The 72,089-nt window shown below is 38.6% G+C and overlaps 3 protein-coding genes, 1 long non-coding RNA gene, 1 other non-coding gene and 1 pseudogene across 5 annotated transcripts; 3 read left to right on the top strand and 3 right to left on the bottom strand.

Annotated features, from left to right (window-relative positions):
- Nucleotides 1-16,622: 16,622 nt before the first annotated feature.
- Nucleotides 16,623-17,386, top strand: LOC136351322 (uncharacterized). The gene is made up of 3 exons (XR_010734332.1): nt 16,623-16,764; nt 17,062-17,172; nt 17,298-17,386. It is a non-coding gene; the product is annotated as an uncharacterized lncRNA (long non-coding RNA).
- Nucleotides 17,387-21,062: 3,676 nt separating this feature from the next.
- On the top strand, nt 21,063-22,642 carry LOC112936209 (uncharacterized). Its single transcript, XR_010734707.1, has 4 exons — nt 21,063-21,272; nt 21,367-21,470; nt 21,927-22,113; nt 22,199-22,642. It is a non-coding gene; the product is annotated as an uncharacterized protein (transcript).
- Nucleotides 22,643-43,019: 20,377 nt separating this feature from the next.
- On the bottom strand, nt 43,020-44,066 carry LOC136351593 (uncharacterized). The gene has a single exon (XM_066303776.1). It carries the CDS (start codon nt 44,064-44,066, stop codon nt 43,020-43,022), a length of 1,047 nt encoding a protein of 348 aa, XP_066159873.1.
- A 165-nt stretch (nt 44,067-44,231) lies between these two features.
- LOC136351592 (uncharacterized) lies at nt 44,232-45,467 on the bottom strand. Its single transcript, XM_066303775.1, has 3 exons — nt 44,965-45,467; nt 44,595-44,787; nt 44,232-44,528 (listed from the first exon to the last, which is right to left on the bottom strand). Exons 1-3 carry the CDS (start codon nt 45,465-45,467, stop codon nt 44,232-44,234), a joined length of 993 nt encoding a protein of 330 aa, XP_066159872.1.
- Nucleotides 45,468-46,327: 860 nt separating this feature from the next.
- On the bottom strand, nt 46,328-46,957 carry LOC136351591 (uncharacterized; annotated as a pseudogene).
- Nucleotides 46,958-54,308: 7,351 nt separating this feature from the next.
- LOC9272105 (uncharacterized protein At1g66480) lies at nt 54,309-59,067 on the top strand. The gene is made up of 2 exons (XM_015792950.3): nt 54,309-55,036; nt 58,465-59,067. The coding sequence occupies exons 1-2, from the start codon at nt 54,422-54,424 to the stop codon at nt 58,513-58,515; spliced, it is 666 nt and encodes a 221-aa protein (XP_015648436.1). The 5' UTR covers nt 54,309-54,421; the 3' UTR covers nt 58,516-59,067.
- Nucleotides 59,068-72,089: the final 13,022 nt, after the last annotated feature.

The raw sequence follows: 72,089 nt of genomic DNA, 5'->3' as shown, positions 1-72,089 counted from the left end.
GTTTACAATTGAGTATACCTTAATTTCTGTTTTTCTCTTAGATTAAGTCGCATGGATCTTCAATTGCAATCATTAATTTGGATGTGGGGGGGGGGGGGGGAAATAAGGCGTGTTCTGCGTTGCAAAGATTAAAGTGAATCTTTGTTTAGATTGAGAGATAGATAGCTAGCTAAGCTGGTTATCTTGTCGTCTTTTGTCTCATGAAAATATTGCATCATGTACTTCGAATTCCAAAAGGTAGTTAGCAAAAAGGTGCAGAAAAAATAGAGGCACAAATGTAAAGAAGGAGGCATGATACTAGCAAAGGAAAAAGTTCTTTTGCCTGGAAGGATATAGAAATGACAAGTGGTTCAAGAATAGGTAATCTAGCAACTTTTTTCTAGACTTCTAGGCTATAATTAATCAGATTGCATGCTAGGATTCTTATGTTTGCAATCATGCAAAATATGAAATTCTAAAGTTACATAGTCATGTTATAAAATTTAATAACAAAACTAAGTTGTCTCCATTCTGCCCAAGACTGATATGATAGTCTTGGACAAATGTAACATGGGACTATCAAATTATTACAATAGAATGACTTTTAATATCGACATAAAGGACCGATATGTTTAGCGAAATATTTATTATAATTCGTTCTATTGTTTTGGGAGAATATATATATATATATATATATATATATATATATATATATATATATATATATATATATATATATGTGTGTGTGTGTGTGTGTGTGTGTGTGTGTGTGTGCGCGCGCGCGCGCGCATATACACACACGCACATGGTGAATAGTTGCCTTTTTGCGATAGTATTAGTTGTGTGGGGTAAAGTCATGGGTGTATGAATCTACTTATTAGGATTAAAATTTTGGTGACTACAAATACTACACATGCGTGAGTGTGTTTTCAATAGGAATTTAGTAAAACCAAGGATGTAACTATAATCCCCGTCTTTTTGAGCTTGTGTTATGGGGGCACACTTACGAATGTGTGTGTGATAGATAGTATGTACGTGAATCTTTCATGTAATCGAAAAAAATAGTACATAGATTGCGCTGCAAGTTTGATAATGGTATGGCTCCAACCTTTTCAAAGATAATCGATACATTCATACTTCAATTATATTTTTCTTAGTATCTCCTAATTTTCACTATAAAAAAAGTTATAGGTGCCGGTTCTTAAGAACTTATAGGTACCCGCACCTATTATTGATACCCATAACACAAGTCATTGGTGTCGGTTCAAGAACCGACACCTATGTGGTACTATAGGTTTTGTTCTAATTTAGAACCAGCACACTTTTTTTTTTGCAGGTGCTGAAAAAACCGAAAAAATATTTGGTATTTTTTATTAAGCACCTATACCCACACTTCCCTTTTGACAAGGAACATGATTTTTTAGACCCATATTGATTGACATAGGTCAAGCAAGATTCGAACTCAAAACCTCTCTCTTTACACAAAGTCTCCTTACCATCTTACCTACAACTACAGTTATCTTGAAAACAAATGCTATTCTTTTGAGACTAATGTCATCCAAACTTATAATCCATATTTAATACTATTGATGAGCTCAAATGAAAAGTTTATCAACTACAGAAATGTAGATCACATCTAGATCTACAACTTTCATATAGGTTTTGTTTCCATCCGATATCATTAAATTTTAAATATTCACTTATGCAAATATATATGAGAGCTTGTAACACATTTTCGGACATCCAAACAGCCTTAAATCGAAAAGTCATCAACTACAAAGTTTGTTGATCTCGTCGAGCTCTAAAAATTTTATATAAATTGTATCTTCATTCGACTTTATATAAATAAGTTAGATAAAAACACACACACATATATGAGTTATGTCATCAGTGTCCCCTTGTCCAAATAGAACTAGGGAAATCAATATGGATACAATCCGAATAGTCTTTGTCGTTTCCATGTAGAACTCTATTCATCCTTCCTTATGCGGAACTTCTCCTATATCCGAAGGTTGTTTCCGTATAAGACATGGTATGTGGTGGGTCCTACTGAGATTTAGTCAACTTCTATTAGGTATGGGGTATCCATAACCTGACATCATATATGTTGATTCTTATAATAAATCGGTACCTATATATGAACATCACAAGTGCCAGTTGTTAATAAATCGGTACCCATAAGGATAATATCATATGTACCATTTTTTATCATGAGCCAGCACATATGGGCATTACATATGTGACTATTCTTAACTGTAAAACAATTATGAGCTCATATGTGCCGGTTTACAATTAGAATACAAGGCCCCCTAGGAGGAGAGGGGGCACGGAACAATAGATCAAGATACAAGATCAACATACAAGCCAATATACGCCAAGACACGCCGCCGGATATCGACATCAGAGATATGCCTGGACTGGCCCTATCCGGTACCTATAGAGGCCGGCTGTAGGGATCTAGCGCTGTCTCTGATCTCGCCGGGCACAAATTCGAGGAGGAAGACTACCCTGTTGTTGACTACGTGATGATACTTCAGTCCGCTAAGTCGACAATAGTTAGATAGGCTACCCCAAATATTGTATTGGTGTGATTATGGTGAATAAGAGCAATGACCGGCTTCGGCTAACAGGAGTATGATTATTACCTGACAATTCAGGGCCCGAACCTATATAAAAATCCCCGTTCTCTTCTCTTTTACCTCAAACTTGCATATATCATAGTACCAACGATCCCCATACTATCCAAATACCTTAATCGTGACATCAAACGACGACATATGACATTAATGGACTATTGGTATCGATTTTTGTTATAAACTGGTATCAATGAGTGGTTATAGATACCGACTCTTAATTTTACATTGAAAAAATTGGAAAAAAAACTTTATAGGTGCGTTTCAAACAAACCAACATCTATAAGACCAGTTTTTACGTGCTGTTTTGTAGTAGCGTTCCATGTAGTAGTGTTGTATCCGAGATGAACGATTTGTACTCATTTTTTTCTGCCGTCTACAATTTCTTTCTGTCGTGTTTTGAGTTTAATAAAAAAAAAGCTCCAATTTTACAGCCGGGACAAAAAAAAAAAGAAAGAAAACCTGGGTCCAGCCTCCCGCTAGTTTAGCCTAATTAGTAGCTTCGAGAAGAGTACGGAGTATGTGATAATTAAAAAAACATGTTAGCGCCGCTAACTATAGCTCCGCCTAAGCTCCTTTAAGGCATGTTCACTTTGATGCCAAAAAAAACCTTATTAAATTTTGGTATTGTCAAAATTTTAGTAAATTTGTCAAAATTTTGGTAACTTGTTAAAATTTTAGCAGGATTTTTTATATAGTTACAAAAATTTAGTAGCAAACTAAATATAGCCACTTTTTTTTTTGATAACTTTATCAAAATTTGATAAGGTTAAAAATGGTATCAAAGTGAACAGTACCTTAATCTTTTCAGCATTTGTCCGGACAGGCTGATCTCATACTCGTGCAGCGCATATATATATATATATATATATATATATATATATATATATATATATATATATATATATAGCTTTTGCTAAGCTACCGGATAGCTTGCTTTTGGAGTGCACGAGTGGGCGGCCACTGGATAACGAATTACCGATTGATAGCGAGGCACCTGACCCCACCACCCATATATTGCTAATACAGTGTTACGCATGCATCATCTTCCGGCGGTGACCGAGCCAGAAATTTTTAAATAATAAGGCTACGGTAGGGCTAATTAACTAATGGAGTGATGGTTTTTTTACAAAATTTTCGTGATAATTCAACACAATTTAAACAAGATTTTGGAGGTAGGTCTAGGCTCAAGCCCAACCTGCTAGACCAGTCTCCTCCCTTGCCTTGTAGGTAGTGGTGAAAACGGTACGAAAACTTTCCGGATTCCGGATCTATTTTCGAAAATGGAATCTGTCGGTCGGATTTTTTTCGGATTTTTTCGGAAACGGAAATGAATTCGGAAATATTTTCTCGGAAACGGAATCGGAAATGATAAGGGTAGTTTCCGTCGGAACTCGGAATCGGTCGGAAACTTTCCGGAAATTTTCTCAGAATTACCAGAAATTTTGTGATAGAAATACCCTGAATTCTTTTTTTAAGCACTGAATAGTGAATATCATGGTGTTTGGCTATTATTGTTTAAAAAAATATTTATTATGCAAATCTAAAATTACATAAGAATATTTTTTTCCTGCATTGGGATTTATCAACAAATTACTCTCTTAAATATAGATAATTTATTCAATTGGATATATCAGTTTGAGTGCTTTTTTTTATTCCGATAAATTTTCGTTACTATATTCGCGCTGGTTCGTTTTCGCTCCATTTTCGGTTTCGATAATATTCGATTCCGTTTTCGTATCCGAGGTTTCCGATTCCGATTCAAAAAAGATATGAAAATGAAAATGATAAAGATGGTTTTCGTCCGTTTCCGTATCGTTTTCACCCCTACTTGTAGGCTTCCACTACCTAGCAGTAGTAATTTTTCCGTCTTAAAATGTATGTAAGGATTAGAATTTTTATGAAGATTAAAGAGAAATAAAACTAAAGATAAATTTTATGATCCGTAAAAAGTATTCAGAGGTATAAAAATTTTAGTTCCTCAATTTATCTAGTACTCAGAGTTAACAAATTTTATATCAGAAAATGTGGTATCTCCCGATGGGTAAAATTATTCAAAACTAAATAGAAAATGGTTGTGATTAAATGAGAGATTGTTATAAGTAGTTGAAATAAGAGAGTAAATAAAGAAGTAATTTTATTTTGTGATAAGATGGAGGGAGTAATAACTAGCAGCAATAGGCTTATATAGTTGAGCGGATTATCTACCCGTGGTTATAATGATAAATTAAATATATTAAGGAATAAATATAACAAATAGTATAAAATAATCAATTTGAGTAATGTAATCGAAAGAAAGCTTTTAAGAACATATTTTATAAATGTGGTGTAAATATTTTTTATGATGAATAAGCTGAAATAACGTGGAGTTAATGAGCTACGTACGTACTCGATCTTAATTAAGCTATAGCCTACATACAGACAGCAGTGCCCCGTGTTTCAATCGATCAATCACCTGCAGATTGACAGCTTTCGGAATAATCAAACCACTAATCTATCCTGTTTCTCCTAATCCAGGCCTGCAGCAAGCATCCATGAAACGACGTGTGCTTGCATGCACGATAGTGCAGCATCCCTAGCTAAGCTAAGAGAATTAGTAGCACACAGTATTAGCTTCGGTGATGACGGTACATGCACAAAACAATTTTCAGATTATCATCGATCATAGAGAAGATGCACGCACAAATATTATCGTAGATTGACCCCATTTACAGTGACGCACGTTATTAACTCCAACTACTCACGAATAACATTTTTCCATACGAACGAAACCTAATTTTCTATGCGGTTGGGACACCCGTATAAAAAAATGAAGGTCGATTTTTGTAGACGCGATTAATTACGGTCCGGCTACAATCTATATGGGTCCTCAAACACAAAAAATCGTTTTTTAAGTACTTACTAGCTCCAAACCTACACTATCGAACACACCTTTTATGTAAAACTAGAAAAGTAGCCCGCGCATATACACGGACACCTTATTTAATATTGCTTGTATTTTTATTACGATGGTTTATTTGCAGGTAATATTTTTTTTCTAAACATTCTTTGATTCCTTTTTTAATATGTATTTGTTTGGGCATTGGCTACGATTTTATGCTAATTACCCTTACATCGTATAAAATTTTAAACTAAAAAATATTACTCCATCCATCCTAAAATACAAGTATTTTTAGTTATGAATCTGGACAACTGTGTGTCCAGATTCATAGCTAAAAGTTGTTATATTTTGGGACGGAGGTAGTATATTACAATAAAGAAGTTGATTCCTATCTATTTTCTACCATGTGTTTATTTTTTAAAAAATATTTAGTATATCTTTTTTTAGTTTTCAAACTTAGTAAAACTTTTTCTTCTATACTGTAGATGTCTTTACGTATTTTAGGACAGTAATAAATTTTGAGGTGTTTCATCTAATGTATTAGACATAGCAATCTATTTATTTTTAATTAGAGTGAGACGATTATTCGTGTATAGAGAGATATGACAGGTTAAACAGTGAGTGGACGCTTGGCAGGTCGGTGACACCATGCTGGTGTCGTGTGCCCTTAGGCAGACCACGTCAAGGCGCGTGCCCCACAGCTTGGTCTCACCTCTCCTCGTGGCGACGACAGTGCGCCAGCATGGTATCTCCCGTTCTCCCAGGGCGAGTCATCTATATTTCCCCGGGCGAGTCGACAAAAAGCATATTTATATTTTTTTAGGCAAAGCACATACACAGAAAAAACATCTTTCCATTGCTGGACTATTCTCATGGGACCAAAGTCCAGCTTAGCATTTCCCACCAACCAGCACATCAATAGACCCTTTTGCTAGTAGCCATATCGAACAATATTCAGAGTCGGTTTGTAAAGGAGGAGCAGAGGTCGGACTTGATCACTTATGATCCTATTTATTTGTTTAGATCAATCTAATCTAATGGTTATAAAGTAGAAAGTATAGGACAATCGGTTTAAATGAGTTCAATTTTTAAGATTTTCTTTGATAATCACGATTCTAAGCCATGCTCCAAGAGCTTTACATCTCAATGCTCCCTGGACAGCAATGATGTTATTATCTTCAATCTTCATTAGCAAACCTATGACACCTCGGCAACTACCTGCTGCTGTTGGGCAAGTCGGCGGCACGCGGCGTCCATTTCTACAAGTTTTTGTTGTGCTTGGCTGAGTCCTATAGATGGTCACCAACTTGTGGTATTTGAATTGTGTGTGTAGCAATAATTTTCTGTCATTGAATTTATAATTTTTATTTCCTTCCACACCATCTATCTAATTTATACATGTAAATGTTTACAATGATAAATTTATTTCCAATTTCTTACAATGTTCCATTGATATTTAGTTGGCATGCAAAGCATAGGGTTCTACTCCTTCCTTTTTTTAATATATCATGCTGTTGTTTTTTTATACGTTTGATAATTTATCTTATTAGAAATATTATGTAATTATCATTTATTTTTTATGACTTAATTTATCGTCAAAATTTATTTAAGAATAGCTTCAATTTTTTTATATATTTATAAAATTTTTTGAATAAGACGAATGGTCAAACATTTATCAAAAAGTTAACAGTGCCATATATTAAAAAACGGAGGTAGTATGTCCAAATGTTATATATGATAATATGAGCAATATATATCCCATATTCTTGGTTCATTAATAAATTTAATAATAGTTCCAATAAATTAAAAAAACGGATATATTGCTTAAAAATTATGGCAGTAGAATATATAATTGTACGCATGCAATGGATGGAGAGTACGTATATAAGTACCTGAGGAGACATGGTACATATGTTTTTTTTATTGTTTGATCCAATCTGTGATGTACAGAGAGGGAGGTGGAGGTGGAAAGTATTGGTTCTTTTTTAAGTTTGATCTAACGGTTAAAAATAATGGGTCCACCGATTTAAATGAAAATATATAGATATATGATTTCCTTTTTTCTTAAGATTTGTATGATTTTTTTCTAATTTATTAGTAGGACATGTGGCAGCCTAGAAGCGTTGGTAGGAGTGCAAGGAAGAAAGGAAAATTCCAAAACTATTTGTGAATCTTAATCTCACCCGAGTTAAAATTTATACCATATATACTTGAAAAAACACACGACTAAATACATTGTTAATTTGCATGTAGATTCCAATTAGCGATTTATATTTGTTAAGCAATATTTGAAACTATAAATCTGATGTGAAATATTTTTAAAAATTTGTTATGGAATTATTTATTTCATGTCAACGTCATCAGTTGTAATGTATTTTGCACTAAAACATAACCAACATAAGTCATTAATGTAAAATCACAATAAAATAAATTATAATGACATATTTTTGTTTAATCTTTAAAATCAAATATATACGCAAAAATCAACAGCATAAAAAATGAAGGTAATATACACATATTATAAGGTATCTCAAGTGAGAAAAATAAAGGGGGTAAACGGAAAGAAAAATTGGTGAGGGTACGACGGTACGTACATACGTGTGTGGGGAGGGACACGTACGTACATGAGAGAGAGAGGACAAGAAGGCACTAAATTCAATCTAATCCAATCCAATCTAATGGTTTGAAATAATGGGCCTGCCAATTTAAATAAAAATCGAGGGCTAGATTTTCTTAATCCATTAGAATGCCACATAGCGGTTTAAGAGCGTTTCTAGGAGTACCATGTGGCAGTACGAGAGCGTTTGTAGGAAGTTTAATGGACTTTTAGTATATAATAGATAGATAGATTGGTATAATTAATTAATATTGAAAAAAAGTTTACTTATGATTATGCTTTTTATCACATAAATACATACTTACTCCAATTAAAAATAAGATATATTTTGTTTGATTAGAATAAAACTTTGAACACCAATTACTTTATGATGATTTTTTTATGAAATATACTATTCCATTTGTATTTTAAATTTATTACTTATAATTATGTTTTTATATCATAAACATGAGCACTAAATTTTAGGTAAAAAATAGTACAAGGAATACCTAATTAATTAGGTACATAGAATTTACCAAATTTTACACTAAATATTTGTACCTATAGGTATTACTTAGGAACGGTAAAAAGTTATCTTACCAATTACTCCTATATACGTATATCTTCTACACATATTTAACATATACATAGATTTCAACTAAAATAGTATACGAGTCCCAGAATTTCTAATGTTAACATATGTGTGCACACGCACATCATGGGTGTAGATTTCAAATTCTAATGCCCACAAACATTATGCACACTCAGGTGCCATCAATAAAAATTTAGTAAGGCCATAGATTTACCATTGGCTTCTGTTTCTTTGAAAGTATATTCTTATAGGGTATATTCACTTGTGTATAAATATGTACACCTGTGCGTCTTCCATATAATTAAAAAAAAAACATAAATTGAATCCTGCTGGTGGATAAAATTTACAGCTATACATAATTACATCACTACATCAAAGCTCCTCGTATAAATATCGATCGCTTGGTGAGTTTATAATAGTATATTTTGTAATTTGCATCTACCTCTCAATCGACAAGAAACTAGCTGAATATAATCCATGTGCAGGCATATGCGGATATATAGGTAGCTAGCTAGCCAATTGCAATCCGGCAACAGTGTGAGAATATTTTCTTCTTAGCTGGCTCCGACAAATCTTTTGCAGATGGACATGCATGAGTAGTGGAAAGCATACGCAAGTACATCCATCCCAAAGCTGTCTCCGACCACTGAATTTCGGTTGTAATATAATGTTGTCCAGCGCACATATTGCACAAAAGACTGGAGCAGATATACGTGCACATATACGTGCAAAACCTGCATGAAATAATGCATGCATATGGACGTATACCACAGTCCATTTTAAAACGTAAGTATAGCTAGCTATAGGTTGCTTAACTTTTTTATTTCCGAATGCGTAAAAGAATTGCACGTCAATATGTAAGAACTATAGGTTGCTTAACTAAGGTTGAGAAAGAAAATTTTTAGCGTCCCTTCATAAATGGTGAATGGTTGAGTCTGCTTAGAAGTGAGAAGGGTTAGGGTAAAACAGGAAAAAATTTAAATAAGAAATAATTGATGAGATAAGTAAGTACTTTGAATAGTGGTAACAGTGTTTATTTTGTAGAATAAGTTCTAAATGTTAGAAGTGATTGTATTTTAGAATGAAGGGAGCATATCTTTTTTATAGGTGTTCATTACTTACTTGATTGATGACGTTTGGAACCTTACATGCCCATGTAAGACATGGTAGTATATTTTTCCATTTTAACTTTTTTTTTTATTTGTGCCGTCCGTTAATTTTATTAGTTTTGAAGACCGCTCGAGAATCTTGGAAATCTAATACGCATGGGAAGTATATGAGACAAGGAGGTTATGATTTAGGGTGAGTTATAAAGGGCAACTTCGTTTTCAGTTAGCACATTTCCTGATAAAAAATCTACTTTTTAGATTTATAGTACTTAATATTTAATTAATTACGTGTTAATGATTTTTTTCATGCGCCTGTAGAGCTTAGGTGAAACATACGCTGAAAAGAATGCACCATTAATTAATAGGCTCTTAAATCTCGTCTCGCAATAAGGCAATTGGCTCTTGTATGGTACAAACAAGCTTGGCATGACATTGTGTGATGTTGTATTCAGTGAATTATCCGTCTTTACTCATTAATTTTAATATGAATTAGCCTATTAGTTAGCAAAACTAAAGAAAATTCTCTAGCTCACAGAGGACTTAATTTTTCCATTAATTATTAGTAAACATGAATATAATATACAGATTGCAATGCCATATTGGCATTACACTCACGCGGCCTGATACATCCTGATCAATTCAACCATCCTTTTCTCTGAGTGATTTTTCTCTTGTCGATCGATTCTAACTTCCACTGGCTGCATGCTTGGATTGCTTGCACCTACTTTATTGATCAATTGCCCCTAGGAAATGATTGTGGAGAAGAAACATTGGGTAACGGCCGCTATATTTTTTTTACTAGATTTGAGTAAACTGCATGCCAAGTGAATTAATTATATTGGACTAGGTTAGGAGCTAGGATACGTCCTATGTGTGAGCCAAAGCCAAAGTTTTGGATTTACCAAGATATGGATGTGCCAAAATCGTTTTCTAGCTCCCAGCATAATTAATTTGGTGAAATTCTACTTTATAAATAGATAAGGAGAACTAATGCGACTTAATCCTACTTTTGGCCTCTAGCGAACAGTTAAACGCCAAGTGTAGCAAAATGTTGCCAAAATTTCACTTGGCACAGTTCACAAACCAAACAAACCTGACCTAATTTGCATATGTACATATCCTGTTAGGTCTCTTTTGCTTACATCAAGTTTTGAGGTAATTGGACCATATAAATTAGCGGCAGTTGTTAAACTCGGACAAATGGTTGAATCGTTGAGTTTGTGGGTTCATATATGCATCTCCGGTCTTTTACTCGGATTAAACCACTTCATGTATTGCTCTAGCTTTCCTGGTTTAACGGTCGGTCTTCGCCAGATATCTAGTTTAAGCGTCTCATTGTATACTTGTTGTCTTATCAACTGCGCGCGTGACCAAAATTTAAATTCTAAAACTTGATTTAGAAAGTAGTTTATTTTGAGATTTTTTTAAGTACAAAAATCATTTTTCCATATGGCCAAAACTGATTTTTGTATATGACCAAGCGGCTCGCCTATATCCAGGTATCTGCGGAAATCTAACATTTTTTCATGCGGGTAGCGCAACCGCATGTGAAAAAGGGATTGACGTACACTGTCACCTATGCTGATCGTCCGTGAAAATAGTTTCGGTAAAAAAAATCCCAAAAAACAAAGTCGCCTAAAACCCTAGCGTCCCCGATTCTACCGAAACTCTAGTTGTCAGGGTTATGGATAAGGTATACCCTCTACCCTTCGATGTATGTTGTATATCGATACGGTATACCTGTGCGTACACGGATGTTTCCTGTACGCATTAAGGAAATTCATCGTGTAACAAAAACGGAATCCACGGACGGAAGGAGTCCTACTCGGACTGAACTGGGTCTTTACTGTATCATGTGGGGTCTGATATCTCCAAGTTCTACTTGGAGATCAACTGACCCGCGGTATAAAAGGGACCCCCCGGGAGGACCTAAGGCATCGAATCTCATCGCCAACACAACCACCACAGCCTACAAAGTCGGAGCCTACAGGAGCCAAGTCGCCGGATGATCTAGTCGAACCAACTCGACTACAGTCTCGTCGGTATCATCGAGTTCTGCTATTTCCTTTGTAATTTGTGGTTTCCACCATATAATCCCATATCAACTGGATTAGGGCTATTACCTATCAAGGGGCCTGAACCAGTATAATCCTTGTCTTTTATTTGCTTGATGTCGTATTACATAGATCCTCGTACCAGCGTACCCCAATACCCTCTATATCCGGTCTACGGGTATCTCCCGTCGACACTAGTCACTGCTGCCGTCGTCGTCGGAGCAGCCACCACCACCAGTGTTGTTGGAGCAGCCATCACTGCCATCGTCATCGTGCAGCTGTTACCGTCATTGTCATCATCGCAGCCTCCATCACTGCCATCATCGTCGCCCCTGCTCCCGTCCCACTGCCTGAGCCCGCTGCTCCCGAGGACAAGGGCAGCATATCCCTGCACCGCAGTCGCTCCTGATGGCGGGGGCGGCGAATTCTCCTGCTGGTCACCGTGACCGTTTGCTTCCACCGTAGCTCCTGAGGGCGGGAGTGGCGGATCCGCCCACCGGCGTTGCTCCGATGGACAAGGGCAACGGATCCGCCCGCCAGCTGTCGTGGCCGCTCGCTCCCGAGGATGGGGGTGGCGCCTCGATCTGTGCACGGCGGATCTACCAGCCGGTCGCTGTGGCCGCTCGCTCCTGCCGTCACTGTTCCTTAGGTTGGGAGCAGTGGATCCGCACGCCAGCGCCCGCCCGCCCCTGTGGCCACCGTCTCCACGCCACCTGCTCGTGAGACCGGTGATGGAGAAGAGAAGGGGAGAGGGAGTGGGAGATGAGTGATGGGATGGAAAGGGAAGAGGTGGAGAGGAGGAGAAGGAGAAGATAAAAAGGAAGTATGCGCACCGAGGAAAAGGCAAAGGAGGAGTGGGTTGCGTGGGTCACACGTTGGCCACGTGCAAAAATGTATTTTCACATGCGGCCCCTCAAAAGGTCCGCCTGTGATAATGCACCTATTCTCGTAGGTGGACCTCTTAAGGGGACGCATGCAAAAATAAATTGTCACATGTGACCCCTGAATCACCTCTTGTGGAAGTGATTTTTGCATGAAAGGACACTTATGGCCCGCCTGCAATTTATAGGGGTTCTCGTAAAATAATATTGATTTTTAGTAGTTTTTTTTTTCTAGTATAGACTTTTAAAGTACTTTAAAACATATATTTAAATGTCTTACCCAAAAATTAATTTTGCTTGCTTAGTTCATTGTTGCTAGGCTTATCAGCCATAGATTAAATGATCGGAGCAATTTAACTATATGATCAAGGGCAAAGCATGGATTATGTAACCAACTGTAAGAGGAACACGATGGCCTTGAAAGAGGAATCGATTATGGATTATTATTATCCGTTTGTTAGTTTTGGTTGTTAATTTATATGCAACCATCGAGTCAAAATGGTTCCCTTTGTCCTCCTTTTCAAAAACACGCAAAAGTTACTTTCCGAATCTCAATTGGCAAGTATTCTTACAAGCATATTATATATTAATATTTCACTATCAGTTTCTTTCCCTTAACTTCCGAAAGTGGAATGAAAAGGAAAATTGTAGCTGACAATTATCCACATTTTATTTTTGAGGAGGAAAGCTAATATATATGTACTAATCCACCTAATTAAGAGTGGCTAGCTGGACATACTTGAGTTCCATGTGGCTTCCTATATGATTGTACAAATATTCCTAACTGATAGATCAGCACTACGTATACAGTGGCAATTTAATGTATTTATTCTTATCTGGTAGGAGTCGCCTGCCGAACTATGGACAGTGATTTTGAGTGGTAATTAATTAACGACCACGACACATTTGGATCAGAATGACCGGCCACTGAAATGTAGTATAATTAATAGAGTTCTTGACTAGTCATTTTCTTAAGAAAGGCAAAGTTTATAGCTCCTTCACTAGATAAACACGGCTGTCTTCTCTTAAATTAAGGAGTGACTTTACAGTCTCTTTAAAGCCGTGTTCGATTAGTCTCCGAGAGAGGGTTTGAAGGGACATAATAAAGTTCTTAGAAAAAAAGACATAATATCACACCCATTTTCTTAAGAGATTAATCGAAGAGACCGTAAAAATGTAACTAATAGCTATATATTAGAGCACAGGGAACAAACGTTGTAGTGACGGCAGCCAGCAGATCGCTAGCTATAGCTAGTAGGGGTGGCAATTTTCCGGGGAAGGAACGGGTTGTAACCAACCTGGCCATGGGTGATCTGGCGGGACCCTGCAATGTGAATTTCCTTGTAAAAGTAGCCCATTTCAACAATGTAGGCTTACTTGGCCCAATTAAATAGCCCATATATAAACTAAACGGAAAGGCTATATGGCTGTCGCATGTTTTTGTTGGGCTGTATCATTCGTTTTTTGGTCCCTTGGATTTTGTTTGAGATTCGTGCTATCTAAACTTTTGTTTTCTTTTGTATGTGGGCTTTTGATTATTGTAAGTTCGGGCTTCCATACGTGGGCTAAATGGGCTTCTTTTTTTTTTTACATTTTTGTGGGACCCACTTTGTGTTGCCGACAGAGAGAGATTTTTTTGTGAGAGAGTGTTAATGGTGGGACCCACATACACTATTCAAATTTTGAAATCCGCACCGGAGAGAGAGATTGTCTGAATCAGACTAGAGAGAGAGAGTGAGAGATTCATTTTGCTTTTTGCCTTTTTCCTCGTCGTCTCGTCCGGCGATTTCGGCGGAGATTTCGTCGGCGACTCCGGGAAGCGACGACGCGGCGTAAGCTACGCCGCGGTGTGGATTCATGCAGGCTACGTCGCGGCGGTGATTCCACTGGAGTTTGCGGTGTGGGCTTCTCCATCTTGTCCTCGAGCTCCTTCTCCTCTTTTTCTCCGGTGAGTATGTTTTGATTCTTCTCTAGCTTCATTTGTTAGCTTGCTGCTCGATTCGTTGTTGTTTTGCTCCGCTAGTTGTGCTTTTGCCGATGGAGAGAGAGAGAGAGTTATAGAAGGAGAGGTTGACGATTTCGTCGTCTCGTTCTCATCGTCTCCGGCGACGCGGTGGCGATTTAGCGAGGCGACGAGGCTGCTCTTCGGCGAGTCGACTCGGCGTCTGCTGCTGTTGCGGAGGTGTCGCGCCGTCGATTGCGCAAGATTATTCCAGTGGCTTTCCTTTTTGTTTTTTTTTTCTTTTTTGTTCATTTCCATCTCCTATTTAGCATGCTACATGTTGTGTTTCGTTGATTCTGTAGTACTAGTCATTCTAGTTTTCGTAGATCTGAGCACCTTTTGTTTCGGTGTTTGTTTCATTGAATCCCCATGATTCGTGTTCGATTTTGCTTTTGTGATTTTTTTTAGGTTTCTGTGATATATTTGTTCATAAATTTGTGCTATGCGATGTTCTAGAAAGTTTCGTTTATGTGATGTGTGATGTGTGATCTGTGATATGTGATATGTGATTTACGAATTGTGCTATGTGATCTGTGATGTGTAAAGTTAGATCTAGTTTTTCCCATGGGAATTTGAGTTGATTCTATAGTTGCTCCCTTGTTCTCCGGATGTTAGGTTGTGATTTGTTGAATCTGCGAGTTGCTATTTTAGTAGATGCGTGTGATTTGTTTTGAATGATGTTTGTGAAGAAGTTTGCTCATGTTTGGATTTATAGAAGTTTGTGTTGCATTATTTTGTATCTCTGACTATTTGTACTTTATTTGTAGTCTTCAACTATTTGTTTAGCTTGCTAGCTGATGAATTATTGTTAGCTGTAGATCTGATAGTGAATTATTGCTGTGATTTATGTATTGATTATGTTTCTATTTTCCCTGTGTGCTATGCAATGTTCTATTTCTCATTTCATTTTTTCCATTGCTTCTAATATGTGCATCCTTATAATAACTCCTTGTGCTTTTTTTTTGTCTCTCTCCCTTTGTTTTAATTATTAGATGGGTCATCAAAAGAACTGTTGTACAGATTCAGAAACTTTGCATCATGATGATGTGTGTGATTTAGTTGTGTGTTGTATTACTATTGCTACATAAGTACTATATCCACGTTGTATTTTGTTTTCTAGTTCTTTGTGTGTACTCAAATGTAAGCTAGAAATATGAAGCCTGAGATATTGATCTGAAGTGTAGATCAATATAGGTTTTAACTTATATAGATCATTCGATTCCTATATAGACAGCCCCTTAATTTAATTTATGTTAAGTTAGGGCAGGCAGGCAGGTTAATTGATTTTGTTACGCTAGTTTATTGAGAACTTTATGATCTATGCAAATTTGTTAGCCTTGTGGGATTTGGATGTCTTTTTGTAGCTGTTCATAATGTTTGTAGTAGACTGGATTACACTCTAGTGCAAACCCCATTTTTGTTATTGGACTCGTGTTTATGTACTTAGGTCTAACATTTCTTCCCCTTTAGGGATTTAGACGCCATTTGTGTCGGTTCTACTGCTAATGTTTGTAGTAGACTGGATTCATTGGATTGCGTGCCTCTGCATAGACCAACTGTGGAATGGTCATGTTCCCTAGTGTGAATCAGGTGTACAGGGCTTAAGTTTGTGAGATTGTTTGACTTTTTATCATAGTGTGGACCTCTTTGCATATATTTGTGAGGACATGGAGATATACTATAACATTTGACTTACAAGTTGAAAGTACTAACCAACGTATATATTGTACTGGGAGTTAATTTTGTTCGTTTGCCATGTTTAAGTAATGTTCATTTTTTTCCTGAATAAAGTGGTCAATTTCTGAGGAATTATATATATCTTTTTTTTAATGCATACCTTCACTTATTTTATAATTTATAGTCTGCCAAACTTTATTGATTTTTTATTGCTATTTTTAATAGATGGTTCACCAAAAGCGTTCAAAATTGGATAATTGTAGCCAGCCCATAAGTGAATCTGATGATATTAATTCTGAGTCTTTGCCTGCTAAAGATGATGATTACAATTGTGATTCTGATGATAACTCAGCCAGTCATGTAAGTTTATTTTACATTTCAATTTCATTGATTTGTAATATAGTTGTTCTTTTCATTTCCATTTGTAAATTCATGAAGAGTTTGCAATTATACATTCTCATTGCTTGGTAGCCAATGTAATAGTAGGACCAATATTTTCTTGTTTTATTTGTTCTTGAATTGTCATGTTGTTCCAAGGTCAGAATAGTATCCATTATTCTTTCATTATTTTTTTCATTAGTATGCAGTTGTAGCTCTGTTGTAGCCATGTTTCATAGCACATTTGCAATGTTTTAATTGTTTAATATGTTTTTTTAGGATATGGATGTTTCACAACCACATGTAAATGAAATTTCTACAAATGAACTTCTGAAAACTTTGAAAAGGAAACTCAGTAAGTCTAAAAGAAGTGAAGATGATAACATTAAGGTAATTATTTTGTTTGTTATTTTTCATTTTATATTTTTCCATCATTCTTGTTTTTAATTTTGAATTTTTTTTAGATGAAATGGTCTGAATCTATTGAATTGGACAATGATGTAATGATAAATCAGGTTCTACGTGATATCATACAAAGGGATCAAATTATCAACAGTTTGAAAAAAAAGCTTAATATTCATCACAACATAGGTGATCAAAATTTTAAGGTTAGTTTTTTGCAATGCCCTTTTATATCTATGTTTGGTTTTTATTTATTGATTAAATTGTTTTATTTTCTTTTTGTCAGGACAAAAATGTTGACACTGATTTGAAGTCTGATGCATTCTCTAGATTCTCAGTCAAATATTTCTCAAAAGTTCTTGATTCTTTAAGTCCACATCACAAAACAGTCATTGAAAATTCTTGTTTTCAAAGCATGCTGCTATTTGACAAGTGTTTTGTTCCCAATTCTTTTGCTCTCTGGATTGCAAAACAAGTAGATGTGAACTGTTCTGATATAGTTTTGGGCCAAAAACTTATTCCATTGAACAAGCAATCTGTCCATGTTGTGCTAGGCCTCCCTGTTGGTGGTAGTACAATCCATTCAAAATTTGATTCTGGCAAACAAAAGATTCTTCAGATTTTTGGGAAAACTTCTATTCCTTCTGTCAAGTTCATTGGAGAAAAGTTAATTAAAAATGAAGAATTTCCTGATGATCAAATTCTCATCTGCTTTATGATTGTTTCCTTGAATTGCTTCCTTTGTCCAAACTCTTCTTTGATTCCAGGTACAAAATACCTAAGTGCCTTTGAAGACATGGACTTAATTGAAAGTTTGGACTGGTGCAAGTTAGGTTTTGACTGGTTGATGGAACACATTAGCAAGATTGAGAAATCGAAAACTTTTGGTGGTTGTTTATTCCATTTAGCGGTAAATTTTTTTCCCTCCATTTATGCTAATTTATATTTTGTACTAAATGACTATTCATTTAATTTCTATATTCAATGTTTCATAGGTTAATTACCTGGATTTTCTCAACTTTGGTTCACAAAAAGTATTACTTGATACACCAAGAATTAAAGTTTGGAAAAGATCTATGATTAAGGACTATTCCAAATTTGATAAAATATCTGAAGGAGTGTATGGAAAAAGACCAGTCAATGATATTGCTTCAACTTGTTACCAAATGGTAAATGTTTAGTTTTTTTTTCAAATTTTTTATCTTTTCAAGTTCTAATAAATTTTCTTAGATTGGAATTGAAAATTCTGTTTTAATTTTTTAGGTGAATAATAGCTCATCTTCATTTGCTGATATGCTCAAAAGTTCTGTTGGTGATCTGTTGCCAAGTGATGTTCAAGACAAAATTTGTCATTTGCTCTGTAATCATTTTGGAAAAGAAGATGAAATCTTTGAAGACAAGGCTAAGAAACTTCTTATAGATGTTCTGTTGTTGTTAGCTGATTGCAGTTCCAATTATCCTACTCAACCTACTACACATGAAAATTCAGGTTATTACTTTTAATTTACGAATTTTGTTGTTTATTTTATTTTTAATTTTTTTCCATTCATATGTCTTGATTTTTTTTATAAATTTTAAATTAAGGAATTGAACCAGATCATGAACCAGTTGAAGAAAATAATGATGATGTTAATCAAGCTGTGCAAAAAAATAACAATTTCACCTCATCTCCAAAGGTACATTGTTTTCTGTTCTCATTTCAATTTTTTTTATTCTAATAGTCATGTGAATCATTAAGCATTTTTTTGTCCTTTTATTTTTTTTTGTAGGGAAACAGTAAAACAGTACTAGATGATGATAAGTTGCCAATTCCAAATGAAGAATTTAATCCTGTGAATAAGTCTACCATTTTGAATTCTTCAGAAGAGGTTTTTCTTTCATTTTTATTTCAATCATTATAATCTGAATATATAGAACTGTAATTGTTGATAGTTTTTAACTGTCATTTTTTATCTGTGCAGATTAAACATATCAACATTGATGAAATAATGACAAAGTTGAACAAAACAGGTTATTTTTTTTTCTAAATTTGTTAATCTGTTTTTTAAAAAATTAAATATGAATTATTGATGTTTGTGCCTATTTAACATTGAAGGTCATGTTCCTATTAATCCACCAGATGAAACAGAGAAAAATTCTGCCTTGACTGGTAAATTTTTTTTAATGGAATCTCATTTGTTTTTACTTGTATATCTTTAATTGTTCTAGCATCAAAAAAATTGAGTTATTGTAATATTTCATTTCTTTTGTCATGTGATTTTAGTGCACTGTACTATGGTCCTCTTACTTTTTGTTGCCATATTTTTTGTTTCTAATTCTTATGTTATTGCTGTAGCTCGAAACAATCAAGTTTTTCATGATCAACCGTCTTTTAAAATCTGGGGTTCTGATGATGACCTCCATCATGAAAATGATGATTTCAAAAAAGAAATTACAACTGCTCATCTTGCAGATTCATATCAAGTTATTCCTGATTCATACTCCCCAAATCATGTTTTAAGAAATAAGGTACTTGTGAAGTAACTTCAAATTTCATAAGGAATACTTTTTTAGAACATTATATTGATTTATACAAATCTTGCAGATCACTCCAAGAAAGTTGTCTCAAACTTTTGCTGCTGCTGTTGAAAGCCTAATAATCTGTTCAGACAGTCCGGTAATTCTGACATTAATTTCTTTCTTTATTTCTTCTGTATATACAAACTAAACTTTCATTTGTTAAATTTTAAAATTTTAGGATAAGATGTACATGGTGACACTTGAAAATTCAACTTCTCCTAATGCTTCTCTCAATGAAAACAAAGAAAATGAAAAAGGTTGTCACATCATAAAGGTATGAATAATCTCATAGTTTATTTTCATTGATGTTCCCTTTTTGAAATTAAATGGTGTTTAAAAATTTTTCTAATTCCATTTTTGCATTATTGTTCTCCATAGTTTTGCTGTAATTCTTGTAGGTTACAATGTATTTCAGTTCTAGTAATAACATACATTCTTTCTTTTTTTATTCCAAAAGGTTTTTCTTCTCACTGCTTATTCATTTCTTTTTATTCAATTTATAATCTCAAGTTTGTAAGTTTGCTGTTGAACATCACTAGTTTATTTGCTTAACTGTTATTTCATATTGATATTTCAAATATTCCATGCCCTATACCTTACTTTTATTTATCATTTTTCTGTTCTGGTTATAAGCTAATAATTATTATTTTTTATTTCTAGTTATTTTGATCTTCTTTTTTTAATATGTTTCTAACTGTACTATTTAATTTATTTGTTAAATTTCAGGATTCACCTGATGTTGTTTTTATTGGTGAAAAGAAATTCTCTAAGAAATGTGCTGATATTGGAAACAAAACCAACATGATGTACAATAAAATGAATAGAATTATGTTGGATTCTCAGAAACAAAACTTCAAAACCTTTGCTAGTCCAGAAAGAGTTTTGTTATGCAACATGAAGAATTTCAATCCAAGTACTTCTGGAACAAAACCAATTCATCACGATCTTAGAAGGGTAATCAATCCCGCAAAGTATTGCACAGATCCTTATACTCCTCAAAGATCAAACTTCACAGTCTCACAATATGAAAGACAAATTTATAATGCTGTCTGCACTCTATCAACAAGCAGATATCAAGAGTAAGTACTATTTTGTACTTTTTTTTCTAATAATCTTCATTTTCAATGTATGATTTGTAATTTGAATTTATTTGTATTCTGAATGTAGACGACATGCAGTTGAAATTGATGGTGTTCACTGCAAATTCAGTTCTTTTGGAGGATCATTTAATTTTGGACATGAAGTTTCTAATTTTGTTGTCTCTGTGTTCTGCCGATATTTGTTTCATTTATCTCACCCCTCAAAATCCAAATGGTTTGTGAATTTGTAAATTACTTGTCATATTTAATTTCATATTTCCTTTTACATTTATAATTTGTTTTATTTAATTGTTTCAGCTCTTCTTTCCAATTCTCTACAAGCGCCACTGGTTTGTTTTCATTGTTCATCTGAAAGATGAAATGTTTGTCTTTCTTGACTCATTACATGAAGAAGGTTCTGAATATCAAGATGAAGTTAAGAATAGATTGGTCAGTTTATTTTCAAATTTTTAAATATATGTATTACTGTTCAATTTGTGATTTGGAATTTATAATTACAGAGTTTTCTTTTTATGTTTTGTAGACATCCAATTTTGCACTTGCTTGGAATTCCATCATGGAAGAATATCAAATCAATTTTGATGCTTTCAAAATTGTATATCCACCAGTACCTCGCCAAAATAATCTGTAAGTTGTTTTTCTTTACTGTAACTTTTAGTCCAATAATATTTTTTATTTGTTTGTTTTTGTTGGTTAGAGTTGTACAGATGCCCAATTGTTCTCTTGTTGACAGGAATCTTGTATGTTCTGTTGGTCATTCAGAAATTCTTGACTATTCTGTTTTTCTAATTGTTGCATAACCTGTTTGTTTTGCTGTTAATGCACAATTTTAGTTTGTTTGTTATGATTATCATTCAAAAAATTTAGTTCCTATTTGTCAATTGTTTCATTCAGAATTACTAGATGGGATAAGAGCCTGTTTCTTAGTACAACATGGACTAGAATTGCAATAGATTTCATTAGTAAATTTACAGAGTAAATAGTATGACCATAACTGCATTAGCTTTTTTTAATTTTTTTTTGTTTGTTTTATTTTTTATGATAAGTAACTGTGGTTACTTATGTCCTTTTTCTTTTTCCTAGTTTTGATTGCGGAGTTTTTACTCTAAAATACATGGAACTATGGGGTCCAAGAGTTCAGCTGACAAACCATTTCTCTCAAAAAGACATTCAAAACATTAGGATTCAATATGTCAACCGTCTTTTCTTCTATCCAGACAATTCTGTTCTCGGTACAGGAACAAAGAAACTAGTGATTGACTTTGCTCAGGTAAATTTTTTTTAGAATCATTATTTTTTTCACAATTTTGTTTTTTATTTAGTCCTTATATTTTTATATCTCTTTTTATTTGTAGGGAAATTGATTCTGGAATAAATTTTGTTTGTTCAAATATGACAGTTGGCAACTTTTGCAGGGCTACAACTGTACATAAACTCATGTGGTAGATAAAATGCAAAGTAGTTCATAAAATGTAGTTGATATAAGAAACAAACATTTAAGTACAAACCAGAGTACATGTTCTAGAATATTACAGAAACTTATGGAATATGTCTATTTCCATTGTATTCAAGTAAACCTCTCTCTATTTTCAGTCATTTCCATTTCTATTCTTTTGTGCCACCCCTTTTTGATGAAGATGAATTTCTCTTCTTTTTGCCTTCTAATTCAGCCCCAGAATTATGCTTCTCCTGTGATATATCTTGTTGCAAATCTTTTCTTTTGTTTGAAACATCTTTCTTTTTCTGCTCTACACCATCCTGCAACAAATAATATCTTTCTTTATTACTTTTTTAAAAAAATTCAATTCATATGGATTTGTAATTTTTGTTACCTGTTCTCTTGTATTTTTAACCTTTCTTCTCTTCTTCCTTGGCAAGTCAAACTCAACGTGTTTCAGAGGGCACGTTGGAAATGTGTGATCTGTCCTCTGACAATGACTGCAATGATATAGTTCTTTTTGCTGTATTTCTTCCCTGATTGTCTTGTATCTTTGAGTTGGCCTGCCTTTGGATTTTGCAATATCTAGATCCAACAATATTTCATCTATATTTTCCTCAGATTGTTGATTGCCTTTTTCATGTGAGTTCAAATTGTCTTCTGCATTTGGATCTGAATCATTGATCTCCTGCTCAGCATCTTTATTTGAACACAATAATTCCAATTGTTTAGCAATTTTGTCCATCTCTTCCACTACAAACTGGAAAGTTTCATAGCTTTTCGATCCATTTGATGCTATTTCTGCACTTTTCCTTGACAAAATGTTGAATCTCAGGATTGAGCTCTGTGCTAAAGGTATATTTCCATTGCCTTTTCCCTCAAGACCTTTGTACTCTTTTTTTGTCCATCTTTCAATAATATATTTTTCTGGTATCTTCATTGCATTGAGGTGGAGCATTACTTTCAATACATGGCAGCATAGAAGTCCATCTTTCTCAAACTTTGAGCAAATGCAGTTGAAATCCTCCTTTTCCAAGTCCACAATAACAAGGTACTTCCTTCTTCTGATTACTTGAATATTTTGATTCAATGCCAAAAAAACTTCATAAGTTTTGAACTTCTCTACTTCATTTATTTGAAATCTAGTTGTTCTTTTCAACTCAACTTGAAACTTGATGAAGATTTTGCGATTGTACATTCTCATTGCTTGGTACTCAATGTAGTAATGGGACCAAAGTTTGCTTGGTTTCTTTGTCCTTGAAATGTGATCATCAAACTGTTCCAAGTTTTGAATTGTATCCATTACTCTTTCATACTCTATCATGAAGTTTGTAATGCTGTACTGTGGACCAACATTATTCTTAAACCTTGAGTTAGTCCCTTCACTGAGAGCTGTGCTTTTTATAAATGGACAGAAATCACCCTTGAAATACACTGGAATAAATCTTTTTCTAATTGACCACATGTGCTTTAGAAAATTGATATGCTGAACTTCAAAGCTGTCAATCATTTCTTGCCATAAATACTCAAATTCTTCTTCTGTAACTGAGTTATTTATAATGTCTTCATACTCATCATACAACCCTTCTTTTGCTTTGAGCAAATTTCCAGATAGATTGAAAGCTTTCTTTACAATATGAAAGAAGCAATTTCTGTGCTTTGCATTTTGAAATACTTGAGCAATTGCTGATCTCATTGCTCCATCCTGATCAGTAATGATTGTTTTTGGTTCTTTTTGTGACATAGCTTTCAAAAAAGTTCTGAACAGCCATTTAAATGTTTCTGAAGTCTCATCATGCAAAAATGCACAACCAAAAACAATTGTGTTTCCATGTCCATAAATTCCAACAAAGGGAGCAAACGGGAGGTTGTATTTGTTGGTGAAATATGTTGTGTCAAAACTCACAACATCACCATATTTCTCATACCACTCCCTCGATCTCCCATCTGTCCAAAACAGATTTTTCACTTTCTTGCTCTCATCCAAATCAAACTCATAAAAGAAATGTGGATCTTTTTCTTTTTTCCTTCTGAAAAATTCTAAAGTTTTCATTATATCATTGCTGCTTGTCTCCTTGTTAATTGTGGTTCTCACATTGCTTATATCTTTCTTCGTATAAGGCAAAGAAGTCAATCCTCCTCTTAGAACAGATAAAATCACAATCATGTGCCTTGTTGGTATATTACATTCCTTCAAGGTCCTTATGAGCATTTTTTCTTCTGTAGTCATGTGTTTGTGTGATTTGAGAAATCTCACTTCATCTCTTGGACTTAGTTGATGATTGTGGTCTAATTGCACCCTTGAAATATTCCAAATCTCATTCCTCTCTGAAATAACCAGAGCACACTTGCAATCTGTTGCATCATTTTCATTTGTATTTCTTTCCGAAACCACTGTTTCCTCTGCGCTTACTGATTTGGATTGAGAAGTTGGTTTGCCTTGTCTATTACATCTGAACGTTACTCTAGTCACTTCTCCATTCCTTTTCTTGCTTGTTGTGTGGTAGTTGTGAGCCCTGACAATAGAAAATCCAGCCAACAGAGCATAGAAGTTAAAGAATTCATGTGCTTCTGTAATATTCTTAAATTGTGTTCCAACTCTTGGTATATATCTGCTATCAATTGCTGCATTATTGCCCTTTGTAGCTTCTTCCTGTTCATTCTCTACGAAAATATTTATGTCTTCTTCTATCAGCTCTTGTTGATTTGTTTCAGAGTTATCATTTGGATTATTGTCATCATCTCTTGTTCCTTGAACTGAAGTACATCGATGATTATCCATTGAACTTGGTTCCTGCAAAAAAAAAAGCAGTTCCATTAGTTTCTGAAATTAATTTTCTAGCCTATTCATTGCTAATCTGAATTATTCAATTTAATTTTTTAAGAAATATTAATGTTTGTACTCTTTTTTTTGCAGACTATGAAACTTCAATCATCAATCATTGTTATCTAGAGAAAAAGGTACAAACAACAAAAATTACCTTTTCACCATCTAACAAATTGAATATATCAAGATTCCAATTATCCATTGCATCCTCTTCATTACTCTCATCTTCCTGGAATTTGAATTACATTACAAAGTTAAAATTTACTAAAATTATCATAATTTTTAATACTACAACAAGAAGTAATACATCCAAGACAACATGCCTCATTTGCCGCATCATTATTCCATTCTTCAATATTAGCATCAGTACGATTTGTTGTTAATATCATTGAATTCTGCAAAACAAAATTTTTATATCAATACTTATTTGCTTTTGAATTTGAATTATTAGATTCAATTAAATAATTAATATTTCATACCTGAAATGCACTTGGACTCGCAACAAAAATAGAGTGTGCTGAATTTTGTTCCTGTAAATTCCAATAAAAACATAAATATTACAACTAAATTATATATAATATTCAAATATTGTTTTTCTTACCTGCATATCAGAAATCGTAGGCTGTGATGATATGATTTGTTCCATTAAGCTTGTGTATGACATATTTGCAACCTGCAAATAAATTTTCATATAGTATTTTGACTACCACCTTCAAATTTTTCCTTTAATAGCAAAAACTTTGTAATATGAACTTACTGAATTCATTGATCCGAAAAGAGATAATTCATCATATGAATATTTGTTGCTGTAATCAACAAATGCTTCTGTCATACTTGCTGAATTATCCATACTTTGCTTTTCTACTGTTGCATCTTCTGCTCCTAATCCAATATGATCTGTTATATTTGCAATTAAAGTAATTGTGATCAAATTATATATAGGTTCCAGTCAAACTGTATAACAATCAAGTTGAAGTTTAAAATTATTCTTATTCTGTTTCAAATTGACTGTAATTTTTGCATTTTGTGTTTTTTTACTAAAGGAATTATGCATTTGTTCAATTCCATTTTGAATTGTTACCTGTGTTTGGTTCATCCAGAGCATTGCTTCTTCCTACCTCATTACCTATTATGCCTGCAATAGATTGATTGATTCAACATTAAAAATTAGAGTAAATTTGTATTCCAGTTTGAAATTTTTAGTATTGGAATTACAGTTTTTTATGTAATTTTTATACAAATTAACTGTAATGAAAGAATTGTTCTGAAACAGAATAAGAATACCTGTGTAAGATCTTACCTGAGTTTACAAAAGTTGTTTTATACTCTGTCAAAATACTTTGTTTCATATTCTGAATTTGTTTTGACTGAATACTTCTTTCTCCTTCTGACAATTCAATTGTGATACCTGCAAAATAAAAATCATTATGAAGGAAGTCAAGATAGATACTGTATTTTCAGTTATTGTTACATGTATTTTTATTACTTCTTCTCTGTAACTAGTTTTAATGTTTTTAGATTTTAAAAAGTACCCACTTGAAAGTATATAGTTCAGATCATCTAGATGTTTGTCATTTTTTAAAAAATACATTGAACTACATAATTTTTTGTTTCTTACCTGAGCTCAACATAGCTGTGTTAATTTCTGTCAGATTTGATTGACTTATAATCTCTGTATCCATTTCTGTCAGAGCTTTGAAGTGCTTTTTTATATCTGATGGCATTTTTTTAAAAAATTTCAGACTCATTTTAATCTTCTTATTTGTGAATAAAATTTGAAATTATCTTGTTCACCTGATTCTTTTTCTTCTATTTCCATAGAACTCTTGCTTTGTTTCTCCTTTTGTATGCCACCTGCATAGAAAGAATAAATTAATATTGCAAAGAACTTTTGAATTTCTAAACCAGCAAGTTCTGAAACATAGAGTGTATTTCCCAATCTTTTTCATAAGTCCATTTACAGTGAACATATATTTGTATTACAGAGAAATTATACTATAATTCCAGTAAACAGAAACTGTAACTACTTAAAAATCCAACTACAATCAATTTGATACTTGATTATAGACAGTGAAGTGAACAAATGAATTAGTTTGTATAATTCTTTCAAAATAATTTTAATATTACACTAAGTATGTATTTCAATTACAGTGTAATGCTACTATAATTCCAGTTAAAATTTACTGTAACTCTTGTTTACCTATATTTTTTCCTTCTATTTCCTTAGAACTTTTGCATTCTTTGTCCTTTTGTATGACACCTGTAAAGAAATATTCAAGATAGTCTTTAAATGTTTTTCAAACCTGTATGAGTATGTTCCATAAGTAGTATTACAGTAAATAAGTATTTCAATTAGAGTGTAATGCTACTGTAATTCCAGTTAAAATTTACTTATGGAACAAACTATCTGATGGCACTTTTTCTTTTCTATTTCTTTCTATTTCAATTAGATATGATTTGTTTTGGTTTTTACATATGTACTACTTTTGAAGTATTTGATACCCTGTTTTTTGCTCGAAAAATCTGAAATCATCTTGAAATTGAGATTAAACTGCATTAGATCATGATTTCATATGAATTTTACATAGTTTCTTTGTAGTTACATGTATTTTCAATTGAAATTGTAGTGTTCACTCTATATATTTGTAATACAAGTTCACTGTAACTAGTTTCATTATATTCTATTTTGAGACATTGAACAAATCAACAATGATCTATTATCTGAAATCTTCATTTTGTTGTCTGATGATGAGAGAAACATTGAACTGAGATAGTCTTGAGTTTAAAACATATCTTGAATGTGTTCCTGAATTTGTGCATGATTGTGTGAGCTAAACTATTTTGTTTACTGAACTAATCTTTTTACAATGAGTTAATACTAGAATTACTGTGATTCTTGTATGTAATTTTATTACTTTTTTACTGTAACATGTTAAGAAATTTGTGAGTTCATATGAATTGGCTCTTTTGTTTGTGCTGTATGAGATATTGAACTTTTATGTAATATTGAGTTGGATGAGACAAGTGGTTGACATTGAGATTTGAATTTGTCATTAGTTTAATATGGTGATTATGCTGATAAAATTGAATGTATGACAATTCAGGATATGCTATATGGCCTAGTTGTTATATTTCTGTATAACTGTATAACTGTGATATCTTCAGAGTGAAATTCAGTAAGGTTGGAAGACTAATCAATCTGTCATGTTTTTTTTATAAAGTTAGTTTGGTATTCATCAATAGTACACAGTAATACAATCATCCAGAATGCAGTTTTGTAGTACTGAATGCAGTGTAGTTTTACTTTTAACATTACATAGTTCAGATCTACAGAGCAAACATATGAAATTTTCAGTTCTGAGTTGTTGTATTTATCCAGCAAAGTGGATTGTTAACCTTGTTTCATTTGACATATTCAGCAATTTCATGTATTCTTTTGAATTGTATATTTGACCTAAACTCTCTCTTTGATCTTTTTCAGGAATTGTATATAGGGGATAAGAATTGGAACCTTGAACTAACCTTGAACTGGAGCCTTCTTGTTTCTCTTGATTTTGCCTTCCTCTTGTTTTTTCTTTGTGTTCTCCAGATTCTGTGTTTCCTTTGTATGGATCTCAACTTTCTGTTCAAAAGTTGTCTTTGATTTCTTCTTTCCTCTAGAACTACTCTTTGATTCTGACATTGTACTCTCTCCTTCCATCTGCGATTTGGATCCTCTTTTTCTCTCTTCTTTCTCTTCTCCTAGCTCCATGTTTGATTCGTGCTAGATCTGTTTGTGAACTAGTAGTGCTGTTGAAAAGTAGGGGATTGAAAAGTGTGGTCCCATACATGGTTGATTCACGTGACATGTTTTTCATCTACTTGGCTTCCAAGTTTGGTCCCTACTACTTTTTTGGATAGGCTGTTGGATTATGATTTGGGCTTTATTTCCTTATGTTTTGCTTCTAATTTTGTATCTTGGGCCTGCTTTTTACTAATGGGCTTTTATGGATCTGGATATGGACTTGGGCCTTCAAATAATTCGCATGGGCGAAAAAATCATGGGCTTTGTTTATTTGTGTTTGATTCAAATTTTGTATTTTGGGCCTTCTTTTTACTAATGGGCTTTTATGGATCTGGATATGGATTTGGGCTTTTATGGATCTGGATCTGGATTTGGGCTTTAAAAAAATGGCGTTCAAATAATCAAATAATATATCTGTTTTTAAGTGTAATATCTATTTGTATCACTTTTTCTGAGTTGCTGGATGTGCATCCTATGGTAGATAAAATCTGCATGATTGGAGCTTCAGAAATCATTCGATTCCTATATAGACAGCCCCTAAACTAAAACCATAATTCCCCAACTCCCACTCAACGCACAGTCGCCGCTCGACACGTCGCTCACCGCGTGACCCTCACCTCCACGCCGTGGCGCCTCTCACCACTGCGCGTGCCTCTCGCAACAACGCCGCTCATCGCCTCCTCTCGCCACAGCGCTGTTCATTGCTGCGCCTCTCGCCACAGTGCCGAGTGGCGATCGTCGCTGAGCCTCCTTGTTCTCCCATCGCCGTCTGTCTTCGCTGTGCCACCTTATCATCTCGTCGGTTGTCGCCGCGTCACCAAGCCGCCTCGTCTCTCATCACCGATGGTTGTTGCCTCGCCTCTCACCGCCGATGATCGTTGCCTCGCCTCTCTGCCTTGTCTCTCATGGCCATCGGTCATCTCACCGGTGTACCACAACACGATTCATCGCTGGAGCCACGAGGTTGTTCTCGGGCAGCTTCAGAGTTCAGATCTAACGAGTTGACTCTATGTGTTTGTTGATTTATGGTGTTGTTTGTATTGGTTTGAGAATATTGTTATGCATTTTATTGCATTGATTAGAGGATGTGTATTGACTCTATACGGAATTGTGGGGCCTCACTCACCCACGAGGTCCCCTGCGGGGACGATGACGGGTGAGGCTTTCCACCCGGTTAGCAATGCAAGGCTGGGCACGGGGCGGCAGGGGCGTTCATGTTCAACCTGGCCCCGCCTTGTCCCGTTGCCACCCCTACTTAGCTAGCTAGCTCACGTCACGTGGGCTTGGCTCAATCGCAAATGTACCCCAGCATCTTTATTTAATCTCTCTCTGATAGGCTAGCATGCATGTGGTACAGTAAAGTGCAATATCGAGCGCACGGCATGTGCGCACACACACACTATAGTGGCAGCCAAGCAAGACTCCATTGAGTCAGCGATATGATATGATCCTCTGCCCTGCCGGATAGAATTCAACTAGCATAGACGTACGTACGTATGTGGTACTTACGTACGACCAGTATGATTCTATACCCAGGTTATATAATTAATTATCATCAAACTAGAAGTACACGATCGAGCACTATATATATAGCTTGAAAAAGGACACCACGTTACCTTAAAAAGTATAGTCCAAATCATCGTATATCCAAATTATTATAGGTTAATTGATATAGCTGTATGCAAAATATAATTATATTTAGGGAAGCTAATTTTAACTTCTTTCAAAAATTAACTTATTAGAGCGATTGCTGTTCTTCCGGCTTTCTGTTTTCGAGAATACGGATTTGGTTCAACACAACAAGTATATGATCTTCTAATACAAGCTAGCTAAGAGTTATACAACTTGACTTTTATTATAGAACCTATTGTATACTATATATATCATTGGAATCAAAAGCGAACAGTGATATATCAAATCCGATCTTAAAAAAAATAGCTTCACATAAAATTAGAAAAATGTGAATAGTTATCTTAATTTTTGTAAAAAAGTAGATTCCCCCAAACTTCAACCGTTTATTCAAACCAATCATTTTGTGACAACTTTAATTAACTGTGTATTCCACAAAACTGTAACCATGTATTCAATACTATCGATATGCTACAATTTTAATTAGGTACTTTTCACAAAATTACAACAACAACAAATGGTTTTATGAGAAAACTGCAACCATTTGTTACAATCTGTAACTTCACTACAACTTTAACTGGGTGTTTCACAAAATTGCAACAATTAATAGTAAATGATTATATTAAAAAACTACAACCAATTATTGTAAACTATCATTTTACATTTTACTACACTTTGGGTACGTATTTGAGAAAACTACAGCAATGGTGAACGATTTTATTATGTAAACTTCAGGAATTAATATCTATGCTCCTATAAAAGAAAATAGTGATGGTGGTAGTGAATCTGCCACTTCACTAGTTCCATTGTAAATTTTACAAGTTACCCCCTTGAACTTATTAATATTAAAAGGGATCAAATCTAAATGGATAGCCATGTAAAAAATTAGATTAAGATGAATATTCCCTACAGTAAAAAGAATGAAGAACACATTAATACATTTTCTTTTATCCATAGCAAAACACGGACATTCAGCAATGGAGCGAGCCAGCGTGCGTGTGGCAAGTTAAATTTAAAAACAAAAATTAAACTTAATTAAGCCACTGGTGGAGAGATCATTTTTACTCCCGGTTCGTAACCCTTTGTAGTCCCGGTTTTTCAACCGGGCCTTCGAATCCGGCAGATCGTTATCTCTAAAGAGGGGACTGTCGACAGTCCCGGTTAGTTTCCTTTTTATTTTTTTTTCATTGTTTCTGTTGATACTTACTACTTACTCCCTAACTATTTTCCCCAAAATCAAGTGGGATGCATATCCCCAAATCAAACCCCAAATCAAAGTAACATCCCAAATATCACAAATCAAATATATCACATATTATACATCTCAGATCACAGATTCTCAAAAAAAAAGAAATTATATATCTCAATCCATACAACGAATTACAAATTCTTTATCTCAATCGAATCACAAATTCTTAAAAGAAAAAAAAGAAAGGACAAAAATCCACGAGTGGGCACTGTCGGCCGCTGGCCGCCGCCGCCGCCCTCCCATCCACCGGCCCGCCGTCCTCTCGTGCCCACGGCCGGTGCAACCGCTGCCACCTCCCCTCCTCTCTGGCCACCGCCACGCCGCCGCGCAGGCCACCACCCAGCCGGTCCAGCCTCCTGCGCTCACTCCTCCTGAGAAGGAAGGAAAGACAAGGAAAGAGATAAGGTAAGAGCAAGGAAAGAGATAAGGATTAGAGGGGAGAAGAGGGAGGAGTTTGTGTGTGGATTGGAGAAGAGGAAAAGTACTAGAGATTATATAGTGCGTTTTGATCTTTAGTCCCGGTACCTGACTTTAGTCCCGGTTGGTATTACTCACCGGGTCTAAAGATCACCGGGATCTTTAGTCCCGGTTGATAATATAAACCGGGATTAAATATCCGAACTTTAGTCCCAGTTGGAGTTACTAACCGGGACTAAAGATCCCGAGAGCCCTGACAGCCCTTGACAGCGTGTGAACGGTTGGTGGTAATAACCGGGACTAAAGTTCATATAGTCCCGTTTTGCTTATAAACCGGGATTAAAAACCATCTTTAGTCCTGATTTTTATTGCAACCGGGACTATTGTGGTTTTTGGCTGACCGGAAAAGATAGTTTCTCCAGTAGTGAGCTAGGATCGAATGGTCTCGCGAGCTCGTGCGCCTCTAGTGGTGTGTCGTCATGCTCATGCATCGTCATGATCCAAGGCTAGCTAGGACGACTAAATAGCTGATCGATCGATCGTTGGATGTTTATCTGCTCTCTGCTAGCTTCGTCTCTCGCTCCATCGGCTGCATTTGGTAGAATTAGAAAGCAATCTCGGCGGCGGCGGCCGGCCAACCGGGCGGCCGGGTGTTGCGCCTCCGACGTTGCCTGCATGTGCGTGACTCCTATACTATAGTACTAGTAGTAGTATAGTATATACTAGTATGTAGCTAGTGTACATCTCAGTGATCGATCACTGTGTAGTCTGACGTACGTATGTACTGACGTATTTGGGCCTTTAGTTTTGGAAAAGACAAGTGTGGCCACATATGTGTACTACTATACTAGGCACTCACTACGCTTTTGCACAACGCATGTACTGGGAATTTAATATATACTAGATGATGTCCGCGCTTAATTTGATGTGGTAATTATATTACATATTAGAAAAATGGTGAGATGATTTGGATTGAAATATTATAAAAATGATTTGAGAATGATGATTTAGTATGGGTATGTTTAGTTTTAGAATGAAATAAATTATAGATATAATTACTACTCCCTCCTTCCCTAAATGTTTGACGCCGTTGAAATTTTTGTACATGTTTGACAGTTCAAAATTTTTTGTAAAATATGTAAAACTATATATATACATAAAATGATATGTAATAATGAATCAAATTATAGGAAAAGAATTAATAATTACTTAAATTTTTTAAATAAGACGAACGGTCAAACATGTTTAAAAAAGTCAACGGCGTCAAATATTCAAAGATGGTGAGAGTATATGCTTGCATATTGAGCTTTATATGCTTAATGTGTGGATGTGGCATGCTTGCATGTATCGGTCTCCCTCCCCAGCTCTAGCACTCTCCCTCCCCCCCATTGTCGACCTCTTTCCTCCTCGTCGGGACGTCGTCGCTGCCCTGCTCCTCGGCTCCTCGCTATATCCGGCTTCAGGCTCGTTGGATCCCGCCACTAGTGGTGGCGCACAGCTTGACCGAGCGACCGCCAGTGGCCACTCCACGCCTCCTCCTCACCGGATCTGGTCTTGGGATGTGGTGGCCGGCAGCGGCGACAACTCAACTAAGCTACCCCCAACGGCCACTCCACGCCCCTTCCTCACCGGATCTGGTCTTGTGATGCGGTGGCTGGCGGCAGCGACAACTCAATTGAGCTACTCCCGGCGGCCACTCCGCACGTACCCTCCTCACTGGATCTAGCATTGGGAGGTGGTGGTGGCGGCAAACTCATGCCGCTCGTGTCTCCAGCAAGGTCCGATGACAGCGCGAAGCCTATTGGGAGCGTATGCGATGAGTCATGTTATGTGCAGCCCAAGATTAGAACCGGTGAAACCGTGATTCCAGTGGCTGGATTTTTGCTTGATTTGGGTTTTATTTTCTTCGTCTACCGTTAATTCTTATATTTGGGTTGTAACTTGAGAAAATTTTGTAACCAATTTTTGTTTGTCGTATATGTAAATTCTCCTGGTGTAATACGAACTGGTTTAAATTTAATCCCATGCACGTAAATCTCGATCAGATTCGATTCGACCCGGACTTGGGATGACGAGCGCATGACGCGAGAGTGGTGGATGAAAAAAATTTAGGTGACGGCGGACGAAATTTCTTACCGGAATGCTTGCATTTTTTTTTTTCATTTGGTATATATAGATCACTTGCCAATTTACCAAGTGCTCCAAAAGAAAAGAAAAAAAAATGTTTCTCAATCACCGCGGCCCACCTTGGAGAGTAGCCCACCGCACGGGTTGCAAGCAGCAGCACCGTACCCGTACGGAATAAGTACATTTAAGGTCCCTTAACTTATCAACGAATCCGATTTTCGTCCTTCAACCCAAAAACCAGATACAACAGGTCCCTCAACTATTAAAACTGGTGCAGATTAGGTCCCTCGGCGGTTTTGAGGGTGGTTTTGGCTGACGTGACGCCTACGTGGTTAATTTGACTCGGTCTTCATCTGACGTGGCATTGACGTGGCGCTTACATAGTAATCCTATCTGGAAAAATAATAAAACCCGTGGGACCCACAGGTCAGTTTCACATACAAATTAATAAAAAATGGTGGGGCCACGTGGGCCCCACATGTCACCCTCACCCCTCTTCTTTCTCTTCCTCTTCCTCTTCTTCCTCCTCTCCCCCCATCTCCCCTCTCTTCGGAAGAGCCGGTCCGTTCGCGGGATGATGGGCTCCCGCGCCAGCATCACGAACCGCGTCACGTTCCCGGCGTCGTCCTGGATGCCGTCGGCGAGCACGAACCCTGGATTGGCTTGTTCTTTTTTTGTCCTGAATCGAATAGTTTCTTGCTACGGTTTCTGTCATAAATTTACCAATGTAGCTCTCTCAACTATGGTTGCCTCAAAATGGATCCTGTATGCATATCACTACTTATAGCCAGTAGGTTTGATTATAGTGCATATGTGCGTGTGATGAGTTCTTGACGAGCAGGACGGCGTGGTCGGCGATCCAGAGCTCCACGGCCTGGAAGGCCACCTCGAACTGGTCGCAGGGGATGGCGTCGCAGGACGGGTAGGCCTTGGCCGCCGCCGCCTCACTGTAGGCACCCGGGGGCTTCCGTGCATGGGCGCCGGGGAGCAGATCTAGGTCGAGCAACTGCGCGGTGTGGTCGGCGAGGGCGGGCTTGATGCTGTTGCTGTCGCCGTTCACCCGCGGACTCGGCAGATGGCGGCGCAGGTGGTCTGACAGCGGGCGCGGGAGAACTGGGTAGCGCACGGCGGGCAGACGGCCATGGATCTGGGGATGTGCGCGGGCGAGGTTTCCGTCCTCCGGAGGCGAGGGGTTGGTGGCGGGAAAGGGCGGCGTCGCGCAGCGGTTTTGAGGGTGGTTTCCCTGGTCTACCGGTGAGCGCGCGCAAGAGAGATGGCCGGCGGCCGCTCTTCTCCATTTCCGCCGCCGTCGTCGTCGTCGGCCGCATCTGGTGCCCAACTGCCCATCCCCCAGCGCAAGAGAGATGAAGAGGGGAGATGGGAAGAGAGGAGGAAGAAGAGGAGGGGTGAGTTGGACTGATAAGTGGGGCCCACGTGGGTCCTACCTTTTTTTAATTATTTACTGTGTGAGATTGATATGCGGGTCCCATGGGTTTTATTATTTTTCCGGATCGAATTGCCACGTAAGCGCCATGTCAATGCCACGTCAAATAAAGACCGAGTCAAATTAGCCACGTAGGCGCCACATCAGTCAACAACACCCTCAGAACTGCCGAGGGATCTAATCTGCACCGGTTTTGATAGTTGAGGGACCTGTTATGTCTGGTTTTCTGGTTGAGCGACGAAAATCGAATTCGTTGACGAGTTAAGGGGCCTCAGATGAACTTATTCCTACCCGTAGAGGAGATGGGCCGTGGAGAAGAGATGGGCCACACGGCGCCTTCTCGGTGAAGCCCAGAAATGGACGGGGCTAATGGCCCATGGGCCGGGTGATCCAACGTCTGGCCCAACCGAGCGGAGTCGAGAAGGAAGTCGCCGACGCTAAACACATCATCGTATACACACACACACGTGGTTCCGATCCTTGAGCACCGTATCTACATTGTAGATACACAGGCGGATTTACGTGCAGTTTGCCTCTTATTACAGTGCTCTATATAGATATTCTCTAAACCAAATCTCAACATACCACATTCGTGAAAAATTGCAGCCAATTTTGTAGTCGAGAATCCTCCATCTTGCATCGTCTCCACTACCTACAAGCAGTAAGTTTGGATAATAAATAGGGATGGGTAATTCCGCTACCCACGTAAAAACCCACTTGCAAGTGTATTTTTCGCATGGTAGTACAAAATTTAAAAGAAAAAATAAACGAAGTGGGATAAGCGGGACAAAAATGTCCGCTTGCCCGTTCCGCTTGCATCCCTAATAATAAACTTGCGCATCCGTTTTCTTGCTCCATACAGGGATAGAAATCCTACAATCAACATGACACCTCAGTTGCTTAGCTAGAAAAGGTCCTTCCCGAAGAATATTAATTGTATACAAATATACATACAAATATTATACATACACACGCTTGCTATGAAACCTCCTGGTGCGTCTTGAACAATTGCCCCAGTTCCTCCTGATTCCTGAATCAATGTCAAATGAAACATCCAACATTAATCTTGAGAAACCCTTGGGGGTTTGTGCCATCCTTCTCATGGTTTTGCATTTTGGATGTGTTTACTTGCAATTATACTTTAGAGTTAGGACAGACAGTGGTTTGGACCCTTTCACCATTAACCATCCGTGTCCTTTCTCACCAAGTATACCACCCCATGTGAAAACAATTTTAACAAATTAAGCCCAAATCATTAAGTCGTGGTAACTGCCTCCCCTCATAATTATTTCTGGTAGTACCACGTAGCCAGATCGATCCATATTCAATATATTCTCAATTCTATTCCAAATACCCATCTTCGTCGAAACCTTTCTAGCCCTGTCACAAGTGAAAAGAATATGTTAAATATCCTCGCAATCGGTGTCGAAACAAGATTTCGGCAATACTAAAAGGAGGTGGCTATCAAACTAGAAAAGTGGATGGGTTGAGAGACAAGGAATTTTATACAGGTTTAGGCTTTCTTAACAAGAAGTAATACCCTACTCCTGTCCAGGGATTGATCCGCCGAGTGTATTATTGATCGTATGATCTGGGAGCAAAATCATGCCCCAAGAGGCACCCGAACCCCTCCTTATATAGGGGAAGGGGTTCGTATTACAAAGTACAGTCCATATCCCTAATGGAATAGGTAGTTACAGATAAAATACAATCGTAACAGACTAGGATCCCGGGTATTTCCTTGACATACAAGTTTGGAATTTAACCCGAGTCCCTTTAAAGATATTCTATCTATACATGGCACCCCATACCCAGTCGGATATACATGCCATGTAGGTATGGGGTATCCACAATCTCCACAGTAGCCCCTGAGACCTTTACAGTCGACGAAGATAGTCTTCTCTCGTAATTCAAGCAATAATCCGAGTGCTCCAACTTCTTTTGTCTTGGTCTCCCTAGTACCAAAATCAAAGACTGTGAAGGGCTCCATCCGAGTGGTTTTACAACCTAGTCTCCCAATGTATCATATAGCTAAGCATATGCGACGTTTAGTAAAACATCCAGCCGACTGCTTTAGCTTTAATACACAAAAAAGGAGATATAAAGAGGCCCGAGTGAGAAAACACTCTAAAGGTCTATAAATCAACACATATGATAAAAATCCGAGTAAAAACTCTCAAAAAGATCCATCAAATGTGGTATAAAGCATGACAAACGATGAGTCTAAATAGCCTAAGCTATGACTCACGTCATGATTAAAATAAGCATATAACATGCTGAGAGAATGACTATTCAAAACCAGTCATCTCAACAAAACCCGAACAGCTTTGTAGCCTAAGAAGGCCTACAAAATTAGTATAACACTTTTCTGTTGGGCACCTTTTTATGTGCATTGTAGTAATTCCAAAAAATTATCTAACTGCGTCAAAAAGGATTTTAATCAGCATTGGGCTATACTGTCGTGAGCAAGTGTTGCCAAAGCAAAAACAAATGCCTAAGTCCCTAAGGATCACAACTAGCCACGCTGATAATAAAATTGGGCTGAAATACTGTTTAGGCCCAGGCCCATTAGCACTTTCGATATCCTAGCGAAATAAACGCCGAAGGCAAGGCGTCGTTTCGTCTTCCCCGCCGAAACTCTCGCCACTTTCCCCACTCACTGCTACAGTGCGAAACCACACCGGCAAAGCTAGGGTTCACAAATTCCCTCCAATCCATTCGCTAGAGCTCCACAAAAATCTTCTGCGCAACCACCGCATCTGTCTCCCTTCCATTCCCGGCCATTTCTCAAACCAAATCGCATCATCCAATTCGCATCCATGGCGGAGGAGAGAGAAAGCTTCGAGAGTCAGTGGGCGCCTTCCGATGTGACAGAGGAAAACTTGAAGGAAATGGTGGTGCACAGTGTTCTTCCGGCGAAGGAGATCATCGGGTGGCGTCTGGCGTGCGGTGAAACATTTCCGACCCCCGATACACACGAGGTCGTGGTGTTCTCCCATTTCTTCTACGGTGGGTTTTCTCTTCCAACCTCAAGATTCTTCCAAGGGATTTTGGATTTCTATGGGATTAGTTTGCATCATCTAAACCCCAATTCCGTACTCCATATTGCCAATTTCATCCATGCTTGCGAGGCTTTTTTGGGTGTTAGACCGCATTTTGCCCTATTCCGCCGCATCTTCTTCCTCAAGCCCCAGCCGAACAAGAGCAAACTGTGCGTTGTTGGGGGAGCCGGTTTTCAACTAAGGGTAACCTTGAGCCAAAAATACTTCTCCATGCCCTTCAAGACCTCGAACAAGGGTTGGCATGCAAATTGGTTCTTTGTGCAAAACCCCGAGCCAGCATTTCCCGGGTACTCCTGTCTTCCTCCAGTATACCGAGATACCTGGAACTCACTTCCCATAGGAGAAGAGGCCGCCCAAGCACTTGCCCTGTTGGACCGCATGCTGAAGCTTAAAGAACAGGGTCTGCAAGGGGAGCAAATCAAAGAGAGATCCCGCACAGCCTTCGAGTTTGACGGCAAGCAAGACCCCAACCGAGAGGACCCAGAATCTCTTGAGTTCAAAATCATGCAGGAGAGAATGTACAAAATCTTCTCGAATGTTATCGTGGTCGGCTATTCGCACTTGTTGCCAGTCGTGCCATACAATGCCTTCAACCCTCCTCCTCCGGTACGTATCAAACATCTCGGCCTCTCTGAAAAACATCTTTTTGTCTTCTACAAGTTTAATTGAAAACTTGGAATGTCATGCACAGGAATTCGCCTTGATGAAGTCGGATCCTCCGATCGCTCAACGCCGCTCACCCCGTCGGCAGACTGGCCAGGCTAGTGGAGGGCCGAAAATCCAGTCCGACGTTCAACCCAACACCTCGAAGTCAATTAACCAGTCAGACTCTCGTAAGAGGAAGTTGGTTTCAAGTGACGATGAGGGCGACGATGTGGAAAAGGTAGGCAACAAAGGGGCGACTGAGAAACAACCAAGGCAAGCTAATCCAAAGAAGAAAACATCCAGTCGTCCCATACCAAAAATCAGGAAGTCATCCAGGTATGAGTCATTTAGCAATTTCCCTCGTATCGCTGGTCATTCACCATTGAAGTAGTGTTGATAGCATATCTCAAATTTGCAGGAAGCCATATGACATCGATCCTTCTAGAAAGAACTCTGAAACGACCAGCACGGAGACTGGTCCTACAACTGAAACCGGGCCAACTGCCGAAGATCGCCCGAGTAATAATCAACCAGCAACCGACAATGTACAATCCAGCAACGAGCCTCCGACTGGAAACCAGTCGGCCGAAGCTGAGATAGGTGCTGATCAGGAGCCCCCGACTGGAAACCAGTCGGGTATAGAACAAAATGAAGACATCCCGGAAGTAGAGGCTCAAACAAGCAGCCCTCTCCGAAAAGATACCAGCGCCGACCCGAGGTTAGGCTCACCTGTTAGGGTGCAAGGGCCTGCTCGTCCCCGACCAGAAGTCATAACAGGTAAACAGAAGATCCAAATCCATTTTGATCCGACAAACTTTCTTCGATTGCTTTATCATCGTTCATAAATATGTAAGGCCCAATGGTCGGCGATGAAGAAGAGGTCCTCCGGATACGGTTAGCTGAAGATTCTTGCCCACCCATCTTAGTTAAGTGGTGGGATGATGAAATGCAACCGCAGGGAATTGTAATAAATAAACAGAAGGAAGACGAGGAAGTATGTCTGCTGAAAAAGACACTCAGTCAAGCCACTCGTCTTGTAAATGTATGTCTCTTTACCCATAGCTTCAATCACCCTGTCGGCAACTTTACTGAATAAAGATGAAATTGCAATGCAGAGAATCCATCTTAGAAATAAGGCGAAGACCGCAACTCTCGAGAGATTGGTCCCCCACCTTGGAACCCTGGAAGCAACCAGAGACCAACTTCGTGAAGCCAAGGAGCTTGCTAGAAAAACTGAACATGATCTTAGAGACCGAATCGCCGAGCTTCAAGATTCCAACATTGAGCGGAGCGGTTCGTCCAAAGGTAACTTTTATTCTTGTCTGACTTGTCTGAGCCGCTTTTCACATGTGATTGACCAGTGGGCAACGATACAGTGCAAGCTGCCAAGATATCCGAACTAGAAAAGTGAATCAAGGCCCTGGAAACAGACAAGAGTGAACTGACCAAACAGAGAGACTCGGCTCTAAAAGACGTCGAAGGTACTTGTTGCTGAAACCTCGAAAGCATTCTTGTCTTCATGCTTTATCGTTAATGTGAACCATTTGTGCAGATCGTAAAGTCAAATCTCAGGCTCAATTCAATGTCTTGGTCAGCAAAATCAAAAAGCTTGAAGGAGCCAGAGACGAAGTCGCCAACGCCACTACGCCACTCGGTCCAAGCCATGTTTTTCAATAACAATGGTCCGAGTTCAATTGATGCTGTCGAAATCTTCGACAAACTGAGATCTACTCTAGATACCTATTTTAAGAACATCAAAGAAGCTGGAAATATAGGGGTGAGTCTGGCATTGGCGATGACCAAGTCCTGGTACCCGAAGATTGATATTGATGCTGTTGATGGCTTTGCAGATGGGACAAGTGAGGAAGCCGCCCTTGATCTCATCAGTGATGTGCAAAAAGCTGCTGACAAGATAGCCGCTGATGTAGTTGAGAGGTTCCATGACAACGATCTTAAGCCGACTGGGTCTGATAACTCTGATGATGAAAAAACTGAATCTGATTGATTTTGTATTCTGATGATGATGGAGGCACAATTTGTACAATACTGATGAATTTATGTTGTGCTTGATGATTTAAACTCAGCCCCGGATTTCTTAAAAGTTTCTGTCAAACCTTATTGAGCCTAAAACCCGCAAAAGTTCTTAAAAACTTTCAGTACTCATTGACTAAGCCAAAAAATCGAACAAAGCAATGATAAATCAAGTAAGCAAATTGAATTGATAAAAATCACACTCCATTATTATTATAGTAGCCCCCGACTGATAACTCAAGGAGTAGCTTGATGTTAGCAGTCAAAGAGGAAAGTACAAAAGTAATGCCTAAGCATAAAAACGACGAAGATGCTCAATATTCCAAGAGTTGTCAACACTAGTACCGTCTTCACGCTTGAGTCGGTAAGAACCTGGCCGAGTAACTTCGGAAATTATGAACGGTCCTTCCCATAAGGGAGATAACTTGTGCCGATCTCGTGTGGTTTGAATTTTTCTCAAAACCAGGTCTCCGACTAAGAAAGCTCGTGATCGAACATTGCGGTTGTGATAACGTCGCATCCCTTGTAAATATCGAGCCGAATGGATTAAGGCTGCTTCACGGGCTTCCTCCAGTCGGTTGAGATCATCCACTCGGTCTTCTCCATAGCGCTCCTCGCTGAAGTTACGAAATCGCAAAGATTCAAATTCTACCTCACTTGGCAACATTGCTTCCGCACCATAGATTAGAAAGAACGGTGACTGGCCCGTAGCCCGACTGGGTGTAGTACGCAAGGACCAAAGTACAGACGGCAGCTGTTCTACCCATTTGCCAGCACAGGGATGCAGTCGGTCGAAAACTCGTGCTTTTATTCCTTGAAGTACCATACCGTTGGTGCGTTCGACTTGTCCATTGCTCATAGGATGCACTATGGAGGCATAATAAATTTTGATGCCAAAGTCTTCACAGAAATGTTTAAATACTCCGCCAGTGAATTGAGTGCCGTTGTCAGTGATGATCCGATTAGGTACCCCAAACCAATGCACAATGTTGATGAAAAAATCTCCAGCCTTGTCTGTTGTGATTGTGATGACGGGTTTGGCTTCGATCCACTTGGAGAATTTGTCAACAGCTACAAAGAGATGAGTGTAACCACCGATAGCCTTTTTGAACGGGCCAACCATGTCGAGCCCCCAAACCGCGAACGGCCAGGATAATGGGATGGTTTGCAACTCCTGAGCTGGTAAATGAGTCTGTCGGTCAAAAAACTGACAATCCTCACATGTTCGCACGATTTTGTCAGCATCAGATACAGCGGTAGGCCAGAAAAAAACCCTGCCGGTAGGCCTTGCCAACAATGGTTCGTGCGGCAGCGTGATTGTCATAGATGCCCGAGTGTATATCTCTTAGCAATTGCCGTCCTTCTTCCAAAGACACACAGCGTTGCAGAATTCCTTACGGACTTTTCTTGTACAGATCGGTCTCATGTATGACATAAAGTCTGTTGCGCTTAGAAATCCGCTCGGCTTCGTCTTTATCTTGAGGGAGTTCTTGCTTGGTCAAAAATTTGATGAGGGGCTATCTCTAGTCAGCTTCAATCATGGCTACTACTTGAGTGTCCGTAGTCTCGGCTGTTTCTTTCCTTGGTACGGTTGGTTCATAAAGGTGTTCAACAAACACATCGGAAGGAGTTGCTTCTCGTTTTGAACCGAAATTGGCTAGTCTGTCAGCTGCCTCATTGTTATGTCGAAGAACATGGGTTAGCTCGAGGCCATCGAACTTATCTTCTAGCTTGCGTACCTCCTGCCGATAAGCAATCATATTATCATCAAGGCAGGACCACTCTTTCATGACCTGATTAACAACCAACTGAGAATCTCCGCGAACTATCAGACGCCGAATTCCCAAAGATATCGCCAGCCTTAATCCGTGGAGGAGCGCCTCATATTCCGCCACGTTATGGGACGCAGAAAAATGTATCCACAATACGTAACTCAACCTTTCTCCAGTCGGGGAAATTAGGACTACTCCTGCTCCGGTGCCCGAAAGCCTCTTTGACCCGTCAAAATGCATAGTCCAATACTCCATCTTCTCTGCAGACGTGTCTTCCTGGCACTCGGTCCACTTGGCGACGAAGTCTGCTAAAGCTTGGGACTTGATCGAAGTTCGCGGCTTGAAAGATAGATCCAAAGACATCAACTCTAAGGCCCACTTTGCGATCCGCCCATTTACTTCGCGGTTATGAAGTATATCCCCAAGTGGAAACGATGTGACAACCGTGACCGAGTGACCTTGAAAATAGTGAGATAATTTCCAGATGGTAATCAAAACACCATATAACAACTTTTGAACCTGAGGATATCTTGTCTTGGAGTCGGCCAAAACCTCGCTGACGAAATATATTGGTCGTTGGACTTTTTGAACATGGCCTTCTTCCTCACGCTCAACAACCAGGACCGTGCTTACAACCTGGGAAGTTGCCGACACGTATAACAACAGCGGCTCTTGCGGATGTGGCGAAGCTAAGACCGGTAGAGTAGTGAGAAGTTTCTTGAAGTCTTCAAAGGCTTTTTGTGCTTTGGGTCCCCACTGGAAATTGTCGGTTTTCTTTAGCAGCTTGAAGAAGGGCATCCCCCGCTCGCCGAGTCATGAGACGAACCGGCTGAGCGCCGCCATGCAGCCAGTTAACTTTTGAACATCTTCCTGGGAGCTCGGCAGTTTCATGTTGAGGATGGCATTGATTTTCTCCGGGTTGGCTTGTATGCCTCTATGGGATACCATAAAGCCAAGCAACTTTCATGACGGTACTCCGAAGATGCACTTTTCAGGGTTTAATTTCATCCTGAAGGCGCGGATGCTCGCAAAGGTCTCTTCTAGATCCGTAATCAAATTATCCTTCTGCTTGGTCTTGACGACTACATCATTAACATAAGCTTCAACGTTGTGACCAATATGAGTTGAAAAGCATCTCTGGATCATGTGTTGATAAGTTGCTCCTGCATTCTTTAATCCAAAAGGCATGGTGATGTAGCAGTAGGCCCCGAAGGGTGTGATGAACGAAGTCTTCAAGCAGTCGGACTCCTTTAGTCGGATCTAATGATATCCTGAGTAGCAATCCAAAAAACTGAGTAACTCGCAGCCGGCCGTTGAGTCAACTACCTGGTCAATGCGAGGTAACCCGAAGGGATCCTTGGGACAAGATTTGTTGAGGTCGGTGCAATCAACACACATACACCATTGCCCCGTCTTCTTCCGAACCAGGACTGGGTTGGCCAGCCAGTCGGGATGTAGGACTTCCTTGATGAAGCCTGCTGCTAACAGCTTGGTCAATTCCTCCTTAATCGCATCCTTCCTATCATGTGCGAAACGGCGGAGTCATTGCTTGATAGGTTTAGCATCTTCCTTAACATGCAAAGAGTGCTCAATCACCTCTCTAGGAATATCAGGCATATCAGATGGTTTCCACGCAAAGATATCTTTATTATTTTGAAGAAATGTGATGAGCGTGCTTTCCTATTTACAATCTAACTCAGCGCCTATTACAGCAGTCTTAGTAAGGTCAGAGGGATCTAGAGGAATTTTCTTGGTCTTGGCATCGCCTTCTCCGCTCTTTGGCATCTTGGTTGCAGGCACTTCTCCTTCGGTTGCTGTGGACGCAGCCAGTCGGATTTCTTCTCGGGCAAGCGTGATCTCGCGGGTCTGGGCCATCTCGCAGCTTTCCTTGTCGCATGTGACGGCTTGCTTGATGTCGCTCCACAGGGATATGACTCCTCGGGGACCTGGCATCTTCATCATCATGTAGGTATAGTGTGGGACAGCCATGAACTTGGCTAACGCCGGGCGTCCGAGTATAGCATGGTACGCTATCTCGAAATCAGCGACTTCGAAGCAAATATTTTCTGTGCGAAAGTTCTCCCGAGTGCCGAAAGTAACCGGCAGAGTGATTTGGCCGAGTGGAGTAGAAGATAGCCTGGGGATGACTCCATGAAAGAGCGCATTACTCGGCTTTAATTCTGCGCGAGGGATCTGCATGTCGTCCAGAGTCTTGGCAAAAAGGATATTGAGTGCGCTGCCACCGTCGATGAGGGATCTTCGAAGCTTGACATTGCGAACCACTGGGTCTAGTACCAGGGGGTACCGCCCCGGGTGGACCACTCGGTCGGGATGATCCGAGCGGTCAAACTTGATAACTGTCTCTGACCACCGAAGATATTGGGGCGTATCGGGCTGAACAGCATTGATCTCCATCCAAGTCGTCGTCGTAACAATCTGGTGAATGGTGGGGGATGTAGCCTCTTGCCGCACGGCGCTGGTTGATAGTTTCGCGAAGATTGATGGGATGCATGCGACGTGGGGAGCGGGGATGTTCAGCCCGACGCTCCCTGTGCCGGTCAGGAGGCGAGTGGACAGATCATTCGCCGTGATCCCTGCTCCTGCGGCTGGATCCTGCACTGACGACGCTGAGGCTTGGTTGGTGATAGTCTTGAGATCGAAGAGGCGGAACTCGGCTGCCAGTCGGCGTACGGATGCTTGCGGAGTTGACCGGGACCGAAGCGGTGATCATGGTCTTAGTCTAGTTCAAGATGTTGACGACGTGATTGGCCTAATTAAGTGTGTCTTCCTTGAGGAGGGTGTCGAGAAGGGTGATCGCTGCAACCGTGTTCTGCTGGGGGGGTGCGAAAAACCGTCGTCCCCTCGACGTCTTGTTGCCCGATGAGCTCTCGTGCTCGTCGCCCGGCCTCCAAGGCGCGTTGTCGCCGGTACTCAGCCTCCTTTGCAGCCCGTTCGCGCTCCTGTTGCTCACGCTGCAGTCGCTCTCGCTCTTGTGCTTGGCGTTCCTCCTCCAGTCGGCAACGTTCGGCTTCTTGTCGTACGCGCTGTTCTTCTGCTTCTCAGGCTTGACGCTGCTCTTCCGTCTCGTTGTCGGCCATGAAAATGCCGAAGTAGAGGGGCGTGTAGTTATCTTTGTAGCCTTCGTTGAAGTCGTCAAGGTTGCGGTAGTCATAGCGGTAGCCGAAGTCGTCGTACTCTACGATCTCCGTTGGTCGAGAGTCGACGCCGGGGGAGCTGAGGTAGCCGTCCTATTGTTCCGTCGAAACCGTGCCGAGAGGCTGGAGTATGACGCCAACTTCCCGGGAGCCAGACTGGATCGGGGTCGAGGCCAGATCCCGCGTAGGCCTACGGGGAGAGGACGCCCTTGTGGTGAAGACGGCAGCCAAGTCATCGGGGAGTTTCATCAGGATTGAGGGATAAGCTCCATCGTCTTGATCAGGTCGTGTTGGAGTAGATTGGATCTCGTCTGAGTGGTTTGAAGCAAGCTCGGTTGAGATGATCCTGGAGTAGGTCTCGGCCGAGTTCGGGATACCGAACGGGGCGGAAACCTGGCCTCTTCCCGACTGGTTCGAATCCGAGTCGAGGAGAGAAATCTTGCCGAAGTCGTTGGTGATGAAGTCGAGGCTGCCGAACCGGAACGCCTGCCCGAGAGGGAAGACAAAGTCGTCGATGCCAGAGACGAAACCCATCGCACTAGTCGGCGAAAAACTTGACGCTACCCCTACCTGGCGCGCCAACTGTCGAAACAAGATTTCGGCAATACTAAAAGGGGGTGGCTATCAAGCTGGAAAAGTGGATGGGTTGAGAGACAAGGAATTTTATACAGGTTCAGGCCTTCTTAACAAGAAGTAATACCCTACTCCTGTCCGGGGATTGATCCGCCGAGTGTATTATTGATCGTATGATCTAGGAGCAAAATCGTGCCCCAAGAGGCACCCGGACCCCTCCTAAGTACAGTCCATATCTCTAATGGAATAGGTAGTTACATACAAAATACAATCGTAACCAACTAGGATCCCGGGTATTTCCTTGACATACAAGTTTGGAATTTAACCCGAGTCCCTTTAAAGATATTCTATCTATACATGGCACCCCATACCCAGTCGGATATACATGTCGTGTAGGTATGGGGTATCCACAATCTCCACCATCAGTTTGGCACACAAGACAACCTCCCTGATTATTGATGTGTTTATTCCCTGCTAGTACTCCTGGAGCAGGAGACACCATGCCATGTAAAGCTCTTCAACCAAAGATTTTAACTTTTTTTCAGGCAGATTCATCTTCTAGAGTCTATCCCGAACACCAGAAATATCAGCGTTGCCTTCTCCATTAAGTAGCATTTCCTATGCATATCTAACAGTGAACAAACTGGTGTTGGAATTCTACCAGTGGTATCTCTAAAATTCGATTAACTGCCGAAAATAAACTTTAGACCAGGTATTCATCCCAAACTACTAGATTATTCAAATCATTTACCTAAGTTTGATAAGAGAAATTTACCTTCTGGCGGTGTAAGTATTGACTTTGAGATTGTGGCTTGAGGGGATCCAGTTGGCCTCCCAAATGGTGTACCATATCCTTTCTTTCAAATACGGTTTCTTTTGAAACTAGCTAAATACCCCTGCGATACATATAGTGAAACATCATATCCATATGCAACAGGGTTTGTTACAATTTTGTACATGTGTGTTGAGCTACACAGTCACTCGTAGTGAGAAACAATTGAATATAAATTACCCATGTGTATTTGATTCATACAATGAAGATTAACATCATGAACCCAAGTGACATTCGACCACCACCATCACTACTATATACTACCACCTTTTTAATATACGACGCTATTAACTTTTCAACAAAATATTTGACCATTCATTCTATTTAAAGTTTTTATGCAAATATAAAATATTTAAGTCAGGTTTAAAGAACATTTGATGATAAATCAAGTCTCAATAAAATAAATGATAGTCACATAAATTTTTTAAATAAGACAAATGATCAAACGTATCTTAAAAAATCATATACTTAAAAACGGAGGGAATAATATTTAAAAGTAGTATAGACATTCTAGTCCCACCAAAATACTTATTAACCATGCATGTAAAAGAAGGGCCATCCTTCATGTTTTGATTTCAACAGTTTGCCATCGGGGTAATTACCTAGCTCAATGCATGTTCCTGGTTGGTAACCTGTGTTCGGTACATTACATCAGATTGATAATGGGGATCATCAGCTGCAGAGATTTGTCCGGTCGGTCGGTCGCTGTGGCCTCCTCTTCGTCCCCACGCCCAACTGTGCGTCGTCGATCGTATATGCAAATGCAACCAAGCCAAGCCAGAGCCAGGCCAACCCGCCGTCCTCCGCTGCTGTAACCGATTGCGTAGCTGCACGTACGCTAGCTCGTGGTGTGTGTCGCCGTGTGCTGTGCAAACACGTACTGTGATCCATATAATTAAGATGAGGGAGTGTTAATTAGTAGTATATAAGATAATGAACCTACTGTCAGGGGCTCAGGCAGCCGACAGAAGGCAAAGACTAAGGCTGTCTTTAGATCGAGTGTAAAAAGTTTTGCCGTGTCGATACATCGGATATACGGACACACATTTAAAATATTAAACGTGGTTTAATAATAAAACAAATTACAGACTCCGCATGTAAACTGCGAGACGAATTTATTAAGCCTAATTAATACATCATTAGCAAATGTTTACTACATATTGTTAAATCATAGAGCAATTAGTCTTAAAAGATTCGTCTCGTAATTTACACATAATCTGTATAATTAGTTTTATTTATATTTAATATTTTATACATGTGTCCAAATATTCGATGTGATAAGATGAAAAAACGTGACATGGGATCTAAACAGGCTCGAACATAACCTGATCTGACAGATTCTATCGGTCGATCCCATTACATGCATACGTGGCCTCACCGTACCTCGCTCTCGCCTCCCTAGCTAAACCACACATCCATATCAATCGATCATAGAAGTAGTATTCAATTATTATTCATCTCACTCCTAGTTAATTTAATCTAGCATTGATACTAGTTAGTATCTCCATCCCAAAATATATTAATCTAAAATCTAAATAGAAACGTTCCTCCAATCTTAGAGCCCCTTTAAATCGTAGGAATGAAAATAGATAGGAATAGAAAAAATACATGATTCTAACATGAATGAAAATTTAAAATAGAGGATTGTAGAACATAGGAAAAACACAGGAATGAACATTTGATTAGACCATAGAAAAAACACAGGAATTGGATGAGAGAGATAGACTCAAAGGAAATTTTCCAAGAGCTTTGAGCTCTTGCTAAGTTTTCTTCAAAATCTCTATAGGATTGTCCATTTCATTGGGATTTTAAAGGATTGGATATGATTCAATCCTTTGATTCAAAAGTATTCATAGGAATTTTTCCTATAGGATGAAAATCTTCTGAAATTCATATTTTTACTCTCCAAACCAAAGGGGACCTTAATGTGTGTTTGGTTTAAGAACCAAGATTCCTGTTTTGTTTATAGGATGGAATGATCCAATCATTTTGTTTGGTAGAAGATGGGTAATGTTTGCAGCTAAGTCCATATCCAGTTCCGACAGTGTGGTAGAGCCCGACATACAGCAACCAGCTAATGGGCGGAGCGATGTAATCTGGCGGGTGAAGGAACGGGTGGAGGAGACAAGCAACTGCTGGAGGAGCTCGATATATGGCGACTGGATTGTAGCGGAAGCCCACGCCAGCAATCGACTAGAGACGGAGAGGAAGTTGATGACAACCAGCTGCCGAACAAAAACAAAGTAGTGACGGAATCCAACAGGTGGAGTGGAGGAGAAGATCTGCCAGCGGAGGAGCTGGATCATGACCAGATGGGCAACGGCCAGCGAGCAAGGAGCGGCGCGGCGCGATGCGGATGGACGGCGTGGGAGCTTGAGCGGTGGAAGAACGGTACGGCTCACGCCGTGCGCTCAACCCCGGTAGGTCGAGCTCGTTCGCCAGATTTTCTCGAGTGGCTTGGACCCAGATCTAAGAGGAGTATTCCTCTAGAGGATCATGCTATTCCTATCCCATTCATTCTCAAACCAAACACCTTTAAAATTGAGTTCGACTCAACCCTATTCATATCATTTCTTCAACCAAACGCATGTTTAGAGTGGTATATTTTAGAACACAAACGTATACGTATATACTCCATATCAGTAATGGGTCAGAAATGAGACGTACGACAAACCCGGGAGGCCTTCCTACTGTCTTCCCCTTTTATCGTCTTCTTCCCGTGACTCGCGGCATATCTGCCTGCAGCGTCAGCATGTAGTCTTCTTCTTTAATTAGCTGCTGCTGCTGCTGTTTCTTCTTCTTCGTCTTTAGTTTTGCCTCGTGCATCTATCACCAGAGAACGACATGGCATGGCCTATATATGATCACTGTAGTATATATGATAGTCGTCTCCATCGACCATGGTGGACATCGAGACAAAATATTTAATGTCGTCGTTCGTCGACAGATCGATAGATCACTCGCTCACCCCCATGACCAACTTCTGTCACCCACACGTCAGCCTTACGTATGCACCTACGTCCTACGCTACAAGTTAAAGGTACTAACCATCGCAGCGCAGGTGTGAATGAATTGTGAGCAACTGAGCATGGACATTAGGACAGTACTATCTGTACTACCGTTGATCGTTCGTCCCAACATAAACGAATCTAAACATAAAGTCACATCCTATCATGAACTTAAGTTTATTTTGGAAGGAGGGAGTATATATACATCACACGACTACTCGATCGGTTCATTAATTCTACTTACACACTGTAATTAGCACTACCATTACACAATTACTGGCTAGTACACCTCCATCTCAAAATAAATTTAACTTCTATCTACGAATCTAAATATAGTTGTTTAGATTTATAACTAGAATTTGATTTTTTTAGATGAAAGGGGACTAGCTTGCAAAAATAATATTAATTGCCATTTGTACGGACTAGTCATCAGCTAGTTAGCTAAAGCACAAACTTTACTATACTGTACTGTACGTGCTGACAAAGAGACGACGATTAGTTTAATTTGGACATGCTGAAGAAAAGGCTACACTAACTAGCTGCCTCTTGTCCTCTTCACGTATGGAATTTACCTGACAGAGATCAGCATTTATCGATCACATATATCCCGCGGTAAAACGCTTGGAATCATATCGATCGACACAGAAGGTTCTCTCATAACCGACATGAAATTGAAATCGACTGACATTTCACAGAATTCTTCTCAAAAGATCTCCAGAATCCACGCTGGATGGCCGGCCATGAGGTAACCTGACACCGAGGGTAACTCAGCTCGATCGTATGTACTACAGCCAAAGCTAATTCTCAACATTTTTCTTGAACCAAGCCAAGAATTTAGGACTAATGAAAGAGATATTTAACGGAAATGGAGAGCTAGCCACACTTTTATTTTTCCCTGTTCTCACCGGACACCGCCAAAAATTAACAACGACACGCACTCGCAGTTCTATCTCTGTTCCGTTGCCGTCTACGCACGCCCCTTCTCACTTGTAGCTTGCCCGTTGCCCCGTCTAGAAGGATGTAGTACTAGTACTCTCTCTGGGTTTTAGTTTTTAATGTATGATGTTACTAAAATTTTTATATATCTGGTTGCATTCACATGGTTAAGAAAATTGCGTAATTATTATGTATTTAATTTGTTGTGATATTTATTACTTCCTCCGTTTCAGATTATAAAACGTTTTGACTTTGGTTAAAGTCAAACTATTTTAACTTTGACTAAGTTTATAGATAAATATTATAATATTTATAATACTAAATTAGTGTCATCAAATTAATAATTGAATATATTTTCATAATAAATTTTTCTTGGTTGAAAATATTACTACTTTTTTCTATAAACTTAGTCTAACTTAAAACAGTTTAATTTTGACTAAAGTTAAAACGTCTTATAACCTAAAACGGAGGGAGTACCAAAGGTATTTTAGACAAGATTTGTAATTTTCTATATATTTATATTAGCAGTAAATATCGTAAAACACCGAGAGTTTTTGGGCACATCTATCTCAAATTTAACCATAGGTTTAGCAGTTTTTATCATAAAACCACACTTCTTGGGGCATATTGTATCATAGAACCCATATTCCGTACGTTTTCTATTATTCTCCCTTTTTGTTGGCTAATCCCACGGAAACAATTTCTTTGTTTCAGGTTATAACATTGTCCACATTTATATAGATGTTAATGAATCTAGGCACACATATATGTCTAGATTCATTAACATATATATGAATGTGGGCAATGCTAAAAAGTCTTATAATATAAAACGGAGGAAGTAATATATATGAACAACAATACAATTACTCTACTATGCAAGTACCAATTTATGTTAGAAATCCGTTCACTCAGTTAACACTTAGTTCATCATGCTATAAGTACTCCCTTCGTTAAAAAAAAAAGACCAATCCTAGCATCCCAATTTAAACTTAGTGGGGAGTAAAAATGCCAAAAATAGTCCTCATTATTAAAAAAAATAGTAATGGTGATAGATAGGTGAAGGGTATTTAAGAAATAAAACTTCTCGTTTTATGTGCCGAGGGTTGGTAGCTGGATGGTAGAAGTTGGTTTTTTATGGGATAAAATTCAAACTTTAGAGGTTGACTTTTTTTTGGACGGAGGGAGTATAACCCAAGTTCTCGCAAAACTTGCATATTGATGTCATTCTCGACACTTCTGCGCTATTAATTCAGCTATCTTCGTCAAAGCAAAACAATTACAACAGGTGAGCATATGAACTTTGAGATAGATGTGGTCAAAGCATGGTGCGCTTTGTGATCTTTACTTTAACTTTTTTTAAATGTTAAATGTATGTACAAGAGACAATAAACGTCATACATTAAAGAGAGTAGCTAACAACCAACAAATTAAACATTTAGATGCGCAATTAATCACTGTTTTTGTTAGCTAGTCTACGCATGGATGATCAACCACATTTAATTAAGGGCATGGCATTGTTATAGATGATAGAATTAAACCGTACCTAGAACATCGATCATATACAAACAGCTCACATGGCCCTCTTGCTCGTCGTATGTACTATAGTACAGTACTGCACACTATATACTAGTACAACATATTAGTAATATACTCCCTCATTTCCTAAATGTTTGACATCGTTGACTTTTTTAAACATGTTTGACTGTTCGTTTTATTCAAAAACTTTTGTGATATGTGTAAAACTATATATATACATAAAATTATATTTAACAATAAATCAAATGATAGAAAAAGAATTAACAATTACTTAAATTTTTTGAATAAGACTAACGGTCAAATATTTTTAAAAAAGTCAACGGCGTCAAACATTTTAGGATAGAGATAATAGTTAGATATGTACATCATTATTAGTGTCCAAGTAAATCCAAAATGCAATTATTTTGCCACGCCCATACAACGATGTACTAATTAAAGAACATGCATCTCTAGCTACCACGACACGTCGACGCCTGGACCCTTGAATAATGCAGGTATCGAAAAGATTATGCTTCTAATCACCTGTAACTAATTAAACTAGTACAGTCCCTCAGTTTTAAATTACTCAGCGTTTTAAGATTTTCCTAATCAGAAATCCGTACATATGTCCATCTAACTCTAAAATAAATCATATAGTTTAACTATCTTTTTACCATTACACATGCAACAACATACTCACACACTTCTATACCCACGCCTCCTGACATAAACCAACGACATCTTACTAAATTTTATTCGTGTGTATCAGTATTTGAATCATGATGGATGAAGCCAACAACATTATAAGGTTAATCTTTTTAGATTCACGCTCTCGTAATAAATATATAATATTCAAATATTATTAAACCACACAAAATTTTAAATTATTAACGTTTTAAAAACAACTGTTTTAACTTAGCATAAAATTAGCGACGAGTAATTTGAAAATTGGGAATAATTTAACAATTAGACGTGAGATTTGACTTTGCCACATCACATGCGTGTGCCTCCCTTTATATGCTCTTCTCTCCTCTTCCTCTTGCCTCGCGAGCTCACGTCAACTACTCGAATTCGAGCTCGTCGGCGAAGCAGCAGCAGCCAGCTGAGTGAGGCAGCTAAGCTTTTGATCGATCGATGGGCAACGCGATCGCCGGCGGGAGGCGGCGGACGGCGAGGGTGATGACGGTGGACGGGACGACGTACAAGTACAGGCCGCCGGCGTCGGCGGCGGCGGCGCTGCGCGACCACCCGGGCTACCAGGTCCTGGAGTCGGAGGAGGTCAGGCGCCTCGGGATGCGCGCGCGGCCGCTCGACGCCGACGCGCCGCTCAAGCCCGGCAAGCTCTACTTCCTCGTCGAGCTCCCTCGCCTCGCCCGCGCGCCGCGGCGGACGTGGTCGGGCGCGCTTGTCCATGTCGGCGGCGCCGGGGAGAGGTTGGAGAGCATGATGCTGTCGCGGCGGTCGGCGTCGGACGTGGCGGCGTCGCCGGTGTCGTCGGTGGAGGCCGGCGAGGGCGGCGCCGTGCGGCTGCGGATGCGGCTGCCCAAGGCGGAGGTGGCGCGGCTTGTGAAGGAGAGCCGCGACGCCGCCGAGGCCGCCGAGAAGATCATGCAGCTCTGCGTCGACAGGGACCACAGCTCCGCGCCGGCCACCCCCGTCCTCCGCCGCCCGCCGCCGCTGCCGCTGCCGCTGCCGCTGCCGGCGGCGCTCGTCTCGTCGGACAAGAAGAAGGTCGCCGACAAGAAGCAGGTAAGGAACAGCATATAACATACTCTCTCTGTTTTCTAACCCTTTGCTCTGTTTCCTCTGCTTCGAATTCAAACCACAAAAATGGCGGAAATTTTCAAAAATCTTCGACAATGCCATGTTTCATACTCTCTGAAACCTCTTCGAAATGTATGAGTTCAGCGGCAAAAGAACAATTAAAGAATCAAAATTTCAGGTCAGAAGTTGAAGTAATTGAAGTGTTCATTAGTAGATTAACCACCGAGCACTTTCAGCTTGAAATTTTTAAACCTGACTATACCAACTTTTAGATTGAAAATATTTTTTTTCAGCTCAGTGGTACTAAAAAGGACTATGATAGCAGATAACAGGATCTATCAGAACTGCAATCTGTTTAGAAAACACTAATAGCTTGTTGTTAAGAGGATGACGATTACTTTAAGTCATGTCTCGCGTCTTGACAATTTTTACGGTGTTCTCTAGTGATATAATTGTTCCTATTAGTGGTAATACCGGTGCTATTATTAATACTACCAGTAGTCACCACCGTAAATATACTCGTAGACCAATGATTCAGAATTTTTTTTTTTCTATTCGATCATGTATACTCCATGGATCGGAAGTGCAAATCACTATCCCATTATTAAAAATAAAAAAAAACAATCTCAATCCATCACTTCAACTTTCCAACAATTAGCAATGAGTTGTCCATGATTCGTTGACTTCCCCTAATCCAAATCCACTTCGTGTCAGAATTTCACTACTCCTTCACATGGTTTAGGTGGTGCAGAGCTGTGCATGCAACAAGTGAATGAACTTGCTTTTCTTTCTAGTTGCCTACTCCTCTCCTTCACCCTGTGTTTGAAACATGGTCTCATGAACAGTTTTGAAACAAAGGGAAAATTAAAAGAGATATCCATGGTGACCTAGAATAGTTGGGTTGATGTGTCCATGCATGTGATATGGATGAAGGGGACATGCATATGTGTCAATGGAGGACCATGTGCAAGGGCTTAATTGGTTTAGTTAGTTAGAAGCATATATTGTGTGAACAAGTTTGGTGTGGCACTTAAATGAGGCCTTTGAAAATAATTGGAGGGGTCATACATATATTGATCATGATCTCCAACTCCCAAAGTTAAGAGGGAGTAAGTCAAGTCATTATCATGATATTGGCCGTTGATGTTCAGAGATCAGTGCAGTAGTTAGTAAATCTTTTTTTAGGGATGTAAGCGGGCTTTGAAACCCACCTAATCATTACTCCCTCCGTTTCATATTATAAGTCGTTTTGACTCTGTTGAAAGCTAAACTACTTCAAATTTAATCAAAATTATAGAAAAAAATAGTAACATTATGAAAATATATTTAATTATCGACTTAATGAAACTGATTTGGTGTTGTAATATTACTATATTTATCTACAAACTTAGTTAAATTTAAAGTAGTTTAGCTTTGACCAAAGTCAAAATGACTTATAATCTGAAATGGGGGAGTATTATGAATATTTTTATGATGATCTAATAAAAAGTATTAGTATTACAGTGGAATGTCCTCTTATAATTTCTTGCTAGTGACATAGGCTGTGTTCGGAACTCCAAGTTCCCAATACTCTCCTCTTGTTTTTCGCGTGCACGCTTTTCAAACTGTTAAACGGATTGTTTTTTATAAAAAGTTTCTATACGTAAGTTGCCTAAAAAAACATATTGATCCATTTTTGAAAAATAAATTAGCTAATACTTAATTAATCACGTGCTAATGGATCGCTCCGTTTTTCGTGCGCACTGTTAGAGTTGGGAACTCAGGCATCCGAACACAGCCCTAGTGTGCAGAGTAGTGTCTGTGCTACCTTGTTGCATATGAGGTTGTTAGGTGCTTCACGTATTAACCAATTCATGCAAAAGTTTAAACTGATCAGGAAAAAATATATAAAAGATGATAAAACATAGTTAATGGTTCATTGAGATGTTTATAACTTTATATATTCCATTGATCAAGTGGTTGAGTTCCTACTAAAGAAAGGTCAATATGGCAATGGTCAACTTAGAAGAGTGTTTGCTTTAAATAGGTAAATTTCGCATGTAGAGGAGTTGCTAGGAAGAGTAATTTGAGGTCAAATGATGAGCAAGTAAGTCTAATGTAATTGAGTACTAGTACTACTAATACAACTAATCACACGTGCTTAGATTCTGGCACTTGGTTAATTAGACTGAAACTGATTAACCACGTTGTTTACGCGAATCGATCGATCATGACATGTTGGTTTTTTTTCTAGAGAGAGTTTTAATTGCAAGAGTGGACTTCATGTAGTACTAGGTACAGCTAGTAGCTGGCTGCTACGTGGAAGCTGTCAATGCATTCTCCATTCTCCAATGTCAATTGTGTACAGTATCATTAACGAATACATTAGAACAGTGATTAATTTAGAGGGACAGGTCTTGGACCTCTCGTGTTTATGAAGTTGATGGAACTAAACCTAAGTTAGATTACACTCCAATGTACTTCTAAAACATCAGGGTTGTCTATCTGCAACTACTTTAGAATCTATGCTTAAATACTATGGCGTTGTTAGAAGAGGTTTAGGGCCTGTTTGGGGGAGCTTTAGATTCTGAGAAGCGGCTGTTTGGTAGCCAGCTTCTGACAATCTGAAAAAACTCTGAAACCCAGCTTCTCCAGCTTTTGGCTTCTTAGTTCATTTTTCAGAATCTGTAAAGCTGTGGACTGTTTGAGGCAGCTTCTAACAGAAGCAGCTTTTGGGAAAAGCTGCAGCTGGGACAAGCTCCCCTAAACAGGGCCTTAGACACTTGCGGCTTCTTTCAGAATCTTCAGCTTCCTAAAGTAGTCTAACTTCTAAACAAGATTTCAATAGTTCATAGTTATAAAAACTAGAAATGAATCAGAACATAGAAAGTAGAAAACTCAAATTTTCTATATTCTCACGAGTAGTTGAAAAAAAATCACAAGCTCCCCTGTCCTGTGTTCTTTTGGGAAAAATTGAAGTCTGAACTTTTTTTGTTCTATACACACATAAGAAATGTAAACGTATCTGAACTTTATCTGAACTGGTCAACAGTTCCTCTCGATGAAACCAGCTTATGGCCGGCATTGGAGTGTCGGTTAGGCCGTCGAATCGATCAAACGGTGCAGTTAGTCGTCCTCTGTCCTGACGGACACAATCATGGCCGGTCAGAAAGGGATCCAAATCCATGGATAGCTTCTGATTCAAGCACAGGCTGCAAAAGCAGCGCACACACCACACAAAAGCCATTCGTCCTTGTCCGAACGAAAGCAATCCGAATTAATCCCCTCTAGCTAATTGACACCAAATCAAAACACACCTAGGAGGAGAAGCAGATGCTGTGGAATGTTTAAATTCATGCGCTTTGAATTAATCTTTCTGAAATGTATGTTTTCGTTCTGAACTTGGTTTCTCTTGTGTGTTGATTCCTTGGCAGAAGAAGGCGAGGTTTATGACTGACGTACCTGACGAGATCATCGACTTCTGAACATTTGATGATCGGCATTATTGCATGCAAATCACCATGAAACAGTAGTGCAGATGGATGGAGGCGAATTTTAGAGAATTAATGTTTTCAGGGAGGAGATAATGAGATGGATCGATTACTATCGCGTTTGCAGGTTAATTGGGAGCAATGAGCACTGACACGAGAAGCTGCGATGTGAAGATATGAATGGCTTCCTGTCTCTCCCAGCCTGACGAAGTCTTGTCATCTGCAGCTGTAGTAGCCTAATCTGAATATTTATCTGATATTTCTTGTCGTCAGAAACGGCTTAGAATTAGTTGGTGATTGACTTTTGGTGTGTAGGAAAAGAAGAAAAAAAAAACAGAAAAGGAACAGATGCTAAAGGTGTTGTGGGGTGTGTGTGTGTGTGTGTGAGTGTGATCATGGACTGCTCGGTGTACATATTATTGTCCGGTTAGTGTGGATCTCCCTTTCTTTCTTTTTGCTACTGATGTTATCCTTTTTTTCTTAGTGCGCATCTTGTTGCATTCATATGGACTTTGACCGTGGATAAAGATAAGGGATTTTTTTCAACTTTGGAAAGCATGGATGATCGCTATTTAATCTCAGTGGATGTGCCGAGGACTGCTTGGATAACATATCAACCAAACAAATTACATGTGTATATCTACTCGTGGATACAAAGGCCGAATTTCGACCTACATACTCCTCTATTTTTGAATAGATGACGCTGTTGACTTTTAGACATATGTTTGACTATTCGTCTTACTTAAAAACTGTATGCAAATACATGAGATATAAATCGTGCTTAAAATACTTTTACTGATAACATAACTCACATAAAAAATGATAATTACAAAATATCAAACAAATATGATTGCCTCGATAGGCTTTTCCCTTTATTTCTCCTATATGTGTGTTAAGAAATAATGTGGTTTTTAATTTTGGGGTTATAGTCGATGGTTTCTCTTCTTTTTTTTCATCCTTACTATAGAACCGAACATGAGAGCAGTGGCATATCTAGGATCTTTATATAGGTGGTCTAACATATATATATTTTTTAAATATCCTAAATATAACAAAGTTAGAAAAATAAATTGATTAAATGTGCATCATATAATATATTAATAAAAGAGCTTTGTTTCAAAAGTTTTTCTTACATATGTATATTATACATTATGCTAGGATTTTATTTGAATGGTTCCGGGACCACCCCTAGATCCACCTATGCATGAGAGCTTCTTCTCATCCAGCTCCTCGTGACTCGAATGAAAAGGCGTGCAAATTTATTTGATTTTACAATATTCAAGCCTCCAATAGGAAGCATGGCTCTTACAGGGAGAGAAGTGGATGTGTTGTTGGAGGTGGGGGTTGCTATGCTGTCAAGGTTTGAATGTGGGCATGAAAAAAATATGACATGAACAGAGGGACATGTATTAACTATTTTAATCCCTAGAGACTAGAGAGCATGTACTCTCTCGTTGTCTGCCCCTTTACACAGACATATATAGTTAGATTTAATCTACACGTGAAGAAATAAAAATAACATGCGTACTTGTGAAGGGATATCTTATGGAGTACATAATAATGCGAGAGGGACTATGCGGGTGGTTTCTTTCGTTGTGATCGGAGAGATTAGTCGACAATTCGAGGTCACGATTTATTGTGTGTGTGGTTTCTTCTCTGATAGATGGTGGCCCTTTTGCCGAGGGCACAAACTCCTATCATGGACGGTTGTATAATGTTGGCACTCAACTCTAGCATGAAAACCCTGATTTAGTTTGACAATGCCTGATAAATGTTTGGTGTTTCGTTGCTGAATGTGGTCTCTAACTTTTACATGGATGAAAATCTAGCACCGATTGATATTTGGGTTGTTTTGAATGATACCAGTGGACAAAAATTATTTTCTTCTTAAAGGCATTGTTCTACAGTACGCATCATATATACTTATGCTACAGATTCAATCGTTGGAATCTTCGAGTGTTTGGCGTTTGGCATGATATTGTGATCCCTATCCTAGGTTTTTGCACCTATTCTTCCCTTTTTTTCTGCATTCCTGATAGATGGAGAGGTCAGGTTTAATTTTAATTATTAACAAAGTATGCCTTATTATCTTCAAAGAAAGCTTGCACAATAATTTGTGTTATCTATTTTTTTTCAAAATGGTTCATAATTGTTTAGATCGTAACTAACAAATGAGAGCACATTCCTTGATCGTTTAATATCTAATTCAAGCAAGTTTATGAGGTTAAAATCAATCAAGGTACCTGTTCAGTTTCAAAATGCAAACAAAGCACAAAGTGAGTGACACGAGTGCTCATATTTACGATTAATTTCAAGATATACTGGACCAGTCGGATGTGCTCGTAGGGCTAAGGTGTACTAGTGTATTCACATAAGTAAATGTTCGCGCATTGTACTAGAAAAAAAAAAAGAAATGCGAGTTTCCCTCTTATTTTCAATTGAAACAGGGGGCAAATTCATAACTCGGTTTTCATGTTTCTTTCTTATTCGAGACCCTCGCTCTTTGAGAATTGGATTTGGGATGGTAATAAGAAACTGATTGACAAATTAGTCGAGATTAGTGCCATGTTCAAATATACGATGATTAGCTAGCGTCATACTAATCATTGCTCTGCATCTATAGCACGTGTGAGTATCCAATGATCAATATTGACTTTAATTTCCTCGCATAAATGCCACGTCAACTTCGTCGAGAAGTTCAGCTTTTGCTTCTCTCACGGACTACTACGTGTTTGATGACGAAATGCAGTTTGCAGTTGGATCTTAATTAACATCTTGATTATATTATTTGTGCCTTAATTGGACTAGAAGGTTTGGTAAACGTCATACTAAATATGATTTGCATGGTACACAGGCACAGTTGGGGTGATGTTGCCATGAGCATGGGGACCAAGAAACGGTTGGTTAGTGAGATTGATTATTAGTACTGGTTAATTTGTTGGTAGCTAACGAGATTTCTGCATGATTGTTTATACTTTTTTAAAGGATTGTGCTTTTCTCCTATATTGGTTACCTACCTACTAGTAAATTGTAAAGAAAGAGATACTGTAGTAGTCTGGTCAATTCTGAAGTGTACTAGCTAATAATAAAGCACATAGCACACAGTATAGACAAGCTGGTAGCAGCAGAGCCAGAAAACTTTTTTTTTAAAAAAAAGGCAAATTTTGCTATAGGACATCTAAATTTTATGCAATTTGCTAATAAACATCGAACAAACATGTCACGGCTAAAAGACATCCTAAAAAATTGGTATTTACAAGAGGATATTTTCGGTTCAATTAGATTGATAAATTCTTAATAAAGACGAGAATGCTCTAAGACCACATGCTCAAATATGACGTTAAAGTAAAATTTAGAAATTATGTAACTCTAAATTTGCCATCACCCTAAGTACATCATTAGCATACATTATATTCCATCTTCACTCTAGTTTCAGCTCAAAAGCTTTTGACCCTAGGGGCATTCTTGTCTTTTTGAAGAATTTATCTTTTCAATTAAACTGAAAGTGTCATCCAGCAAATTACTAGTTTTTAGAGTGTCTTTTAGCCGTGACACATTTTTATGACTACCAGCAAATAACATAAAATTTAAGTGTCATGTAGCAAATTATGCCTTAAAAAAAGAATTGTTGAAGGAGACCAGTGATATTGATCTTATAAAACTTCATTCAAGCTGCAAATTATGAGAAATTCAGGGAGGCTGAACGTCTTGAACCCTTGGTTGCCCCTCCTTTCTCCACCACTGCAAAGCGCAAACCAGTGTGCATATGTGGTCGGTCATAATTATATCATCAGCATATTTGTACATGTACATACTAATCAGTCATTATAGTTATTTCTACACTAATAATATGAGTGTTCATCTAAATATGTCAGAATTACAACAATTTTAAGTTAACAAATTCTACATAAGCCACACTTATTAACTAACAATATTAATGAACCATCATAGATTTGGTTGCCCTCAGCAGCACACAATCTCGATGTCTACAACGAAGGAGGAACCTAGGGGCATCCTCTTCCTCGATGTTGCCTCATCCCTCATTTTAGTTGAGACTTCTTCTTCTTCTTAATGAAAAACCGTAGGGATAGTGACGAGGGAGGTAGGTCCCGATTTTCCGATAGGTATTGATAAACAGTCGATTTGGACGGAGTGGTGACATAACTCGATCCGACTTCTGAACGAACACGCTACTGAGCCTCGCAATCGCAGCACCACGTCTCCTCTGGTTATCAACCGTGCCGAAACCTGGTTGACCTCGCCGAGAAGGCTAATCCCTGCATGTGAATCGAAAAACACAAGCAAGAACAAGATAGATTGCAACCAAATTGCATATGAATGATTAAGCACTCGAATTTGGGGTTCCACAAACCGATCTAGCGGCGAAACTGTTCTTGACAGAATAATCTAAGCAAAACCCAACTCTAAACGATGACGGCTACTGAATTAATATGATTAGGGACGTCCTAGGGTTGCCCTAGGGCGCACACCCCCTTGGGCTAAGCCCACGACAAAATTACAAGGCCCAAAACCCGAGTCAGATTCGGACTGGATGAGATACGTGGCTTGTTTTGCAGATTCCCAGCAGCTCGGTAGGAATTTTGACGTGGGACCAAAACCATCTGAAAGTAGACTCCATAAGCTTTCCAACAAGTACTCATGGGCCCCGAAATTCCTTCTAGATCAGCGGCTAGGTCCGTTTGAAGTTGATGCTGTCAGGAGGCTCGAATCCGAATCCAAAACGTGTAGAACTTTATCTCTTGTCTTCTATGGACCAAAAGTGACGTGATGAGATGGAAGTGGACTTGGAGAGGGTCTTGATATGGTCCCCAATCAACTTCTTTATCATCTATGAATTCGTTACGCTCGGTCTTTTTTCCTTCTCCCAAGCAAGTATCTTTGCAAATAAAAACACATGAAACTCATTGTGTAGCAACGTTTTTTCAAATATATAACATGTAAATCTAATGTAGAACATATGCACCTTCTGTTGATTAATACATAAGGTAGTTATGGTTATATTCGAGCTAGTTGTGTCCTCATCAGATAATCTTTCCTTCAGCGGTTGAGTTTTTTCATTGCCGGTGACAGTGACGACGACTGAGCCACATCATTTTGGTGGTGAGAAACATGTGGTTGGGTGCTCACACCTCTTTGTCAACCACATTAAAAATGTGAAAGAGGCAACAAAGACATGGCTCATTGTTGAGGAAGAAAAGAAAGACGAGGGGAGATATGATGTAACATCTCGAAAAGAAAGAAAATCCCTAGCAAAAATGGGAGCATAAAAGACATGGCATGAATATTTGTGAAAATGGTCACACAAATTCGCACTGACCGAATATACCACTTTAACATTTGTACTTTCTAAATCGGGTCTTTCAGTGATAAGTGATGTACTCATCGATAATGAGACGTCCATGATAACTGCATTAATTTTAAAATATATCGGTTCAGTTTTTCAAAAGTACTCATATAGGGTGTGTGTATTCATAGGGGTGAGTGTGCGCCACCCGTGTTGTGAATGGCTACGTTTGTACTTATTTCTTAAAAAAAATCTGATGAAAAATAATTCAGAAACACAAATGTTCGCGGAAATGGTCTGGACAAATTAAAATGGACCGTTGCCGGTTGGGTGGGCTGCTGGTCAGGTCGATGAGTGATGGGCTCTTTTCTGTCATGGGCTTCATGTCCCATCCACCATCCGATACACTGGTCTGCAATAGGTAGTGCTTTGCCTGGGAAGGTAGCCACCTGGGATATCAATAGTTCGACGATGATGTGGCAAACAAGGTTCATGTTCAAATTTGGTTGAAAGCTACAAAAATTTTGAGGTTTCAGTGTGAGATGAAAGAAGATTCTGAGACAAATTTTAAATGATTTTTGAGCATTTCAAATTTGAACAGTAAATTCGATCAAATGATGGACGAAGACCAGGACCTCTAGATTTGCGATCTGGAGGTGGGCCTGGATGTGAGGACCTAGACACTGGGAGGGAATCGTAGGAATGAGATAGAGATGTCATAACACGTTCAGAATTGATCAAATGGATTGCTTGTTAATCTTTCAAAAGTTACGAACCCAAAAATCTGGCGGAAGTGAAATAGCAAAACCGTTGGTCAAATTCAATTGTGGGAGATCAATGTGCTCATGGGGGCCTAATGATTTGTAAATGGAATAAGTTTTACTTTAGGTCCCTCATCTTGCCGCGAGTTTAAATTTCATCCCTGAATCACAAATTCACAATACCAATTAAAACACATCCCTCATCTTTCAAAACCGGTAGAAGTATGTAAGCTGTTTTGATTGACCTGACGTTAACTTAGCGCAAGAAGCAAAAACAAATACTAAAAGAACTTGTGGGCCCCCACATGTTAGTGAAACAACATCATCTTCCTCCTCTCTATCTCCCCCTCTCCCCTCTCTTTCCCATCTCTGTCTAGGTCTCTAGGCTGCGCAACCGACAGCGGGCGGTGGCAGCTCCCTCCTCCTCCGCGATGAGCATCCCCAACACGCGACGTCGGTGCTCCCTCCTCCTCCGCGGCGGCCGCCCCTCTTCCCAGTTTTAGATTGGTCTATTGGTGAATAAAATGTAGCTCAAAATCTACTGCAATTCTGTCATTCCAATGTGATATTTGGACCTAATTTTTCATGTATTCTTGTTGCTTGATAACCTGGCCAAATTGGCCACCTACTCCTTTGTACTGCAAAGCTAATCTTGGTGACATAACAGCCTGGATAATCTGCTTGTTTTGGTGGATCAATAGATCGAGAACATACTGTGCATATGGGCTCTTCTGATGGACAAACAACATAAAATTCACCGGTTCCAATATTGTTTCACTTACATGTGGGGTCCATGAGGTTTTATATTAGTTGTTTTTGCTTCTGGTGTCATGTTAGCGCCACATTAGCCAAAACAGCTTACGATACTATCTTGGAATTACATTTTTACTGGTTTTAAAAGGTGAGGGACGTGATATATGTGGTATTGTAATTTCAAGGACGTAATTCAAACTCATCGTCAAGATGAGGGACCTAAAGTGAACTTATTCCTTGCTAAACTCGGCTTACAAATCCACCCACTATGGGCCTATTTGTCCTACGTTGACACTTAAGGCCCATGTAGCTAACCCTTATACAGTACTGATAAGCCAACCAAACTTCAATCCAAGTGGACACATTTATTTGCTTTTTTGTCCAAATTAGTTTCTCAATTCATCTTGCTCAAACTTCTGCAAGAACTACTTTTACAATAGCAAGAATTAATTATATAATCCATTTGTGTACTTGGTATTAACCAACCACCGAATAATCTCAACAAGCACATGCAACAACAGAGCTACTCTCAAGCAACAGAGCAGCTCACAAGAAAGTTCTTGCCAAGATCCCAAGTAACCTTACAGAAAAAAAAGCCAGTCCACTTTACTGAATCACAAGTATCTTGGCTACTAAGGAAGCTGAACATTCTTGCTACACATCAGATTAACACAGCCAAAGCAAAGTTAACTCTGCCCATGATCAAACCATAATTTCCAAAAAGCTAATTAATCAAGGATGCAATGTCACAGCATCTTCTTCCTCTTTTTGCTTCATCCTTTTGTTGTCTCTTACACCACTTTTCCAGGAATAATTGGGACCAAACATTGGCAGATACAGCTCCTCCCACCATCTAACCTTCTTGTGTGATCTTTCAGGAGCACATGTTGTCATCACACAATCAGAAGATTCCTTGCTTCCATCATTTCTGATGACTTGTAGGCTTCTAAGTGTCCTGCTAAGTTTCTCCTGATAGCGATTTATCGCATCGAAAAACAAAACTTCCTTTCCCATTTTTTCTTGGTGACAAAAACAGTAATGACAACCCACATTGACAATGGATGTAAAGTGATGGGCAACCATTTCTGTCTGCCATGCCAACATTTTCTTTCCAAAGGTTACTTTTCAAGTTTTCATTGCTTCAGTAGTTCAGTCCTTCTGTTTTATGCCACAAGGGAAGCAGAAAGTTCTACACCTGTACATTTGTAGATCTCTTTTTCAGTTGTACAATAAGATGTGCATAGTAGTGTTTGATGATCAAGTAATCATGAACATTACATATAACCTAAAATGGACTATCGGTGTGTTTAGTTCACGCTAAAATTGGAAGTTTGGTTGAAATTGGAACGATGTGATGGAAAAGTTGGAAGTTTGTGTGTGTAGGAAAGTTTTGATGTGATGGAAAAGTTGAAAGTTTGAAGAAAAAGTTTGGAACTAAACTCGGCCTATTTCTGGTGTGTGACTCTGTGAATTGTGTGATGTGACTAGGAACTAATTTTCTTTTCATAAGAAAAAGGTGAGACCAGGGCACTGCTGATCCATATTGCTTCTGGAGGATAATTTATCTCTGTTGAGATGACTGTACATCATAGTTTAATGTGATATTATTGTTCCATAAAAAGATATAGCTAGCAGTTGTGGTGATGTACTGTTGTTGTCTGCTTAGATTTTGGCCATAGAATCTCTGAATGGCTACCTTCACTGTTGCTCCTCCTTTCTTGAACACCTCATTGCCTTGTCATTTTCTTTCTTGTTCAAACATGTATCAGAGCTGCTAAGATAACATTGTTTTCTCAGTGACATAATGTGTACCTAACTTCTTTTGATCTTCTAAAAAAATGTCATCTGATGTTTTGTGCGTATTTTGCATGCTTATCTGCTGATTTGATTGGACCCAAGAAATACGTTCCACCTGCAAAATTAGGATGCAAGAAGCACATTTAGTTTTCATTTAATTTTCCCATTTCTCAAAGTATATATAGTTATTCCCTGGGGATTAATTTGCAGCTACTCACATTTTCACTTTTGCTTGTAATTAATAATGTTATCAAAGCTGCAAAGGGAAATTATAAGTCTTCCAACCTGGCTATTTTATCCTGCAGGTCAAATGCTTAAATTTCTCTTACCCTGAATCTTAACTGTGTGCACAACTTTTTAGTTAGCACTTGCAAATTGCAATTTAATGTCATCTTGTACTGTGAAAAATGAGCTGTACCAAGATAAAATGCTCTTAATTAAACCACTTGCTAACCTGAGATTGAAAAGGTTGTGCATGCATCAACTTGCTGTATTGGTTGAAGATCAAATCCAGACTTTTGCTGCCCTCACACACAGGCCAATTCAATCCCGGCATTATTACCACAAACATGGAATTAAAATAGGGATTTACATGTTATTCCCAATTTGAAGTAATGGTGCATAATTATTCAACTTGTCAGCATGCTGCATATTTGTCCTCGGATCAAACAAATTCCGGATTCCAATGCCGGCAGTCGCATGCAAAATCATTTCTTGACAATTAGGCTGACACTGCACCACACAAAGGTTGGCAAAAAGAATTAATTTCCACAACAAATTGATCATATCCTGAATTCAACGAAAATGACAAACCAAAGAGTTATCCATGTCTAATCCATGAACATCATTTGAGCCCTATAATGTGGAATATTATAATAAATCCCCAGCTGATGATCACCATGACATCCACAATTTGGGTTTGAGGTGACTCCAACAAGAAGTAAAGATATGGCCCCTAGATGATCCTGACAACTCAGGCAACCTGATCAATTTTGATTCAAATGATCCACCAAGAAACCCTACACCTAGGGCACAGGTTAATATCAACAGCTCATCACCACCCATGCTCCAGCACCACTGGCCATGGAAATTCATCTCCCCAGAAACAATTCCAATCACACAGTTGATTGAACTTAAGCATCATCCCATAAATAGGCTCAATGAGTTTCAGTGCCTGGCTCCATTTGGTTTCCTGCAGCTCATGAAACATGATGCAATGGCAACTTGGATGGACAGTGTGCATCTATCCAGCCAAGGTATGTACTGTGTGGTGACAAGAGTGCATAGTGCAAAGCGAGCGTACAGTAAAATAGTGACTACAAGTAAGCTATAAGCACATGTAGAGGTGATAAGAGAAGATAGAAAAGGAAAGCGAGTTATAGATTTGTAGCCAACTGCAGCATGCTGGCCCCACCTCTAAAGCATTATGTGTATGAGAGGTGGGGCTATATATTAATGGTGAAGTATATATTTACATATGACTATTGTATTAATGAGCTATTAAATTAGTTATAGATGATTTAGAGCTATACTATTAAACTTGCTCTTATATAAATGGTAACAGATAACGATAACAAAGAATTTTATGATTGGTCCTACTCATAGTAGAAATGGTAACATACAGCGATAACGACGAGTTTTGCAATGGTTTCTATTGATAGTATAAATGGTACTTCCTCCGTTTCACAATGTAAGTCATTCTAGTATTTCCCACATTTATATTGATGTTAATGAATCTAGATATATATATGAATCTAGATAGACATATATATCTATTTAGATTCATTAATATTAATATGAATGTGAGAAATGCTAGAATGACTTACATTGTGAAACGGAGGGAGTAACACATAGTGATAATGACGAGTTTTATGGTGATCACTACTGATAGTAAAAATAGTAACTAAGTCATGTATTAGTCAAGTAGAGCAGATAAGGAAGGAAATTGTAACTAATTAATTAACCCAAGCTGCATCAACATAATATGTGTCCCTCTCATGGAAAGAGGCTTTTTATGGGGGTGATGCTGAATTACTGATCTGTGATATATACTGATATCTGACTAGGAGGCTTTGTGGGGCCCACCTGAAGGATCTGGATTTTTTTTCCCATTAATTCTGACAGTGTGAGCTCTGTGAGTGAGAGGTGATTATTGTACCAGCTGCCTGGTGTCTGGTGTGTGTGCACCGTGCACTTGTGCAGTGTGGACTGTCAGAGTGTGCACTTGATGCATCATGCATGATTAATTGAGTGATATGTATGATTAATTGAGTGATATGAGAGGAGATTGATGGCAGGTACTACCTCTGTTTCAAAATAAGTGCAGCCACAGATATCCGTGTCCAGTGTTTTGACCGCCCGTCTTATTTGAAAATTTTATAAAAAAAAATTTAAAATATTAGTCACACATAAAGTACTATTCATATATTATCATCTAATAACAATAAAAATACTAATTATAATTATTTTTTTAAATAAGACGAACGGTCAAACGTTGAACATAAACAATATTAAAATTACACTTATTTTGGAACGAGGGAGTAGCGGTACTGTGAAAAAAGATCATATGCATTCATGCTCGCCAGGAGACACTTTAGTGGAGGAGATCGAGCTGTAAAGCTTGGGGTCTGACTAGGTCACGGCATGTCTGCCATTGTCCTTGGGATTCTCAGAGAACATGAACATCTAATCTAGGAGAAGGGAAATGTTTGCAAAAGTTCTAGGAAAAGGTTGATTGATACTATAAGATACTCCGGCTATGTAGATTTTCTTACTACTTCCTCTGTGTAAAAATTGTAACTATTTCTAACACGGTAACTTATCTCAAAATAACGTTATTTTTTCAACTACCTCCTCTTAACCAATCACAGTCATTCTACATTTAATTATCTCACTTATTTTCTCTTTTTAACCAATCACAATATTTCTTCAACTATTTCTACCAACTTTCTTAATATCTGTGCCCACCTCAAAAATTCCTATATTTTAGGACAAAGGCAGTAGTATATTACATCGGTTTTGGTACTCCACCGTATCAAAAAGAATTAAATTTTATACAAATCCATAGCTACAAAATTAGTTTTTTCCCTCGTACAGAGAGTATTCGTTAATCTCACTTGATTTTTCTTCAACTCTTTGGATGACTACACTTGCACGACAATAGACTAAACTTGTACAATTCAAAATATATCAATCATTTGCTTATTGGTTTATCAATCACCAATATTTGATTTTTGAAATTTGCCACACCAACAAGTTTGTTACTCCCTCCGTCCCCTAATATAAGGGATTTTGATATTTTGTTTGCACTATTTGACCATTCGTCTTATTTAAAAAAATTAGATTTATTATTTATGTTTTTACTTACTTTATTATCCAAAGTATTTTAAGCATAACTTTTTGTTTTTTTATATTTGCACAAGTTATTTAAATAAAACAAGTGGTTAAACAGTACAAACAAAATATTAAAATTCCTTATATTATGGGACGGAAGGAGTACCATATAGCTGTCATTGTTTCACCTCAATAAAATTAAGGATTGACATGTAAGTTGCTAAGTTCTAATTTATATATTACTCGATTCGATCTATATTCGTAGTATTAGTCTAATCTACTAATAGGTTTTGCTATATTTTGAGACAGGAGAATAGAAAAAAAGATTGATAGATAAGGGAAAAAATCAACTACATGATTGACGAATATATAGATTCCCCCTAATATTTAGAGGGAGTAGAGAGATTAAGTTCAGATTTAGCACAATTATCTCACTAAACCTCTTTTACGATGATCTCCACTGGCATCACCGAATTAGAGCATCACCTAGAGATTACGTATGATCTTCCACAAAAAAAATTGTTTTAAACTGAAAATAGAAAATAAAAATAACTAATCTCTTCAAGAGAGAGCCTAAATTTTATCAAAAAAAAATAAAAGTGAACCCTTATGTTAAACTAACAATAAAATTCTCTGTTTTCCTACATGCACGCAAATAGATCATGTGGTTCTTCCAGCGCGTAAGTGATTGGGAGTCAGAGGAAGCGATCGCTCTCCCTCAAATCGACAGAGCGAGAAATACAGGGAAGAGAACTCCAAAACGTGTGAGGGGATCTGCTGGATCCGATTTTTCAGTTAAAATCTTCAAAATCAGTTTTGGAAACAATATACGATGACTGTTGGTGATTCTTTAACGCTCAACTTCACGTCACTGGTCATACAGAGGTCTAAGGCTGCAAGTGGATCAATCCACAAATCCAAACAAATTATCCACTTGTTTAACTTTTAAGTGGATTTACAGATTAATCCACATGTAGGGCTGGTTTGGTTTGTGACCTAAATTGGCCTTACCAATTTTTGTCGATGCCAAATTTTAGCAAGTTTAGGCATGGCTAATTTTGGCAAGGTAAAGTTGTGTTTGGATTGAAGCCAAAATAGCCTAAGTTAACTATTGAAATAGCCTATTTTCTTAGGCATGCTAAAATTTTGCTTCAAACCAAATAGACATTAAACATTGTTAAAATTATCAAATATTGATAAGGCCAATTTAGGACTCAAACCAAACCGGCCCGTAGTCCTTACACATGTCGTCATGAGCTGCTAGCCAAGGCCGGTGGAAAGGCATCAGCTTTTGAGTTTTGATGCAGCCAAATCTTGGCCGCTTGCGCCGCCGCCCACCGATCTTCTCTGCCTTTTTCCTGTTGCTGATTCCTGCATGCTGCGTTCGGCAGCTGGAGATTGCCGGAAAGTTATGTTTCGTTTTCCGCGTGCACTCTTCTTTAAACGATGTGTTTTTTTAAAAAAATATATATATGAAAATTATTTTAAAAAACCATATTAATATATTTTAAAAGTTTAAAATAGTTTATAACGTGCAGCATGGGTTTTTGACCATTTTAAACAGGATAGGTTGGATGTACTGTGCAGCTCGGCCACAAGGACCTTGCCATTTCCAATTT

Source organism: Oryza sativa, chromosome 8 (assembly GCF_034140825.1).
Source record: "Oryza sativa Japonica Group chromosome 8, ASM3414082v1".
Taxonomy (NCBI): domain Eukaryota; kingdom Viridiplantae; phylum Streptophyta; class Magnoliopsida; order Poales; family Poaceae; genus Oryza; species Oryza sativa.
The sequence above is the reverse complement of the archived record's forward strand: the minus strand, read 5'-3'. Positions and strand labels throughout refer to the sequence as shown.

Excerpts from the sequence above, each read along its gene's own strand:
- LOC9272105 (XM_015792950.3), top strand. The coding sequence starts at position 54,422 with ATGGGCAACGCGATCGCCGGCGGGAGGCGGCGGACGGCGAGGGTGATG. Across the intron at positions 55,037-58,464 it reads AGGTCGCCGACAAGAAGCAG|AAGAAGGCGAGGTTTATGAC; the intron begins GTAAGGAACAGC and ends ATTCCTTGGCAG.
- LOC136351593 (XM_066303776.1), bottom strand. The coding sequence starts at position 44,066 with ATGCCCTTCTTCAAGCTGCTAAAGAAAACCGACAATTTCCAGTGGGGA.
- LOC136351592 (XM_066303775.1), bottom strand. The coding sequence starts at position 45,467 with ATGCAGATCCCTCGCGCAGAATTAAAGCCGAGTAATGCGCTCTTTCAT. Across the intron at positions 44,788-44,964 it reads ACTGCTGTAATAGGCGCTGA|GAAGGATGCGATTAAGGAGG; the intron begins GTTAGATTGTAA and ends CGCACATGATAG. Across the intron at positions 44,529-44,594 it reads GGTTACCTCGCATTGACCAG|ATCCGACTAAAGGAGTCCGA; the intron begins GTAGTTGACTCA and ends GGATATCATTAG.